The sequence below is a fragment of the Solanum pennellii genome, chromosome 12 (assembly GCF_001406875.1).
Source record: "Solanum pennellii chromosome 12, SPENNV200".
NCBI lineage: Eukaryota > Viridiplantae > Streptophyta > Magnoliopsida > Solanales > Solanaceae > Solanum > Solanum pennellii.
The window spans coordinates 14,499,901-14,571,989 of record NC_028648.1 but is presented as its reverse complement, the minus strand read 5'-3'; positions in this window follow the sequence as shown (position 1 = coordinate 14,571,989).

Below are 72,089 nucleotides of genomic sequence, written 5' to 3'. Positions count from 1 at the left end.
GATTTGGATGCTGAGAACTAAACCTACATCACGAGAAGATGTAGCACACGTATACATCAGTACTTTAATGGTACTGAACATGTAGGATAGAACAAAGATGAAAATAAACATAACTGAACAAGCACAAAAGCAAGTATAATGATCTGAACATGATATACTAAACTTCTAAACTAACTGAATGCAATGACCAATTTATAACATACTTAAACTGAATGCTGGATATACTGATAAATGGTCAATGCAAGAGAGTCTGGCTGAACTTCTCATGACAGGAGTCTAGACCCAAGATAAGACCGGCGTCGTTGACCTCTCAGAGGTCGCAGACAAGCCTACATTCATCATCGTTTACTTCATCTAGGTGAAATTTAGTAGAAAATTTGAAATTTTTGTTTCCTAACATGCATGTAAGTTATTCTACATAAACTTATAAAAGTTCACCATCAACCATCTAACATTAAGATCATCAAATGAAAGAAATCGTACAGTGTTGCATTAAATGTATACTTGCCAAAATGGCTCCAATACAATGTCTATAGTAAAAATGGGAAAGAAACGCTAGTGGAACATACTCCACTAGCTCAATCCTATAACTCAGCTAGTATAAAATGGGCAAGCGTCCTTTAATGAATGAGGGCCTACCAAGTCCGGATGAATGCTTCACGTACGGATGGCTTCAGCGTCGACCTGTTAGCTCTAACGTCTACCTGTGCCTGCACCTAAAAATATAGAGTTGTATGGGATAAGTACACACTTGTACTAATTGTGGTATATGCAAGCACATACCAAGGACATCCATGAGTAAGAATAGCTCTTTCTTAACAACATGATATATGGAAAGTCAAGTCAGAAGACTTGCCAAATTTGGATAAGGAAAGTTAGTGGAACTGCCAAATATAGATTAGGAAAGTCAGTGGACTTGCAATATTAGATTAGGAAAGTCATGCCACGAGAGTAACATGCATCATAATACGTATCATTTTGCAAACAACACATAACATATTACATATATCATATTACATAGTTAATATAATTCTTTCATATACCATGAGACCTTGAAATCACGGACCTGACATTAGGGCTTCCCAATATAAGGTCTCAACATATGGGACCTCAACTAGGGAGCCTTCTTTAGCAAACACAGATTCTGCTTCATTCATTCATACGTACTTCATTTTCATTCTTTCATATACTAGTGCAAACACAAGTCATACGTAGGATGTAGTTTAAGACTCTCATCGGGTTCACTGTGCAATGACCATGAATAACCTAGTGTCATTACTTAAGTCTAGCTCACCTCTTGGTTATCTAATCCTAACACCTTTGGTATCGTTCATTTCATTATGTGTATTCTTTGAGGTTGGCCTCATTGTTTCTTTGGGAACTTTAACCTTAACCAACATAGATCATGTGAGCAACATGAAATCTAGTGTTTAATCCCCACACGGAAAAGAGGTGGAATCGCCGGCCAAAGCGAACCAAAACATGCTAGAGTATAGGGAATTTAACCTCCTAGATCCCTATATTGGCATTATAGGTTCAAAGAATAGGAGATATAAGGAGACCCATACCCGACATGCCGGACAATCGCATCTCATGAGAGTTACGTGAACCTCCACCCTTCTCGAAGGAAGGCATCACCGCTCAAAGCTAGCCTATCGGTGCTCAGTATAAAGTTCCATTGCTTTCAACTCATACATCATTGAAGCTGGCGTCTAGCATGAGGACATCATAGCTCATTAGATGATTTCTCATCTCATCATTAGTATTAAGTATACATTAACTTCAATACTTTCATTAGAGTGTTCATATATTCTGGTCTCTTCATTGGCTTTACACTCTCATAGGTGAGTTCGTTTTGGTAACATTTACTTAGGCTCATTTGAGATTGCTCTCATCTTTCCCATTAGCCTCTTATTATATTTTCACCTCATTCATTAACTTTACCACATTTGCTTTTCATAATTACTCACCCTTTAACGTGAATGTTCATTTCATTATATGCCAATGCACTTGGCCATTTAATGTGTTTCACACTCTTACTTATCCCTTCTAGGGTTAAATCATTTTAACACATGCATCTTAGGCTCACTTACTTTTAAATATATTCTAGACTTAGGAGTCCACAAAAATAAGCCATGAGGCTTGATTCATAGTTTGTCTAAGTGATTCATGCTTACCCATGATTATGTGGTACAAGACTTATGCATCTTGTAGATATGCCAAGGTATTGATTTCGATCTCTAGAGGCAATATTTATTTACGTATGACTTATGTGTTAGTACGGAATTGGGCAAGGGAACCCGTTTTGGAATCCCTTCAACAACACTTAATCTTAATTTATACTTGATAATTGCATTTTTCAGATTTGGGAGACCTTAGTTTGATTCCCATCAACCCCATAATATGTCTTTCTTGTCCTCCTCTCCTTTTTCATTTTAAGGCAAGGAGTTGGTGTGTTCAATCCCCCACAAGGTCATTATTTTTATTTTAATTTATCTCTTAAATTTCTCACCTATCGAAGAGGTTGTGGTTCAATCCCCACTCACCACACTTATTTTTCTCCAAACTCTCTCATCTATTCAAGAGGTTGTGGTTCAATCCCCACTCACCACATTTATTTTTCTCCTAACTCTCTTATGCATTCATCTTAGACTCTTATCATATTGTTATTATTTTCATTAGCATCATAGTAAAATGTAATTACTCACCTCATTATGTGAATGTTCATTTAATAATCTTACCATTTACACATGTTCTTACCCAATTCGGGTAACTAATACCTGACTAAGTGTTTCATGAAAATCTAAGTATATGTTATGTAAGACTTGTGCATTTAATACATGCAGCCAAGGGATCGAGCCCCAACACCTTCCTTTTATTTTTCCTTAATTTCTCTCTTTATTTTTCATTCATTGGAACTCAGAGGATTTGGGATCGAACCCCCACAACCTCATTTCCTTTTATTTTCTTTTCTTAAATTCCTCTCCTTCTTGGCCGAGACGGTGTAGGTTCGAACCCCCACAGCCCCACTTTAATTTTTCTCCTAAAATTCCCTTCATTCTTCCTAGAGGTCACGGGTTCGATTCCCACACGCCTCAACCTTTTATTTTTCATTTAACTTTTCGATAAATCTCACTGAGAGGTGGTGGGTTCAAATCCCACTCCTCTCATTTCATTTTTTTTGTACTTAAATTTCAGTCGAGGTCACTAGTTTGGTTCCCCCTTGCCATATTCTTTTTTACTTACATTATCTCTAGGACTTTTAGCATGGTGAAGTCATGGGTTTGACCCTTAATGACCTCCGTTATTTTAGTTTATGATTCATAACCTACTAAACCACTTAGCTTGACCGAAACTCATCAACATATATCAGGATATTATGTACGTTTTTCAGCATCCTTTTCATCAACATTACACGTTAGTTCTTAGGGTAATTCATGGATTATGTAGTACATCTTTGGGTGCATTTTCATGGATTCATTTAGCTAATAGTTTCCACTAGAATCATCCACATTATACTTTATATGAACATAAAGATTTATGCAAGTTTGTGCACGTGAAATACAACAATAAAACAAGTCATTTTTATGCATCAATCCGTGTTCAAGTCACGGCTACCCATTGAAGACACATACACATATTTTTGAAAAACATAGGTTATCTTTCGTACGATTCAAACACACATTCATGAACATATTCATCAAGAAAACACATTACATGCCTAATATCTACCAGCAGACATACCAACCTTCAAACATCCATAGGTACTAGTCACAGGGACATGCAATGGGGAACAACCCTAGTTTCCGGAATAGATTCATCTAATTCCTAAGGGTATCTTGGTAAAGGGACCAAGAGTAAGAGAACCCATACATTATTTTGACGTTCAAACCCTGAACTTGCTACCCAAAGACCTCCTCCAACTCACGTCCAAATGCAAGCTTCAATACCAAACTTCGACGGAAAAACCCTCTCTTTGCCTAACTTATTTGCATATGTTTTGATTATATTTGTAACGTCAATGTTCTTAAAGTGTGAAGAACTTTTAGTTTCTAGTCAGTTCATGTATTTTGGTAGAGAGAACGTGAAAAGAAAGAGATGTTTTGACGTGATTGAGAGAGAGAGTTAAACATGAAAGGTGGTTTAGGCTTAAACAAAGACTTAGTCAAACTAGGACTCTTTCAAACCTTAAAAAAATCAGATTTTTTGTTTTTCTTAAATCATCTAATAATTATTAATTATTTAAATTAATTTACCAATTTAATTAAAACAATTTAAATTTTTGCTTCCACCTAGGTTTGAACCCGGGTGGAGCAAGACTTCACTCAAAGGCCAATTTCAGCCCTCTCTCCCTAAAATACCCCTCCAACTTATTAATTAAATAATTAATTATATATTTAGGGTAAATACAATACTACCCTTATCATGGAAAAAGACCATTTTATCCCTAGACCCTCCAAACTTAAGATTTCCCCTTTTTAAATACCGTAAAGACTCATTCGTGTAAATCATCATATTGGGGAGCCTTACATGGCTGGACCCAACCTTTCCTAGCTCAACTAACTCCCCAAGTTAGTTGGATTGGCTGTCACAAGGGTTCAGAGGTCTGGTTCTACGCGTATCAATCCGTGTGAACACGGTCTAATCGTAGCCATTCTAGACACATTAAGCATTACTTAGCATATCAATTTTTTAGGGTTGTTACATTATCCCCGAATTACTCTACTAAGTATCTAGCATAATTCCAGTAAGATCATAACATAGTTACTATACACAATCAAGCAATAGCAACAACAAATGAAGAGATAAGGAAACATAGACTTAAGAGTAGGAAGTCTAACCTTAACAGCTGAAAGGATGAGGGTAGCAGGATCTCATATTGATCTAGGTCTCCCATGTAGCACCCTCAAAAAGATGATTCCTCCACAATACCTTGATTATGGCAATCTCCTTATTTCCTTAGCCGCTTGACCTGTCTGTCAAGCATCTCAATAGGTGCCTCATAATAGGACAAGTCTTCATTGACCCCCAAACCTTCAACAAGTAGAATCAATGTTGGATCACCTAGGCACATCTTTAGAATAGAGACATGAATGACTCGATGAGCAGAAGCTAGCTCCGTATGCAATGCAAACTCACAGGCCACTTTACCCACACGCTGTAGGATCTCATATGGCCCAGCATACCTCAGACTCAACTTTCTTTTCTTGCCAAACCTCATCACACCCTTCATAGGTGATATTTTCAAATAGACCTGGTCACCAACATCAAACTCTCAGGGTCGTTTTCTGTTGTCTGCATAAGACTGCTGCCGACTGTAAGCAATAGCCGACATGTCCCTAATCACTCTGAAATTCTTTGATACCTCATGAATGATCTCTGGACCAAAAATGGATGACTCTCCATCCTCGAACCACCCAACTGGAGACCTACACCTTCTGCCATACAGCGCCTCAAACAGTGCCATCCCATTGCTTGAGTGATAGCTATTATTATACGAGAACTCTATCAAGGTCAGATGGTCATCCCAGCTACCTCTGAAGTCAATCAAACATGCCCTAAACATATCCTCCAATGTCTGAATTGTGCGCTCCACCTTCCCATCAGTCTGAGGATGAAAGGCAGCACTAAGCTTCACTGTGTAGCTCTTCTGGAAGGATCTCCAGAAGTGTGAAGTGAACTGAGCTCCTCTATCAAAAATATTATACAAAGGAATCCCATGTCATCTCAATATCTCATCGACGTAGAGTCTCTCATAATCATCGGCTCTTTAAGTAGACTTCACAGTTATAAAGTGGGCAGACTTAGTCATCCTATCCACAATAACCCATATGTGGTCATGTTTTCTCCTAGTCTTCGGAAGACCAACCACGAAGTCAATATTAATGGCCTTCCATTTCCATGTCAGAATCTTAATAATGTGAGGCTTAAGATGTTCTTCCTTAACATGTTCAAAATTAGGACACCTGGCCACATATTCTACAATGTCCTTCTTCATGCCATCCAACCATAGATCTTATTAAGATCATGATGCATCTTGGTGGAACCTGGATTTATGGAATATCTGGAACAATGGACTCTACAATGATCCAGGTCCGCAAATCATCCACATCTGGTAAATGATACGCTCAAACTTACTTCTCAAATAAGAAGTAAAGCGGTCATGTCAAGTAAATAACCCAACTAGTGAGGTTGGGATCGTTCCCAAGAGGAAAATAGTTTAGACTTAACTTCAATCTATTATTACTATTGTTAAGTCAATTACTTCCTTGGAAAGTAAAAACAATAAAAGGGGGGTTTTTATTTTCTAAATGAATGAAAATAACTAACGAATTTGAAAGAGACACTTAACAGCTTCGAATGTTTGAGTTTAATCAATTAATCAAAGTAACTAGGGTTTACGTGTTCCCCACAGGTTCATAACTTGATAATTCTAACTATAACAATTCTTTCCTAGTATCTTGCATGCAAAGTGATAAGTTATGTAGTTCTAAATTCTTGGTCCCGCATCTAGAAAATCTCACTCTGCACCTTGGTCTGGCAACGTGTGTTGCTATCCTAACCCTTATCTTTACCTCATATTAAGCATCGTATTCGATATTTGACTAAGTTATTACCTAGTACAAATCAATACTAGCCTATTAGATAGTATACACTAAATCTATGTTGACAATTCTTTTCCTATTATCTACCTCCTTGGTACGACAAGTAGCATTAAGGCGAGTTCTAACGTTGGCCATCCGTTAAAAAGACTTCTAAGCGAAAGAATTATTAATACATGCAAGACACTATTCTAGAATTGTTATTTTAGTTAGGTTTTACCTCATTATTTTCCTATGGTTCCCACAACCCTAGTTATGGAGTTTAGTTACCCATAGTCATAATCATAATATTCAAATATATTATATAAGAATTCATGTACTTACTTCAATGAGAAAGATTAAAATCCGAAAGTTTGCTTGATTAATCACCAAAAATCACCAACATTCACTTGCAAGAATCTCAAAGTAATCAAGAATCTCACAAAAAGTCTAACGATAATCAGAAGCCTCACCAAACAATCCAGAGTCTAACTAATAATACAGTGTCTAGTAATAAGGTGTCTAACCTCAAAAACAAGGTTTTTCGAACTATTTATAGAAAATAAAAACCTAATTAAACTTGGATTCTATTTGCTGGAAATCTGTCAAAACGCGGCTGGGTCGACGGACCTCGCGACGGATCGTCGTGGTCACGAAGGACTGTCATGGACTCCGTCGTCCAATACTTGTGCAATTTCTTCTACTGCTTTCTTCATTACCCTCGACGGCAAGTGTGACGGATCGTCACAGGCACAACGGTCCGTCGAGGGTCTCCGTTCCATAACACTTGAACTCTTGGAATATGGGTACTGGGACTACTTCTCTGAACTTCATGACGAACCTGCAGGACGGACCGTCATGGACACGACGGACCGTCATAAGCTCCGTAACCCCACACTTGGTCAGACTTCCCCATCTTCCTTCAGCAGCTGCACTACGCTGCCACCTACGGACCGTCACAAGCTCCGTATGTGGTGTCTTCTGCATATCTTCGCTCAAAACCTCCGCATTCATCTTTGAACAGTTTTCCTGCAAATAAGGAGAAACTTATATAAACATTAGCACAAAAAGGCTTTTGGACACACTAAACTTAAGGAAAAAGTATTAATAATACCGTGAAACCACGGTATATCAACACCCTCAACTTAAATTCGTTGTTTGTCCTCAAGCGACGCACTATGACTCAATACAAAATCTTTGTACAATAGTATGCATGTTTAATCCTTTGCAATCATTTGGCTATCAATCCCGATTAATCTCATCATATTCATGCATGCTATCACTATTAGGCTTGAATTATGTGGGATCAGAGCATGACACAGACTCACCATGCACTAACACCTATCCTCTTCAATTTATCACCGAGGTGCTAACAATTCCAGTGTCCTCACATTAAAACAAAATCCTCATTTTTCACACAATGATTTCAGTTTAAGTATAAGGATTACTTTTCAACACTCGCTCTCAGAACACAATCACACTCATTCATACCTATTGCCATAAGCTTGCCCTTATTTTCACTGCCTTAAGTTCGCTATACAACCCTTAGCATCACGATAGGACTTTCTTAGCTTTTAACATAGGCTCAGGGTCAGGTAAGGTATATTTAGGTATACTTTTGTGAATTTTTGCCCTCCTTGACATATCGGCTAAACGTACCATTTTCTATCATTTTATCTCACCCAGTTTCTCATATTGTTTCACCTTGCTAATTTCTCTTCTTTCTTCATTTGTGTAAGTAACTCTCTTCTTTTCTTGCTTGTATTTCTTTTATATTTTTCTTTTTCTTTACTTTTCTTTAAACTAATTCTTGAGTCACTTTACATTTGTTCTTTCAACCCCACTTTCCAGAGCATTCTTCATAATAGCCACCCTCAACTCATGGCTTTTCCATGAGTCAAAGTATACATTACCCAAAGTTGGGTCAGGGCTATAACGAAGGTTGTTTACTGCATTAGCCACCCTCAACTTATGCTTTTGGCATAAGCTGAGGTGCACATGTCCAAGGAGGGACCAGGGCCAAAACATTATTCCCAGAAAAGATCAGTTGGGGTGAAAAAGAAAGGTGTAATTTAAGCTCCGATCATTTGGATCAAAGAAGGATAAATATCATTTGGTTTCCTTTTATTTAGGCTAAAAATGGGCTATATTGAATAAGGGCCTATGATCCTTTCCTAATTGTCTATTACAGCTTACTTTTAGCAGGACTAACCAGGCAAGTTCTAGTTCAGTACAAAAAGTGGAATATTCAAATCTTCCTCACACTCACTTGACATCTCATCACTCTACCAGATTACCAGACACCTAGTTCGAATTTTAGACTTAGGGTAATGCAATGGTGTACCTCTATGTCATGCTTAGATCCACACATTTATCAATTACTAGGCCTAGTCATGCATCATTTTCCAATTTATCAGGATATCATTTTAGCCATCATGCTCCAGAATTAAACTATGTACACAAGATATAGACATGCCGGTTCAACAGAAGTAATTAGTCTCTTGGGGAAAAAGAACACAGGCAAGAAAACCCCAAAAGAGGATAGGGAATTGGGCTACTCAGACTTCACCCTAGCACTCACTTTCCATTTACCCCACCCCTTACAAAAAAATTGCAATTGTCCCCAATGCATAAAAATTGAGATACTAGAGTGGTAGGTGAAGCAAACCTGGGGCGTAAAGCACCGACGATCAGCAAGCTGGTGGGTCCGGTTCCCCGGTACCCACGTCCATTGTAATCTGGACACCCTCGGTGGTGTCCTCAGCAACAACAGCACTATCAGCAGTGCCTCCCGCTATCTCCACAGTTCGGGAGCTAGACGCCCCAGCCGCTAACTCTCCTGCTCTCATCTGGTGCGCCTCCTCCTCAGCAAGTGAGGCTCTCCTCGCAGCCTCCATCTCACGGCGCTCCTTCTTCCGTGCTCGCGCCTCATCCTCTGCTCGACCCCTACGCCTCTTTGCATGCTCTCGAGGGGGAGGTGGTGGAATCTCTAAGGTGGCGTATAGGGCCGCCAACACTGTGTCTTCAGCAGGCTCGAAAGAAGGGTCCTCAGACTCAGGCACCCTAGACTCTAAGATCGTGTCAATATCTGCGCGAAGACTGTCGACCGCACCCTGAAGAGTCGACACATCCACTGGAGGGGCTGGCCGAGCTAGCACCCGCAACTCAAAAGCGTCCAAGCACTGGTGAACCTCAGCGATCTTCCGCTCTGTATAATGGACCAATTTCCGCTCCAAGCGCTCTTCTGCCTCGGTAATAGACCTCTGCATGCACGACTGGATATGATGCAGAAGTGTCGCCATTTGCGCCTCTAATTTTTTGACCCTAGCAAGCGGGACCAGCGCAGGTAGAGGGGCTGTGCGAGAGGAGCTCGGGGCAGTGCTGAACCCGGGATAAACTCGACCGGGGTAGTGTCAATGGACGCCACCTGCGTAGCCGTGCGGGCCTGGGCTACCGTATCAGCAAGTGGGGGCAGCTCTGGACGGGGCCCTCTGGGTGGAGCCAACTCATTGGCCTCATTTCTGATGAGGCCGACATCAACAGTGCCTAGAGGGATCTTGAGCTGATCAATGTGCAATATAGGCACACCTGCGGACCTGCAGAGAGAAAAGATCATGCACGGGAAAGGGTAAGTAGATGTGGCCTTGAAAGCCCTCTCATGCATGACTGCCTGTAGAAGCCACGCAAAATCCACCTCGAACCCGGCTATCACTGCCGCCATCAATACTGCTCGATCCCATGTAACGATATTATCAGCGGCTGTGGGGGAAAGGCAGTGGCGGACAATCAACCACAAGAACTTCGCCGTGAAAGTTAGGTTGGCCTTCTTGATGTCCCCCTTTGGCTCGGTCACCCATTCGGCACCCTCTCTATCAACTTACAGGTGCAGGGCCATCCACCTCTTGGTGGTCTCTCTTAGCGATGGCTCGCGCAGGAACTGGCCATCTTTTACAAGCTTCCATCGGTAGTCAAACTCGGCAGTGAGAGGGGTTCGAGTAGCATTAACACCCTTGCCGTATAGAAACCAGTGGATGGCAGACAGGGAAATATCGACCTAAATGCCCCATACTCGGACCTGCTCCAGTGGGGCCTGTTTGGCGGGGGCAGCCCGCCTATCAATCTGTGATCGGAGAGTCGCTACGTAGGATGCATAGAACTCTCGGACCATTTCTTCACTATAACGTCCCTACTGACGTGCTTTCATCTCCAGGCGATGTCTGGTGAAGAGATTGTGGATCTCAGGCATCGTCGGGAGACTCTCTGTAAGGACCCGCCGCTCCAATGTGAGTGTTCGAGTCATAACTCCTTTGGCATTCAGGAACTTGGCGTCGGAGTAGACTTGAAATTGCCCGTCGACACACCACCGGTTGGGCTGGTCAGTATCCGGGGTGAGGGCATGAGCTGGTGAACCTGATGTGGATTCCGAACTGTTAGCCTCATCAGACGAGGCCGACGCTGCAGCGGTGGCGGGTGCGAGAACCTCAGCAGAGCCGGAGGCTTCCTCCGACCTCGAAACTCCTAAGGAGCCAGACGCTCCTTCATCATTGGTTGCTGCCCCAGAAGGTGTGCTGGTCAGTGTGAGCTCCTCATCAGACTGGGAGGCAGTGACTACGCCGGACGCCCTCTTTTTGGGTGTGGATTTGGTGGCACGTGAAGCACGGGAAGTGGTGGAAGTGACTGGGGGCACGTACTCGGGGTAACGCTCATCATCAGAGCCAATGACTAGGCGGGCAGACGGGGCGACAGACTTCGATCACCCGCGTGCATAGACTTGATCTTGTTTGGGTGCCATAGTAGATAGTACCTATAAAGGATCAATATTAGTACGAGTAGTGGCAAACAAGACAAGCAAAACCACACAAAAAAATTAAAATAAAATGACATGTCTATAGTAACACTGACACACGACGGGCCTGGTGACGGCTCGTCTTGACGATGACGGACCGTCATGGGGTCCGTCGTGTCTTACTTGGACTATGTATATATGGAGAACCCTGAAGGAGAGTCTCTGACAAGTGTGACGGTATGTGCAGGACGGACCGTCACAGGTACGACGGTCCGTCATAGGTGTCCGTCAGAGGACACTTAAAAAAATATGGAGACCCTTAGAAGAGGGGCCTCTGACCGTCATGACGGTTATGCAGGACGAACCGTCGTGGGTATGACTGTCCGTCGTACTCGTCCGTTTGAGGACACTTAGAAAAATGGAGAGAGACCCTTAGAAACCGGGTCTCTAACAACCAGAACGATTGTGCAGGACGGACCGTCGTGCGTATGACTGTCCGTCGCATATGTCCGTTGGAGGACACTTGACTAAAATTGGGCAGTGGGGTGTTAGGGCTTTTGGAACGGACCCTACGACGGTCCGTCGTGGGTACGACAGTCCGTCATTGGGGTCTCGTTCTGTAGATCAGTGACAGAAATGGGGGTACCCCATTCATCCCCGATGACCCAATTCGAATTTGTAGTGTTTTTGACCTACATTTGTCTAACCCAAATACCTAGTAAACTAGTAATGCAAAAGCACCTATGTCTAGGGTTGTAAAGACGGCAATTTCAAAGATTTTTAACCTAGGTTAGACAGAATTTATATAAAAGAAATGAACATATCAATAAGAACTAGGCTAAAACTAATTGATAAACAAAAATGCAAGATAAATGATTAGAAATTAGAGAACATACCTGAGAATTGGAGAAAAACAAGATGGAAAAGTACTTGGTGATCAAGAAGACACCCACAGCAGCAACTCCGACTAGTAGATGATAATGATTAGGGCTTTGGAGGATTTTGGGGGAACAATGATCGGTTGATAGAGGGAGAGAGTTTGGAAGTTGAAAAGGGAGGGAAATAGGAGGAGTATTGAAGGAATGGGGGTGAAATGAGGGAATGGGGAGTTTAAATGGTAATATTTTGTAATGAACTCCAGCCGGGTCGGGTCGGGTACGCCTCATTAATGACGCGACGATTCCCCCACGACGGTCCATCTCAGTTGTGACGATCCATCGTTGGTTCTGTCGTGTGTACCCTTGTTTGAAAATAACAGAAAGACGTACCTAGCACGACGGATTCATACGACGGTCCGTCGCAGGCGCAACGGTCCGTCGCTGTATCTGTCAGTGACTGCTGCAGAGTAATTTTCTGCAGAATTTCCTGGTGATGTGCCTACAAATTTAAAACCCATTAGTATAAAAATGCTACCATTACTAAAAAGACTATAAGTATTGGGTTGCCTCCCAACAAGCTCCTGATTTAATGTCGCGGCACGACTGGGGACACTTGATTACTCAGACTTCATCAAGATGGTATGCCTCTATCACTTCATTCCCCGATGCATGATGCCCAAAATAGAGTTTTATTCGTTCTCTATTCACCTTAAACCGCACTCCTTCCTTTGCTTTTAACTCAACTGCTCCATGAGGGAATACTTGGGTAATCAAGTAAGGGCCAGTCCATTTGGACTTAAGCTTGCCCGGAAGACAAGGCGACCCAGAACTGTCTAAAAGCACTAAATCCCCAACCATAAACTCTTGTTTTTCACTTTTTTGTTAATTTTCCTTCTTCAGCTTTTCTTTGTGGGATATGGCGGATACCGATTGGAGCTCACCACTCTGCCTCATGGTCCTACAAATATTGAAGGTCGCTTCTTCATTTTTCAACCGAAATTTCATCGTCCCTTTTCCATATCAACTAAGGCTCTACCTGTAGCAAGGAATGACCTCCCAAGAATAATAGGCACTTCAAAATCGACTTCACAATCAAGAATAACAAAATCAGCCGAAAATATGAATGACTCCACTTTTACTAGCACATCATGGAGTATCCCTATAGGCCTTTTCACTGTCCGATCCGCCATAAGTAGCCGCATCGCAGTGGGTTTTGGATCACTCAAACCCAACTTCTTGTAAATCGAGAGGGGCATGAGATTTATGCTTGCACCCAAATCACATAATGCTTTTGCAAAATGTAATGACCCAACTGTACAAGGAATAGTGAACGTACCCGGATCTTCTTTCTTTTGTACGAGGGATATTGTAGCAATAGCACTACAATGCTGCAGTCTATCATCATCCTCGAAAGTGACCGATCTTTTCTTTGTGATCAGATCTTTCATAAACTTGGCATAACCGGGCATTTGTTCTAGATCTTTTACCAAAGGGACATTGATAGAAAGCTGCTTCAGCATTGTTATAAAACGCCGATATTTACCATCCTCGGTCTTTTTCACTAATCTCTGAGGGAAGGTGGTGGGGGTCTAGGCATGGGAATTACCTTCATAGGGACTTCTGCATCTTATCCATTGTTTTTCTCTGCTTAACCACTACCCTTTACCACCTTGTCATCATCCTTTCTCACAGTTTCCTCATTAGACGGCATAGGTGGGTCAATGGTTTGCTTACCACCCCGAGTAGTGATTGCCATACAGTGCGCATCATTTTTTGGATTTTGGACAGTGTTGCTAGGAAGGGTGCCCGATTGCCGTTTGTTCACTGTCGCAGATTATTGGGCCATTTGCAACTCAATCTGCTTAATCGATATTGCATGTGTATCGACTTTTTGCCCAATACTTGCTAAATCACACCTTAACTCTTTAATGTGCTCATCACTAGCATCGAACCTCCTCATCATTTTGTGCAACATATCCTCAACTCGCGCCATACTATCTCCACCATCCCTAGGAGTAACTTCACGATTTTGAGGAGGGACATAGGGCCCATTCCTATCATTTTTGTTACCGTAGTCACCCCTGTTTGAAGTTGTTGTCGCGGTTGTAGTTTCCATCTCGGACATAATGACCCTCACGGTTGTAGTTACCATAGATCCAACCTTGGTTCCCTTGACCTTGGCGCCAATTGTCCTGATTTGAGCCTCGGGCGCTCGGTCGGAAACCCCCCGTCTGCTCATTTACTGCATAGGTGTCCTCCGCATAATAGCATTCATCATTAGGAGGTGGTGGTTTAGACAAGTAGTTGAGTGCATTTATCTTTTCTGCACCCCCAGTGACATGTTTTAGTACCAACCCAAGCTCAGTTCTCATTTGAGCCATTTCTTCACGAATCTCATCTGTTGCTGGGTTGTGAGTTGACTGCACTGCGAAGGTGTTTCTCCCGGTATATGACTTCCTAGTACTCCAAGCTTTATTATTCCGGGAGATTTTCTCTAATTTTTCAGCAATCTCAGCATAAGGCCACTCCCTATAAGATCCACCTGCTATAGTGTCCAACACCACTTTATTACTATCATCATGTCCTGGATAGAAGTATTCCTTCAGTGACTCATCATCTATACGGTGATTTGGGACACTTCTCAAGAACGAGGTGAACCTATCCCAAGAACTACTAACTGACTCTCCTGGTAGTGCCACAAAGTTGTTCACTCTGTCTTTGTGGTTTAGTTTCTTGGAGACCGGATAGTAGCATGCTAAGAAAACATCCCTTAGTTGGTCCCAAGTGAAAATTGAGTTGTAAGGGAGCTCAGTGAACCATATAGCAGCCTCTCCCGTCAGTGAGAGAGGAAACACTCTAAGCCCTATTACATCCAAGTCACAGTCAGGCCTCCCTACACAGCTTTTACATACTGCCGTTTACCTTAGCTATATGGGCATGTGGATCCTCAGAAGGTAGCCCTGGAAACAAACCTCTGGCAGTGAGCATTTGCATCAGGATACTAGTTACCACAAAAGTATGGCCTGGTAGTAGAGGAGGCAAGACAAGTGTCCCATCGGAGTCTACTATGTTATCATAGCCTCTGTAGTATGCTTGGGGCCGTCGAATGGGATTTTGTCCCCTCTGTTGGTGTTCACCCGGAGCATCGGGTAACAACTGACCATGAACATCAACCGGAGCTGGGATGTTCTGGTTTGGATCATCATCATTGATTCCCAAGTTTCGATTCATGTTACGTAGTGTACGCTCTAATTCGTGATCGTAGGGAAACAAGGGTTCTCTTCCTCTCCGTGTATTTGGCATACAAGGAGGTTGGTTCTGCACAAATCAAAAACAATAAAAACAATGTAGAATCAAGAAAATATCAACTAAACTATAGTAATAAGTTCAAGTTAATCTAAAAGCTATAATCCCCGACAGCGGCGCCAAAATTTGATACGCTCAAACTTACTTCTCAAATAAGAAGTAAAGCGGTCGTGTCAAGTAAATAACCCAACTAGTGAGGTTGGGATCGTTCCCAAGAGAAAAATAGTTTAGACTTAAATTCAATCTATTATTACTATTGTTCAGTCAATTACTTTCTTGGAAAGTAAAAACAATAAAAGGGGGGTTTCTATTTTTAAATGAATGAAAATAACTAACGAAATTGAAAGAGACACTTAACAGCTTCGAATGTTTGAGTTTAATCAATTAATCAAAGTAACTAGGGTTTACGTGTTCCCCACGGGTTCATAACTTGATAATTCTAACTATAACAATTCTTTCCTAGTATCTTGCATGCAAAGTGATAAGTTATGTAGTTCTAAATCCTTGGTCCGGCATCTAGAAAATCTCACTCCGCACCTTGGTCCGGCTATGTGTGTTGCTATCCTAACCCTTATCTTTACCTTATATTAAGCATCGTATTCGATATTTGACTAAGTTATTACCCCCGTACCAGTCAATACTATCCTATTAGATAGTATACACTAAATCTATGTTGATAATTCATTTCCTATTATCTACCTCCTTGGTCCGGCAAGTAGCATTAAGGCGAGTTCTAACGTTGGCCATCGGTTAAAAAGACTTCTTAGCGAAAGAATTATTAATACATGCAAGACACTATTCTAGAATTGTTATTTTAGTTAGGTTTTACCTCATTATTTGCCTATGGTTCCCACAACCCTAGTTATGGAGTTTAGTTACCCATATTCATAATTACAATATTCAAATATATCATATAAGAATTCATGTACTTACTTCAATGAGAAAGAGTAAAATCCGAAAGTTTGCTTGATTAATCACCAAAAATCACCAACATTCACTTGCAAGAATCTCAAAGTAATCAAGAATCTCACAAACAATCTAATGATGATCAAAAGCCTCACTAAACGATCGAGAGTCTAACTAATAATACAGTGTCTAGTAATAAGGTGTCTAACCTCAAAAACGAGGTTTTTCGAACTATTTATAGAAAATAAAAACCTAATTAAACAAGGATTCTATTTGCTGTAAATCTGTCAAAACGCGGCTGGGTCGACGGACCTCGCGACGGATCGTCGTGGTCACGACGGACAATCATGAACTCCGTCATCCCATACTTGTGCAATTTCTTCTGCTGCTTTCTTCATTACCCTTGACGGCAAGTGTGATGGATCGTCACAGTCACAACGGTCTGTCGAGGGTCTCCGTTCCAAAACACTTAAACTCTTGGAATATGGGTATTGGGACTACTTCTCTGAACTTCATGACGAACCTGCAGGACGGACCATCATGGACACGAGGGACCGTTATAAGCTCCGTAACCCCACACTTGGTCAGACCTCCCCATCTTCCTTCAGCAGCTACACTACGCTGCCACCTACGGATCGTCACAAGCATGACGGACCGTCACAAGCTCCGTAGGTGGTCTCTTCTGCATTTCTTCGCTGAAAACCTCCTCATTCATCTTTGAACAGATTTCCTGCAAATAAGGAGAAACTTATATAAACATTAGCACAAAAAGGCTTTTGGACACACTAAACTTAAGGAAAAAGTATTAATAATACCGTGAAACCACGGTATATCAGTAAACACAACCTGTCCTGGTACCTAAGTATGTCTTCATCTCCCTGGGGAAGAATCTCTCCAGGAAGGCTATCTTAAACAGCTCCTATGTGACCGGAAATCCGCTCAAAGCTCGGTTCTCCTACCACATCTTGCACTAAGTCTGTGCAACATCCTTGAGGTAATAGGAAGCCTGCTCAGCATTCTCAGTACCTGTGGGCCCCATGGCCACCAAAATCTTGTGTAACTAATCCATGAACTCCTGGGGATCCTCTGAAGTCTTGGAGCTTGTAAAAATAGAAGGATTTATCTTCGTGAAGTCTCGTAGCCTGTCAATTATGCTACGTACCAGTGGGTTCTCCCTCTCAACATTCCACCATTTGACCTGGGTAGTCATGGCCTGGGCCTGCATAGTGATGGCTTGTGCCATCTGGGAAAGAGATGCCCTCACCTCCGCATCAGTCAACCCAGCTGGGCTAATCGACATAGCTACTCCTTCAGCTGGAGCCTGGGGTGGGACCTGATTGTCCCCAATAGCTGCTGCTCGTCTACTCTGACCAATGGTTCTCCTAGTATTCATTCTCTGAAAGCAACAAGGAATGATGTTTGACACGCTCATAACATCAAGAAATCAGACATTAGGAAAAGGTACGATAAGATAAGAAGAAGGGAATTTTTTTAAGAATCATGTAGTCTCTAATTCAGGATAGTGGTGCACTTCACTACCCTGACTTAAAAACTACTCAATTTGGTTGATATGATCTTATTATCCTCAGAATTTAACATAGTGCTCTGATATAAACTTTGTCACGACCGGAGTCTAGACCCCATACGAGACCGACGTCGTTGACCTCGTATAGGTCGCAGACAAGCCTATATACATCATCATTACTTCATCTAGGTTAATTTTAGCAGAAAATTTGAACTTTTTGTTTCTTAATATGCATGTAAGTCATTCTACTTAAACTTATATACGTTTATCATCAACCATCTAACATTAATATCATCAAATGAAAGAAATAGAACAATGCTACGTTAAATGTATATTTGCCAAAATGGTACCAATACAATGTCTGAAATAAAAATGGGAAAGAAACGCTAGTGGAACATACTCCACTAGCTCAATAGTATAGCTAAGCTAGAATAAAATGGGCAAGCGTCCTCGAATGCATGAGGGCCTACTAAGTCCAAATGAATGCTCCACGTCCGGATAGCTTCAGCGTCTACCTGTAAGCTTTAACGTCCACCTATGCCTGCACCTAAAAATATAGAGTTGTATGGGATTAGTACGCACTTGTACTATATATGGATATATGCAAGCATTCACCAAGGACATGCATGAGTATGAATAGCTCTTTCCTAACAACATCATTTATGGAAAGTCAAGTCAATTTACTTGCTAAATTTGGATTAGAAAAGTTAGTGGTCATGCCACATTTTGATTAGGAAAGTCAGTGGACTTGCCAAATTGGATTAGGAAAGTCATGCCAAGAGAGTAACATGTATCATCATATGTATCATTTTGCAAACATCACATAACATATTACACATATCATATCACATAATTCATATCATTCTTTCATATTCCATGAGACCTTGGAATCACGGACCTGACATTAGGCCTTCCAAAAATGAGAGCTCAACATATGGGAACTCAACTAGGGATCCTTCTTTAGAAAACACAGATTCTGCTTCATTCATTAAAACATACTTCATTTTCATTCTTTCATATACTAGTGCAAACACAAGTCATAGCTAGGATGTAGTTTAAGACTCTCATCGGGTTCGTTGTGCAATGACCAAGAATAACCTAGTGTCATTACTTAAGTTTAGCTCACCTCTTGATTATCCTATCCTAACACCTTTGGTATCATTCATTTTATTATGTGTATTGTTTGAGGCTGGCCTCATTCTTTCTTTGGGAACTTTAACCTTAAACGACATAGATCATGTGAGCATCATGAAATCTAGGTTGTAATGCCCACACCTAACAGAAGTGGAATCACAGGCATAAGTGAACCAAAACATGCTTGCGTATATAGGGAATTGAACCCTGCTAAATCCCTATATTGGTTGTATAGGTTAAAATACTAGGAGATATAAGGAGACCCATACCCGGCATGCCGGATAGTCTCATCTCATGAGTGTTACGTGAACCTCCGCCCTTCCCCAAATAAGAGATCACCGCTCATAGCTAGTCTACCGGTGCTCAGTGTAAAGTTACATTACATTTAACTCACACATCATGGAAGCTTGATTCTAGCATGAGGATATCATATCTCATTAGATTGTTTCTCATCTCATCATTTGTATTAAGTATGCATTTACTTCAATACTTTCATTAGAGTGTTCATAGAGACTGGTCTCTTCATTAGCTTTACACTCTCATAGGTGAGTACGTTTTGGTAACTTTTACTTAGGATCATTTGAGATTGATCTCATCTTTCCCATTAGCCTCTTATCATATTTTCCCCTCATTCATTAATTTTAACACATTTGCATTTCATAATTACTCATCCCTTCATGTTAATGTTCATTTCATCATATGCCAATGCACTTGGCCTTTTAGTATGTTTCACACTGTTACCTAACCCTTCTAGGGTTACATCATTTATCACATGCACTTTAGTCTCACTTAATTTTAAATGTATGTTAGACTTATGAGTCCACACATACAAGCCATGAGGCTTCATTCATAGTTTGTCAAAGTTATTCATGCTTACCCAAGATTATGTGGTACAAGAATTATGCATCTTGTATATATGCCAAGGTATTGATTTCTATTTTTAGAGGCAGAATTCATTAAATATTTATTTATGTATGACTTATGTGTCAATACAGAATTGGGAAAGAGAGCCCGATTTCGAATCCCTTGAACAATACTTAATATTATTTTAAACTTAAGAATTGCATTTTTCAGATTTCGGAGACCCTAGTTCGATTCCTATCAACCCCATGATATTTTTTTCTTGTTCTCCTCTCCTTTTTCGTTTTAAGGCAAGGAGGTTGTGGGTTCAATCCACCACAAGCTCATTTTTTTTCTTTTAATTTGTCTCTTAACTCTCTCACCTATCCAAGAGGTTGTGGGTTCAATCCCCACTCAACACATTTATTTTTCTCCTTTATATTTCTCCTAACTCTCTCATCTATTCAAGAGGTTGTGGGTTCAATCCCCACTCACCACATTTATTTTTCTCCTTTATTTTTTTCCTAACTCTCTTATGCATTCATTTTAGACTCTTATCATGTTGTCATTATTTTCATTAGCATCATAGTATAATGTAATTACTCACCTCATTATGTGAATATTCATTTAATAATCTTACCATTTACACATGTTCTTACCCAATTCGGGTTACTAATACTTGACTAAGTGTTTCATGACAATCTAAGTATATGTTATGTAAGACTTATGCATTTTGCACATGCAGCCAAGGGACCCAAGTTCAATCCTTAGTGGATGCATTTTATTTCATTTTAATTTGATCCACTCATCTTGGAGACCCAAGATCCACCCCGAACGCCTTCCTTTTATTTTTCCTTAATTTCTCTCTTCATTTTTTGTTCATTCGAGCTTAGAGGATGTGGGATAGAACCCCCACAACCTCATTCCTTTTATTTTCTTTTCTTAAATTCCTTTCCTTCTTTGCCGAGAGGGTGTGTGCTAGAACCCCCACAGCCCCTTTTTTAATTTTTCTCTATAAATTCCCTCATACTACCTAGAGATCGTGGGTTGCATTCCTACACGCCTCAACCTTTTATTTTTCTTTTAACTTTTCCTTAAATCTGACAAAGAGGTGGTGGGTTCGAATCCCACTCCTCTCATTTCTTTTTTTTTACTTCATTGTTCGGTCGAGGTCACCGGTTCCATTCCCCCTTGCCCATTCTTTTTAACCTACATTATCTCTATGACTTTTAACATGGTGAGGTCACGGGTTCGATTCTCAATGACCTCACTTATTTTAATTAATTATTCATAACATACTAAACCACTTAGCTTCACTGAAACTCATCAACATATAGCTGGATGTTATATACATTTTTAAGCATCCTTTTCATCAAAATTACACGTTAGTTTTTAGGATAATTCATGGATCATGTAGTACAACATCTTTGGGTGTATTTTCATGGATTAATTTAGCTAATATTTTCCACTCAAATCAGCCACATTATACTTCGTATGAACATCATGATTTATGCAAGTTTGTGCACGTGAAATACAACGATAAAACAAGTCATTTTCATGCTATAATCCGTGTTCAAAGTCACGGCTACACATTGCACACACATAAACACATATTTTCGGAAAACATAAATTATGAATCGTACGATTCCAAACACACATTCATGAACATATTCATCACGAAAACACATTACATGACTAATATATACCAGCAGACATACCAACCTACAACCATCGATAGGAGCTAGTGACAAGGACATGCAACGGGAAACAACTCTAGTTTCCGGAATAGATTCATCTGAATCCTAAGGGTCTCTTGGGAAAGGCACCAAGAGTAAGAAAACAATACATTATTTTGACGTTCAAACCTTGAACTTTCTGCCCAAATACCTCCTCCAACTCACCTCCAAATCCAAGCTTCAACACCAAACTTCGACGGAAAAACCCTCCCTTTGCCTAACCTATTTGGATATGTTTTGATTATATTTTTAACGTGAATGTTCTTCAAGTGTGAAGAACTTTTAGTTGCTGGTAAGTTCTTGTATTTTGGCAGAGAGAATGTGAAAAGAAAGAGAATTTTTGACGTGAGAGAGAGAGAGAGAGTTAAACTTGAAAGGTGGTTTAGGCTTGGCTAATGACCTATTCAAACTAGGACTCTTTCAATCCTTTTAAACAAATATTATTTTTCCTTTTTATTAAATCATATAATTATTATTAATTAATTAAATTAATTAATCAATTTAATTAAAACAATTTAAATCATTGCTTCCACCTAGGTTCGAACCCGAGTGGAACATGACTTCACTCAAATGCCAATTTTGGCCATCTCACCCAAAAATTCCCCTTCACCTTATGAATTAAATAATTAATTACATATTTAGGGTAATAACTATATTATCCTTATCTGTGAAAAAGACCATTTTACCCCTAGACCCTCCAAACTAAATATTTTCCGTTTTTACATCTGGTAAAGACTCATTAGGGTAAATCTTACTGTTTGGATTCCTACATGGTTGGACCCAACCTTTCCTAGCTCAACTAACTCCCCAAGTTAGTTGGCTTGGCTTTCACAAGGGTTCAGAGGCCTGGTTCTACGCGCATCAATCATTGTGAACCCAGTCTAATCGTAGGCATTCTAGACACATTAAGCATTACTTAGCATATCCATTTTGAGGGTTGTTACAGAACTATGGAAGCTACTAATAACCGATAATAAAACTAGATAACATAAACGTGGAGTCCGATGTATACGCCCCATCAAGAGGACCAAATATACCCTCTAGAAGTATAAAGGCATGTTGGCGTGAACACTAAATTAATGCCCATAGAGAGGACTTCCAACCTACTTGGCTAGTAGTTCTGGGACTCATTGGGTATGCTAAACCCTAGTCTAACTCGGTATTATGCTACTCCAATTTATATATGTAGTTAACTCATTATGTTTGAATTTCGTTAAATATTCAAATAGCTCAAAACTGAACATGCAAAATGGGAATTCAACATTTGATCTGATAATGGTGCATTAAAAACGGAGGCATATATAACTTAATAACTGAAATATCTTACCTAGCATATGTAATTCAAGAACTAAAGAAATATAAAGCTAGGATTCTGAAAATCATGCGACATACTGAATAATAACTTAACAATGTGATTTCAAACATATATTTAATAATTTCATGAAGTTCTATCCATGTTCTAGAAAGCCTAGGTTTAATCATGATATGGGAATCAAGAATCATACTAAAAACTAGGAACCCAATAGGTGAAAGGAAACCACTAGTGAAATCCCATATGCCTGGTGATGAATTTCACAGAGAAATACTCAGATTTCGGGGCTGGAACTACTCGAACCTTGCTACATTCTTAAACTAGGGTAATTAACCTTTTTCTCCTTTCTTGCTTCTAATTTTCTAAGTTTTGAGTAATTATTTGACTTAGGCATGTTTTTGTTATGTTTCTATGCCTAAATTGACTAAAACTTGATTATTTAGGGTAAAAACGATGTATCTTAAGGTTTAAGCAAAGTGGGAAAAGACCAAATGAACCCTGATTTAATTGTTGTTTGACCAAACGATGACTTGGACAGACGTTTTGTCGTTCTATTGACGGTCCATCGTTTGGGTCTGTCGTTTGGGTTTGTTTGATAGTCCTTTACTAAAATGGGCATAACGTTTTACTCGGAGATCTGATTTTAGCAAGGTCGGTGTCTATGGAAAGATAATCCACTTATCTATATGTTTCTATCTCATGGGACACCTATTTTGCGCTAAGAGTTATGACCATCTGAAGTTTACCAAATTACATTTACCCCCTAACTGTCTGCTATTTCTCAGCTACGGACAGACCTACAGGACGTAGATCAAACGACGCTCCATGCTGGTCAATCGTGGTTCATATCAGAGATTGGGTAAATGGGGTATTGATCGACAGATAGAGAATACGGACCATAGGTCAGTCTGTCGTTCAACACTTGGTCAAATTTTCGAGACTGCTATTTTTTGGGGGGAGGGGGGGGTTGATCCAATCGACGGATGTGCAGGACAGATTGTGGGTCAAGATACGGTCCGTCGACTGCAACCATCGATGCACCTGTAGATTTTTATTTTCTAAAAAAAGTTGTTTTTTGGTCCATTTTGGTTACGGGGTGTTACATTATCTCCCCCATGGGAACATTCGTCCTCGAATGAAGACTAAACTAGCTGAAATAGAGGGAGAGAGCTACAATCCCTACTACTAAACATTGAGAACTGTCTTGATGACTGAATTGAGTTCGTAGAACATGCAAATACGATGAAAATGCAAGTACAAACTGAGGGAACATAATTCTAAGACTGAATTCACGCATGAATGATTGGAAAACTGAAGAGGAACTATTACCTCAAGCTGGAGTTGAATCTGAAGGAAAGAGATGAGGATACTTTGCTTTCATGGCTGCTTCAACTTCCCAAGTAAACCCTATATGGACTGACTCCTCCACAAAATCTTAACTGAAGCAACTTCTTGATTTCTCAACCTCCTAACCTGACGGTCAAGAATCTCAACTGGTACATCCTCATAGGAAAGACTATCTTTCACCGCTATACTCTGTAATGGCACTATAGATGCTGGGTCACCCACATACTTCTTCAAGAGAGAGATGTAAAAGACCGGATGTACTACTGCTAAGTATGCCGTTAACTCTAACTCATATGCCACCTTGACAATCCTTTTCAAGATCTTGTAAGGGCCTACATATCTAAGGCTCAGCTTCCCTTTCTTGCCAGATTTCATCACTCCTTTCATAGGGGAAAAGTTTCAGGAAAATCCAATCATCAACTTGGAACTCTAATTCCCTTCTCCTTACATCTGCATAATATTTCTGACGACTCTAGGCTATGTTAAGTCTATCTCTAATGAGTTACACTTTCTCCATAACATAAATGACAGAATCTATCCCTATCAAAGCTTCTTCACCTACTTCAAACAAACCAACAACAGATCTACACCTACACCCATACAAAGCCTCATAAGGGGCCATCAGATTGCTGGAATAGTAGTTACTATTGTAGGCGAATACAATCAAAAGAAGGTGATTATACCAAATACCCTTGAAATCTATCACACAATCACTCAACATATCCTCTAAGGTCTAGATGGTACGTTCTTCCTGCCCAACCGTTTGTGGATGAAATGTTGTACTAAGGTTAACTTGAGTACCAAGACCCTTCTCAAATGACATCCAGAAACGAGAGGCAAACTAAGGACCTCTATCTAAGATAATAGACAAAGGAACCCCATCCAACCTCACAATATCATTAATGTAAAGATTGGCATAGTCCTCTGTCGAATTTGTAGTCTTGACCTCTAAAGCAAGAAGACTTAGTCATCCTATCAACTATCACCCAAATGAAGTCATGATGTCTGCGAGTACGAGGTAACCCTATGATAAAATCCATATTGATCACATCCCACTTCCAAGTAGGAATATACATCTTTTCAGTCATACCTCCCGGTTTCTGATGTTCTACCTTGACTTGCTGGAAATTGGGGCACTTACTCGCGTTACATCTTAATGGCACCTAGATGTAAAGAATATATGGAGTTATAGGCTTCTGCAAGGATATGTTTTCTCAAATCACCCACAACAGGAACACACAATCTACCTTGGCAGGGAAGTACACAATCTCCCCCTTAGGAGAAAACCTCTACTCGCTGATTATGGACTACATTCTTAAGTTCAAGAAAAATTGGATCAAACTGTCTTGCTCTTCCTTAACCTCCAATACCAAAGAAGATTCTTCCCCATTTTGAACTATTACACCACTATCTGATATGCTCATAAGGTGAACTCCTAAGCGAGCAAGCTGTGAACATCCTTCACTAGCTCTTTCCTTTCTTCTTATACGTGGGCTACACTACCCATAGATGATCTACTAAGATCATCTGCTACTACATTTTCCTTACTAGAATGATAATGCACACTCACATAATCCTTAAGGAACTCAAGCCTCCTCTGGCGAAGATTCAACTCTTTATGGGTAAACACATTCTGAAGATTCTTATGATCAGTGAAAACATCTAGATGAACACCATACAAGTAGTGTCTCCAGATCTTGAGTTAAAACACCACTGCTGCAAGCTCGAGGTCATGAGTTGGATAGTTCTTCTCATGCACCTTATGATGTCTAGAAGCATAAGCTATAACCTTATCTCGCTGCATCAACACACAACCCAGGCCAACTTTTGATGCATCATAATAAATCACATAACCATCTGAACCCTTTGGAAGAGCCAATAAAGAAGATGTAGTTAATCTAGTTTTTAAATCTATGAAGTTTTTCTCACAATAATCTGACCATTTAAACTTGACCATGTTCTGAGTTAATCTAGTCAATGGTGAGGCTATGGATTAAAATCCTTCCACGAACCTTCAATAATTCCCCGCTGGGCCTTAGAAACTTCTGATATCTTTAGCAGAAGTAAGTCTAGGCCATTGTTTCACTACTTCTATTTTCTATGAATCCACTTGCATCCCTTTTCTACATACAATATGACCAAGGAAAGCAACGGATTGCAACCAGAACTCACATTTTCTAAACTTAGATAATAAGTGTCGATCCTTGAGAGTCTTTAGAGCAAATGTCTAATGACTCAAATGTTATTCCTTATTCCTTGAGTAAATGAGGATATCATTAATAAAGACGATAACGAACAAGTACAAGTTGTGTTTGAACACTCTATTAATCAAATCCATGAAAGATGCAGGAGCATGGTTAGTCCAAATTACACAACTATAAATTCATAATGACCATACCGAGTTCCGAAGGCTGTTTTAGGAATGTCGCTATCTCTGACTCTAAGATGATGATATCCCGATCTGAGGTATATCATTGAGAAATGGCTAGCACCTGAAGTTGGTCAAACAAGTCATAATCCTTCGGATGGGATACTTATTCTCGATTGTGACCATGTTCAACTATCTATAGTGAGTGCACATTCTGAGAGAACTATCTCTTTTCTGTACAAAAAATACTAGAACATCCCATGGTGAAATAATAGGTCTAGTGAAGACCTTATCTACAAGGTCTTTCAACTGCTCTTTCAATTCCTTAAGCTTTGTTGGAGCCATTTTGTAAGGAGAAACAGAAATAGGTTGGTATCTGGAAAAAAATCAATTCCAAAGTCGATTTCCCTTTCAGGAGGGACTCCGGGAAGCTCTTCTGGAAATACTTATGGAAACTCATTGACTACTGGAACTAACTCAAGAGTTAGGGTTTTGAAGCAAGAATCCTTAATCCAAACTAAATGATAGAGATAACCCTTAGAGATCATCTTTCTGGCCTTAAGGTAAAAAGGGAATCAACCCATAGGCGCTAAGCTACTACCTTTCCATTTTAAGATTGTTTCGTCTGTAAACTAAAAACGAACAATCCTAGTTCTATAATCGACTGAGGCATAACAGGATTGTAACAAATCCATGCCTAGAATGACATCGAAGTCTACCATTTCTAACTCTACAAGATCTGCTGAGGTGACTTTCTGATATACTGTGACAGGGAAATTTATGTATACCCATCTAGCTATAACTAGGTCTCCAACTGGAGTAGAGATTGGGAAAAGTTCTGAGAGAGTTTATGGTCTAACACTGAATTGGACTGCTATGTAAGGAGTTACAAAGGAAAGAGTAGCCCCTAGATCTAACAATGCAAAAATATCAAGGTCAAGATACGTAACATACCAGTAACTACATCAGGAGAACCTTTATGATCCGGGCGAACCTGGAGAGCATATAATCTGTTCTGGCGCTGACCGCCACGTGTACCAGTGAGTTACCCTGCTTATTCGGGTGACTGAACCTGGTGCTCTACCCTTCTAGTCATACATGTTCTTGGAGGATGGAACACTAGTTGACGAAGGAACTAGTGTTTAAATTTTTGCTGACTCTGCGAGCGATTTCCACTACCCGATTTCTGCTGGGAATAGTCATAGTTACCAATCTAGACTTCTTACTCTCCTTACTGTTTTCCCTAAGTTTATCACCCTCAACTTGGTGAGCTTTAGTCATAAGACTATAGATGTTCATATATCCCAGTAACATAGCATGTTTGCACTCAATTTTTACAAAATATGACACTCCATACAAGAACTTATTCATCTGAGCCCTGTAGTCAACAACCATGTGAGGAGCATACCTGGATGTTAAACTTCAGCCCATACTATTGGACTGTCATGTTACCCTACCTTAAGTTCATAAATTCCTAAGACTTTGCCTCACTCGGTTCTTTTGGGAAAACCTATCGAGAGAAGTATCACTAAAGGAATACCAAGTGATAGAATCCGCATTTGAACTCCTATTCTTCTTCCTCTGAGTGTACCAAATATGAGCAACATCCTTCCACTTGTATGATGCCAACTAAACCCGATCATTCCCAGTGACTTGCATTACCTAAAAGATTTTCATGATCTCATCCAAGAAATTATGAGGATCCTCATTAGTTTGCGATCCTAAGAACTCATGGGGATTCATTCTAAAAAAGTCATAGATCCTTGCTGCTACTGATCCACCATTTTCATTCACATGAGTATGAACCCGATTGTTCTGGTTAGTCATACTCTCAGCCAACATATGTATGGCATTCCCTAACTCAACATTTGCGACTTCTTGATCTGGGGCAGGAGGAGCTGCATTTGCATTCCTGGTGTTACCTTTACAAGGAGGCATGATGTTAAACGTAGACATCAAGTTAGAATGGAATAAGATCATACCTTACACACGATAAAGGTAACAAGAAAGTAAAGTTTTTCCTAAAAAACTTCATAACTTCTTTATCCTTATATATGGTTCACTTCACACCCATGAAAAGGACTCCACTTAATTCTACTTTTTAGACATCCTAGGACTCTTAAACTTACTACTCTAATACCATGATTTTCACGCGACAAGACCACCCCCGAGATGCGAACACGAGGCATAGGACCACAAGTGATCCCAATCTAACCCTGCTGGTATTATCATGAGTATACCAACAAATATAAACTTTTGCGGACGCTAAGTCATACTTAAAATGAAAAGATAGGGAATACCCATATGCTAAAACTCAGATATATGAATATTGATGAGTTTAATACAAAGAAAATATTAACTCACTACTAATTTGAAACTAACTATGTATGAAAATAGACTCTAAACAGGACTAGAAATAAATTGGGACAAATCCCAACTAAATCTAGCAAAAATATAAAGTAAATGACTAAAAGACTGCAATAAACTCATGACTATTGTCCTCAGAGAATAAGGATTCACGATTGAATCTACTGAAGTAGAGATTGGGAAATCGATCTATGCGTGACCTGGATTGTTATTGACAATATGAACCTACATCACGAGAAGATTTAGCGCACCTATGCATCAGTACTTGAAAGGTAGTGAAGTAAGATAGAATAAAGCTGAAATAAAACATAACTGAGCATGCACAAAAGCAAGTATAATTATCTGAACATTATATACTAAATTTCTGAGCTAACTGAATGCAATGACAAATTTATAACATGGTGAAACTGAATGTTGGATATACTAATAAATGGTCAATGCAAGAGATTCTACCTAAACTATGGGATCTACTGATAACCGATAATAAAACAACATAAGCTAAATATGTAGTCCAATGTATACGCCCCATCGAGAAGACCCAATATACCCTGCCAGAGGTATAAATACATGCTGGCGTGATCACTAAACTAGTGCCCACACTGGGGACTTACAACCTACTTTGATAGTAGTTCAGGGACTAATTGGGTACGCTAAACCCTAGTACAACTCGGTATTATGCTACTCCTATTGATTTATGTAGATAACTGATTATGTATGAATTTCTATAAATGTTTGATAACTTAAAACTAAACATGCAAAAAGAGAATGCAATATTTAATCTGATAATGATGCATTAAAAACTGAGGCATGTATAACTGAATAACTGAAATATCTTACTTAGCATGTGTAATTAAAGAACTAAAGATATACAAGGCTAGGGTTCAGAAATTCATGTGATGAACTATATAATAACTTAATAATCTGTTATGGAATATATCATGTATCTAGAATCCCTAGGTTAAATCATTATATGGGATCAAGAATCTAACTTTAAAATAGGGATCTAATAGGTGAATGGAACCCACTAGTAAAATCCATATACCTCGTGATGAAATTCACGGAGAAATATTTAGATTTCGGGGATGGAACTGATCGAACCTTGCTGCGATCTTGAACTAGTGTTCTTGACCTTTGTCTCCTTTCTTGCTTCTAATTTTCTATGTTTTGATTAATGATTTGACTTAAGTAAGTTTTTGTTATATTTCTAGGCTTAAATTGACTAAACTCTAATGATTTAGGGTCAAAACGACGTATCATAAGGTTTAAACAAAGTGGGGAAAAAATAAAAGACCCCTGAGGTAATTGTTTTCGGACCAAATGACGACCTCGACAGTCGGTCCGTCGTTTGGATCCGTTAGTTGGGTTTGTTCGATAGGCCATTACTAAAATGGGCATAAACTTTTACTCCAAGTTCTGATTTTAGAAATGTTGGCGTCTCTGGAAAGATAATTCAATTATCTATTTGTGGGTTTGTCATGGGACACCTAATTAATTTTGTGCAAAGAGTTATGACCATCTGAAGTTGATCCCAACTACATTTTCCCCCTAACTATCTGCTATTTCTCACCTACGGGTCGTGGATCAAACGACGGTCCGTGCTGGTAAATCGTGGTTCATATAAGAGAGTGTGTAAAAGGGGTGTTGATCGACGAATATAGACTATGGACCGTAGTTTGACCTACGGTCCGTAGGTCTGTCCGTCGCTCGACACTTAGTCAAATTTTCTGGACTGCGATTTTGTGTTTTTTTACCCAATCAACGTATGTGCAGGACGGATTTTGGGTTAGGCTACGGTCCATCGATTGCAACTGTCGATGCACATAGAAATTTTTCTGAAAAAAGTTGGTTTTTGGTCAGTTTTTGATATGGGGTGTTACGCATATCATTCATTTCATAATAAATATTCTAAAATGAGTATGAATTTAAAATTTTCTTCACACACGACCTTTCCATAATCAATACCCAAGCGGAAGACATTCATTTAAAATGTTAAACCTTTACGACATCTCATGGAACCATCTAAACTTTGAAGTATACAACACTTCGGACTAAGACCATGCAAGACATAAAATAAAGACTAATACATAAAGGAACATGTGGATATTGTCCTCGAATCGATGAGGAATCACAAATACTTCATCTTCAACCCTTAGAAACCAATCCATCCTCCATGGCATATCAAGACTTCCAATTCCCTATACTTCAGTCAAAAAGGGAAAAGAAGGGGTTAGCACATTAGATGCACTAAGTATTGAAACAATGCAAAAACCATGAAAAAAGGGACATTTGAGTGAGTTGTGAAGCGACCACCCATACAATCCCTTACACACACACTTAAGAGATCCTATAGACTACCTAATATAGAATTATTCTTACTTAATACATCAACGTATAGATAACCTTATTAACATCATTTAAGGTCTCACATATCATTCATTCATAGATAAAAAGGGTGAAATATGTCTACCTAGTCAAGACATCTCGTTTTCACATATCTTCCATACATGTATCAACTAATGGACACAAGTCTACCAAAATAAGACACAACATTCTTTACCTTATTCCATATACCAAGTCTACCAAAATAAGACACAACATTCTTTACTTTATTCCATATACCATATCATTCTTTAAAACACTTAGGAATGACCCTCATCATATTTAGACCATCTTATACATTACTATAACATCATCAATATAACCAGCATAGACTCATATAGACAATTAGGAATAATCATGCATCAAATCTAAGAGTACAACATAAGACATAGTCATAGTCTAACACGATCACCTAACATCAATAGAACACATACTTTCACTTAGTCACATGTATATAAATATGCTCATACTTCACATAACTCAACTAAACAAATCATCATAATAATTCAAGTAGTGCCAACAAGGCCATGATCATCATATTACATAAAGTATCGCCGACAAGGACACGCCATTTACAAGTAAAGCACATAGCACCGCCACCATAAGTGTACCATACCAATCATCATTGTAATACAAAAGCTATACATAATATTAAGAGATTTAGGGAATCATACCACCCATCACTACTTCAATCCAAAGCTAAATCATCCAATTCAACACAAATAGGCCCTTACCCATGGCCATGAACATCAATTCAATACATAAACTATAATGCTCAATGAATCTTGGTCAATTCAATATAGATTTATCAATTTAAGACCAATTAGACATCAATTAAATACAATTCTTATATCATTCGATAGCCCATAGAAAACTACACTAGATTTCATAAGCATTAAGTCAATATCAATTCAATAAGCTTAATATTCAATGGATCTAAGAATATACAATACTCAATTGATCAAATTTTAACAGCCTATAAACCATACAATCATAATCTATACATAAATAAAAAGTCCATAACAATCTACACATGAATTCATTAATATCAAAGCATGATCACATAACCCATATTTTAGTCAAGTTGAGAGATTTAAGAAGATCAAGGGCTAATGTATAATTTCATTGGAAAGAATCAATTATACATTAATAATATCATATCTTAAAGTTTGAAATATTTTCATGCAAAAACCCAAAACTTAGAGTGGAATTGGACTTTTTCATCTTTTTCAAATCTTTGAAAATCATCTTTGAAATTGAATATAAGGTGATAGCAAGCCTTAGATAAAGAACTACCATACCTTATTATAATAATCCTGTGATAATTGAAGAAGAAACTACATTGAAGATCCATCTTCAATATCTATCTTCACCTTGAGCTTTCATGGAAGTTTTTGAAGAAACTTAGGGAGGGAATGTGTTTTGATTTAGGTGATAGGGTTTAAAGGAGAGTTTTATGACTTATATACTCTTAAAATACCCATAAAAGCTGACATAACCGTACTCCAATTTTATAAGACTTGGGGTGAATTTTCCAAAAACCCCCATGTATAAACAGAAAAGCTGGCAGATTGCAGCACCATCGACGGTCCGTGGGTGAGACCACGCCCTGTCGATGGGGTTCGTTGATTTCTTATGTAGATCCTCTACCTGCAGGATACATGGCACCATCGACACCACCCATTGACGGGCCACCGTCTGTTCGACTGGCCGTCGTTTGGGGCAGTTGATTGCTACTGTCTTGCACTGTTGAGCTCCAAGCTGGGAACCTCCTTCTAGGACCCCTTATGGTTCCTACTTGGAGCCGTACCCAGACGTTAAGCCATTGATAACAAACTTCTAGGTATTAGGAACATCTACAAACAATTTAAACATCAAACAAGCCACGCAACATGCTAAAACACATCAAAACTCACAAGGACTTCTAAAGGCTATATTTCGAACGTCACCGGTTCTTGAAAGTTTGACCTCCAAACCATACAAAACTCAACATGCGGACTATAAACACTATTATAAATCACATAAGGACCTCATAAACTCAATATTCACTTATAAGCATATGAACACATATAAGGCACATAGGTGACGATTAGTCTAATGTCTTAGTCGTCCTATGACGTTTGACATCAAACTTAACCCAAATCTTGAGACACTGCCTCAAACATAATTTCAAACCATCTTATGAATTCAAGACTTCATATATCACACAGTAGAACCTAGTTCCACCTATGTTATTTTTGGAGGTGGTATATTGTCCCCCACTTGGACAACATTCATCCTCGAATGACACTTGCCACTCTCCGAACACTTCCAGGAGTAGAGACTCAAATTGAAAGCTCATGAAAATACCATACAACACATTATAAAACACACAGTCAACGAGAAACATCAATTTATCATAATCAAGAGAACCACAACACAACAAGAAAGTAGAATAAATTCTACAACTCATTATGCCATAAGACTCACATCCTTCATTACAATTAGAAAAAACTCATTTTATATTCAATATTATGCTCATATACTTAAATTATAACAATATTTTAAAAATTTTCCATCCAAGAATGAATTAGTCAATTTTTTCAAAACCTTACAGTGAACAGACATCCCTAGCGGCTTTACAGTGTGCATGCTTCACAATCTAACAATGCAACATTTAAGAAATTCCTTATAAATTCTCAAAAATTCAATCTCATATAATCATTTATACATTCTCACTATTCTTCTTCATGAAATAATTAGCAGCCTACACTAGATGCACAAGAACCATGAGGAAGATACCATGCATGAAACTCATTTTCTCATTCAACAAAATTTCAACCAAAACATGTATATCATAAGGATAATGTTTGGAATACACTTTAAACAAAAGACTCCTACATAAATCAAGTTCCTAAGAACTCTTTGTTTTAGGATTGAATAAACACATAAAGAAAGGTTAAGGGTACCTCACTCCCAACAACCATATTCTTCACCATACTCCCCACATAGGAGAAACTCCTTCTAAGGTCTACAAAACATCATACTACAAGGAACTCCCTCAAAGAACCTTAAACCTTACTAATACATTCTCTTCCAAGTCTATCTCATGAAAAATAAAGACTGTCAAAGGTCAAACTATATAACCACTACATACCCCTTACTATGAGAAACTCACATTTACTCTTTCAAATCTCGCAACCTTCATTTCTATGGTTGGATCTTAAACAACTTAAAACCATCCCAACAACCATTTCTTCAAATTATTAATATTATACCTTACCATTCTTTCCAACTACAGTACCCTTCAAAAGGTAAGTTAACCAACATAAGGTCATCAACGCCATCTTTCACACCCCATCTAACAAGTCAAATCTAATCTTTTCTCTAACTCAACCCAATCTTCATAAAGTCACACGTAAGGGACCAACACATAAGGGAAACAAGGGAAAGTCACCATATACAAAGATCTTAGTGTAACACCCCAGAAAAGACAAAAAAAAAAGTTTTCAGAAATCTACAGGTTCAATCGACGGACCGTAGTCTGACCCACGGCCCATACTGCACATCCGTCGTTTGTGACTGAAACTCTCATAAATTGCAGCCCAAAAAAAATTGACTAAGTGTCGGACGACGGACGAACCTATAGTCTTTAGGTCGAATTATGGTCCATAGTCTGTGTTCGTCAATAAAGACCCCATTTAACCACACTTTGACAAGAACCACGATTGACCGACACGATTCGTAGATGGACCGTAGGTATGACCGTAAGTGGAAATTAGCAGACAGTTAGGGGGAAAATGCAGTTGGGTCAACTTTAATTGATCATAGCTCTTTAAATAGGAATTAGGTGTCCCATGACCTATTAAATCATAGATAATTTAATTAGCTTTCCATGGCCATAAAGTTTGCTAAAATCAGACCTCCAAGTATAAATTTATGTTTGCTTAAGTAAAGGTCTGTCAAACAGACCCAACCTACAGACCCAAACGATGGACCATCAATAAAACGACAGCCCATCAGTCCAGGTCATCATTTTTCCCAAGAACAATTAATTTAATGGTTTTTTGTCTTTTTTCACTTCGTTTAAACCCTAAGATATTTTTTTATACCATAAATCATCATATTTTAGTCATGTTTAAGCGTAGAAACAAAATAAAAATTTACCTAAGTCAAATCATAAATCAAAACTAAGAAAATTAGAAGCAAGAAAGGAGAAAAATATTAAGAACCCCAGTTCAAGAACGCAACAAGGTTCCAGCAGTTCAAACCATGAAATTTGAATATTAAACCGTGAATTTCATCACCAGGTATGTGGGATTTCACTAATGGGTTCCTTTCACCCATTAGATCCCTGGTTTCCAGTCAAATTGTTGATTCCATATCATGATTAGACCTAGGGTTTCTAGAACATCAACAAAACTTCATGAATTAATTAGTATTGTGTTCCAAATTAGATTACCATGTTATTATTCAGTTTATCGCATGAATTTCTGAACCCTACCTATGTATTTCTTCAATTCTTGAATTACACACGCTAAGTCAGATATTTTAGTTACTTCTGATATAAATATCTTAATTATAAATGCATATTCACCAGATTAATTGTTGCATTCTCAGTTTGTATGTTCAGTTCTGATCTATCAAGTATTTATAGAAAGTTAGTCATAATACATTCATTGCATAATTTATTAGGAGTATAATTAATAACGAATTGGACTAGGGTTTAGTGTACCCAAATTAGTCTGAGAACTACTAGCCAAGTAGGTTTTAAGTGACCTCTGTGGGCAATCAGTTTGGTGATCACACCAGCATGCCTTTATACCTCTATTAGGGTATATTGAGTCCTCTCGGTGGGGCGTATACATCGGACTTCATTTTTAGCTCATGTGGCTTTATTATCGATTATTAGTAGATCCCATAGATCAGTCAGACTCTAATACATTGACCATATTTATAGTAAAGTTATTATTCAGTCTCAGCATCTTATAAATTTGGTCATTGCATCTAGTTAGCTCAGAATTTAGTATATCACGTTCAGATTATTATACTTGCTTTTGTGCTTGTTCAGTTATGTATTTTTTTAGTTTTACTCTATCCTACATGCTCAGTAACTTCAAGTACGAACGCATACATGCGCTACATCTTCTCATGATGTAGGTTGAGATTTTCAGCATCCAAATCACGCATAGATTGATTCAGGATCTACAGATCAAAAACTTATGTGGTAATTCCTCATTCTCCAAGAATAATAGTCATGAGTTCAATTTAGTATTTTAGTAATTTATTTTTAGGTTCTGCTGTACTCATTTGTTGGGGCTTATCCCAGCATATCTAGTCAGTTTAAAGGCAATTTTCAGACATAGTTAGTTTTAGCTTAGTATTGAGTTGATAACTTGTTTGTATTAAACTCATTGTTTTCAAATATTGCAGTTATAGAATATGGGTATTCCCCATCCTTTAAGAATAAATTATGATTTAGCTTCCGCATTAAGTTTATTATCTTTAGTATGCTCATGATCATACCAGCAGTGTTAGCTTAGGATCACTTGTTGTCCTAGGTTCCGTGTACTTGTCTCAGGGTAAGCTCAGGACGTGAAAAAACTTCGTATCATAGCACTTGGTTTAAGTATCCTAGGATTTCTTAAAAACCGCACTAAGTAGAGTCCTTGTCATGGGTGTAAACTGCACCACATCTAATGAGAGGGAGTCTACAAAGTGTTTTAGGAAAAGTTTACTTTCTTGTTATTATTATCATGCGTAAGGTATGATCTAATTATATTCTAACTTGAAATTCTACGTTTCGGATCATGCCTCCTCGTAGAGATAACACTAGGAATGTGAATGCCAGCAATGCAAACGCAGCTCCTCCGGTCCCAGATCAGGAAGTCTCTAATGCCGAGTTCAGAAATGCTACACAGATGTTGGCTCAGAGTATGACCAACCAAAACAATCGGGTTCATACTCCTATGAATGCAAATGGTGGATCAGAAGCAGTATGAGTCCATGACATTATTAGGATGAATCCGACTGAGTTCTTAGGATCACAAACTAATGTGGATCCTCAGAAATTCTTGGATGAGATTAAGAAGAATTTTAGGTAATGCAAGTCATCGGGAATCATTTGGTTGAGTTGACATCATACCAGTTGAAGGATCTTTGTCATATCTCATACACTCAGTGGAATGAAAATAGGGGTACAGATGCACCTCCTATTACTTGGGATTTCTTTAGTGAAATCTTTCTGGAAACGTTTTTCCTAATAAAGTTGAGAGAAGCAAAGGCTAAGGAATTCATGAACTTAAAGAAGGGAAACATCACAATCCAAGAGTATAGGCTAATGTTTAACCAACTCTCCAGGCATGCTCCTCACGTGGTTGCTGACACCAGGACTCAAATGAATAAGTTCTTGTATAGATTGACAAATTATGTGAAAAGTGAGTGTAGAAATGTTATGTTACTTGGAGATATCAACATCTCTAGGCTTATGACTAATGATCATCAAATTGAGGGTGATAAGCTTAGGGAACAGGATAAGAAGAATAATAAGGCTAGGATTGGGAACTATGAATATTCTCAGAAGAAATTGAGTAGTGGAAATCTCTCGCAGATAGAGCAACAGTTTTCAACTCCATCCCCTTCGTCAGCTAGTGTTCCATCCTCCAAGAACAGAAATGACCAGAAGGATGGAGCACCAGGCTCTAAGTCTCAGGGATGTTTTTCAGGCACCAAGCCTTACCCGACTTACCCTAAGTATGGTAAGACGAATCCTAGCGAGTGTCTCGAAGGAAAGGAAGGATTTTTTGGGAGCGGTCACTCTGGTCATAGGTTGAGGGATTATCCTCCTAGACAAGGTCAAGAAAGTGGTAATGGTAGAACTCAGTCAACAACTTCATCAGCACCAGCAAGTCACCCGATTCAGTAAGGCAACTCATCTAGTACAGGTGGCGGTAAGTGCCAGAACAGGTTGTATACTTTTCAGGCTTGCCAGGATGAGGAAGGTTCTCCTGATCTAGTAACTTGTACGTTACTAGCCTTTGACCTTAATGTTTATGCATTGTTAGATCCAGGGGTTACTCTTTCCTTTGTAACTCCTTACATAGCAGTCCAATTCAGTGTTAGTCCAGAAACTCTCTCAGAACCTTTCTCAGTCTCTACCCCAGTCGGTCACCAGTTATAGCTAGACGGGTAAACATAAATTTCCTTGTCACAATCTCTCAGAAAGTCACCTCAGCATATCTTGTAGAGTTAGAAATGGTAGACTTTGATGTCATTCTAGGCATGGATTGGTTAAGTTCCTATTATTCCTTAGAGGATTGTAGAAGTTGGATTGTTCGTTTTCAGTTTCCAGACAAACAAATCTTAGAATGGAAGGGTAGTACCTTAGCGTCTGTGAGTTGATTGATTCTTACCTTAAGGCCAAAAAGATTATATCTAAGGGTTATCTCTATCATCTAGTTCGGGTTAAGGATTGTAGCTCTAAAAACCCCACTCTTAAGTAAGTTCCATTATTCTGTGAGTTTTAAGAAGTATTTCCAGAAGATCTTCTCGTAGTCCCTCCTAAAAGAGAAATAAACTTTGGAATTGATCTCCTTCCAGATACCCACCCTATATTTGTTCCTCCTAACATAATGGCTCCAGCAGAGCTTAAGGAATTTAAAGAGTAGTTGAAAGACCTTCTAGATAAGGGCTTCATCAAACATAGTATTTCACCATGGGGTGCACCAATGTTTTTTGTATGAAGAAAGATGGTTCTCTTAGAATTTTCATTGACTATAGACAGTTGAACAAGGTCACAATCAAGAATAAGTATCCCATCCCCAAGATTAATGACTTGTTTGACCAACTTCAGGGTACTAGTCACTTCTCAAAGATAGACCTCAGATCGGGTTATCATCACCTTAAATTCAGAGATAGTGACATTTTGAAAACAGCCATCAAAACTCGGTATGGTCATTATGAATTTTTAGTTATGTTGTTTTGACTAACCAATTCTCCTACAGCTTTCATGGATTTGAGGAATAGAGTGTTCAAATAGTACTTGGACTTGTTCATTATCGTCTTTATTAATGATATACTCATTTAATCTAGGAATAAAGAATAACATGCGAGTCGTTTGAGATTTTTTCAACTGACTCTCAAAGATCGATAATTATTCGCTAAGTTTAGCAAATGTGAGTTTTGGTTGCAAACTGTTTCCATCCTTGGTCACACTGTATCTAGCGAAGGGGTCCGAGTGGATTTACAGAAGATAGAAGCAGTGAGACAATGATCCAGATCTACCTCTCCTATAGATATAAGAATTTTATTATGTTTAGCGGGTTATTACATCAGGTTTGGGGAAGGATTTTCATCCATTGCCTCACCATTGACTAGGTTGACTCAGATGGTCAAGTTCCAATGGTCAGATGATTGTGAGAAAAACTTTGCAGAATTGAAAACTAGATTGACTATAGCTCCTGTCTTTACTCTACCAGAGGGTTCAGATGGTTATGTGATCTATGTGATTCATCCATAGTAGGCCTAGGTTGTGTGTTGATGAAGCGAGGTAAGGTGATATCTTATGCCTCTAGATAAATTAAGGTTCATGTGAAGAACTATCCAACTCATGACCTCGAGCTTGCAGAAGTGGTGTTTCCACTCAAGATCTGGAGATACTACTTTTATGGTGTTCACGTAGATGTGTTCACTGACCATAAGAGCTTTCAGTCTGTGTTCACTCAGAAAGAGTTGAATCTTTGCAAAAGGAGGCCTGTGTTCCTTAAGGATTATGATATGAGTGTGCATTATCATCTTGGTAAGGCCACTGTAGTAGCGAATTCTATTAGAAGATTATCTATGGGTAGTGTAGCCCAGGTTGAGGAAGAAAGGAAGGCGCTAGTGTAGGATGTTCACAAGCTTTCTCGCTTAGGAGTTCACCTTGTGAGAATATCTGACAATGTTGTAATAGTTCAGAATGGAGCAGAATCTTCTTTGGTAGTGGAAGTTAAGTAAAAGCAAGACAGTGATCCAATCTTGCTTGACTTAAGAATGCAGTCCACAATCAGATAGTGGAGGTTTTCTCCCAGGGGAGAGATGGTGTATTTAGCTACCAGGGTAGATTGTGTGTTCCTGATGTGGGTGAGTTGAGAAAGCATACCCTTGCAGAAGCCCATAAATCCAGATATTCTATTCACCATGGTGCCACTAAGATGTACCGTGATGTGAAAGAAGTCTATTGGTTGAACGGCATGAAGAGGGATATAGCAGATATTGTGAGTAAGTGTCCCAATTTCAAGCAAGTCAGGGTTAAACATAAGAAATAAAGAGGTATGACTCAAGAGATCGATATTCCATCTTGGATGTGGGAAGTAATCACTATGGATTTCATCACAGGGTTACCTCGTACTCGTAGACAACATAACTCAATTTGGATGCTATGATAGAATGACTAAGTCTTACGCTTTTTAGCGATCAAGACTACAGATTCGGCAGAGGATTATGCCAAGCTTTACATTAATGAAATTTTGAGGTTGCTTTGGGTTCCTTTGTCTATCATCTCTTATAGAGGTCCTCAGTTTACCTCTCAATTCCAGAAGTCATTTCAGAATGGACTTGATACTCAAGTTAACCTTAGCACAACATTTCATTCACGTACGGATGGACAGGCAGAGTGTACCATTGATATCTTAGAGGATATGTTTAGAGCTTGTGTGATCGGTTTCAAGGGTAGTTGGGATGATCAACTTCCTCTGATTTAGTTTGCCTACAACAACAGCTACAATTCCAGCATTCAGATGTCCCCTTATGAAGATTTGTATGGGCGTAGATGTAGATCTCCTGTTGGTTGGTTTTAAGTAGGTGAAACAGCTTCGATAGGTACAGATTTAGCCCGTTATGCTATGTAGAAAGTGCAACTCATTAGATATAGACTTAAGACAGCCCAAAGTCTTCAGAAATCGTATGTAGATGTGAAAAGAAGGGAACTAGAGCTCCAAGTTAATGATTGGGTTTTCATTTCAAATGGGCTATGATAGATCTTTGAAATTGGAAAGATGGTCAGTCGTTTTCCTGAAAGTGTCACCTATGAAAGGGGTGATGAGATTTGGCGAGAAACGGAAGCTCAGTCATAGATATGTAGGCCCTTACAAGATCTTGAAAAGGGTTGGTAAGGTGTAATATAAGTTAGATGTGCCAGTAGAATCAGCAACAGTGCAACTGGTATTCCACATCTCACTCTTGAAGAATTGTATGGGTGATATAGCCTCAGTAGTGCCATTAGAGAGTGTGTCAGTTAAAGATAGTCTTTCTTATGAGGATGTACTAGTTGACATTTTTCACCATCAGTGTTAGAATCTTAAGAAATAGAGAAGTCACTTCAGTCAAGGTTTTGTGGAGGTCAGTCTGTAGAGGAGCTACTTGGGAAGCAGAAGCAGCGATTAAAGACAAGTATCCTCACCTCTTTCCTTCCGATTGTACTCCAATTTGAGGTAATTGTTCTTCTTCAATGTTTCAGTCATTCATGCGTGAATTCAGTCTTAGAATCATGTTCCCTCAGCTTGTACATGCATTTCAGCATATTTGCATGTTCTCGGAACTCAGTTCAGTCAGAAACTCAGTTCTGAGTGTTTAGTAGTAGGGATTGCAACTCTCTCCCTCTATTCTAGCTAATTTAGTCTTTATTTGAGAACGATTGTTCCCAAGGGTGAGATAATGTAACACCCCTGTCTATAACAGACTAGAAATCAGCATTTTAGAAATCGGCACGTGCAATTGACGATTAACATCGATGGACCGTAGCCTATCCCACGGCCCATACTGCACATCCATCATTTTTGAATGAAACTCTCCCAGAACGCAACCCAGAAAATTTTAATATGAGTCAAACGACTAACAGACTTACAGTCCGTAGGTCAGACTATGGTCCATAGTCTGTGTCTGTCAATCAATACCCCATTAACCCACTCTCTCACAAGTACCAAGATTGACCAGCATGGTCCGTAGATGGACCTACTGACCGTAGATATGACCATAGGTAGAAATTAGCAGACAGTTAGGGGAAAAATACAGTTGGGTCAACTTCAACTAATCATAACTCTTAGAATAAATTTAATTAAATGTCCTATGACAGATGAAATGATAGATAATTTAATTATCTTTCCATATCCACCAAGTTTGATAAAATCAGACCTCCGAATAAAAAATTATGCCCGTTTTAGTAAAGGCTTGTCGAACATACCAAACCTACGGACCCAAATGACGGACGGTCGATTGAACGACAGACAGTTGATTGAACGATGGACAGTCGATTGAATGACGACCCATCAGTCCAGGTCGTCGTTTGGTCCGACATAAATTAACTCAGGGGTCATTTGATCTTTTCCCACTTCGTTTAAACCCTAAGATACATCGATTTGACCCTAAATCATCATATTTTAGTCAGTTTAAGCCTAGAAACATAACAAAAACTTACCTAAGTCAAATCATTAATCAAAACTCATAAAATTAGAAGCAAGAAAGGAGAAAAAGGTTTTAAAAAACCCTATTTCAAGAATGCAACAAGGTTCCAGCAGTTCTAGCCCCATAATCTAAATATTTCTCCGTTAATGTCTTCACCGGGCATGTGGGACTTCTCTAATGGGTTATTTTCACCCATTAGATCCCTAGTTTTCAATGAGAATCTTGATTCCATATCATTATTAGACCTAGGGACTCTAGAACTTCAAGAATTAATTATTTATATGTTCCAAATTAGATTTCCATGTCATTATTCTGTTTATCGCATGAGTATCAGAACCCTAGCTATGTGATTCTTAAGTTCTTGAATCACATATGCTAGGTCTAATATTTCAGTTACTTCAGATATGCATGCCTTAGTTATTAATGCATAATTACCATATTAATAGTTGCATTCTCAGTTTGTATGTTTAGTTTTGAGATATCCAGTATTTATAGAAAGTCAGTCATAATCCGTTAATTACATAATTCATTGAGAGTAGAATTAATACAGAGTTGGACAAGGGTTTATCCTACCCAAATTAGTCCCAGAACTATGAGACAAGTAGGTTGTAAGTCCCCTCTGTGGGCAATTAGTTTAGTGATCATGCTAGCTTGCCTTTATACCTCTGGCAGGGTATATTGGGTCCTCTCGATACGGCGTATACATCAGACTTCACATTTAGCTTATGTGGTTTTATTATCGGTTATTAGTAGCTCCCACAGATTATTCTTACTCTAATGTATTGACCATATTTACAGTTCAGTTATCATTCAGTCTCAGCATGTTATAAATAATATCATTGAATCTAGTTAGCTCAAAATTCAGTATATCACGTTTAGATTATTATAGTTGCTTTTGTGTCTATCCTACATGCTCAGTACCTTCAAGTACTGACGCATACATGCGCAACATCTCCTCGTGATGTAGGTTCAGGTTCTCAACATCCAAATCACACATACATCGATTCCTGATCTCCAGTTTAGTAGATTTAGTGGTGAATCCTTATTCTACGAGGACAATATTCATGAGTTCATTTCAGTTTTTTAGTAATTTAGTTTCAGTTTTTTCTAGACTTAGCTGGGACTTGTCTAATAATTTCTAGTCAATTTAGAGTCTATTTTCAGACATAGTTTCAGCTTAGTATTGAGTTAATAACTTCTTTGTATTAAGCTCATTGTTATCAAATATCTCAGTTATAAAATATGGGTATTCCCCATCTTTTAAAAATAAATTATGTTTTAGTTTCCGCATTCAATTTATTATCTTTAATATGCTCGTGATCATGCTAGGAGGGCTATCTTGGGATCACTTGTGGTGCTAGGTTCTGTGTCCGCGTATCGGGCGTAGCTCGGGGCGTGCCACTTAAGCACGATTAGATGAATTAAGAAGTTAAACGTTTCCTAGCACCTAATAGCCTCATATTCATAATGTGGTGTGCTTCACTTTATGATCAAGACTCTACTAGATGTTGTTCATGAGACGACTAAGACACTCCCAAACCTTATCCTCTGATACAAACTTTATAACGACCCGCAAGTACTCCCTAGAAGTTAGAGCATCATTGTGTCGCCACAAGACAAAGGAGACTTCAAGAAGTCTCATCAAAGACACTGTATCATTCATTCCATAACAAACATTCTAAAATGAGTAAGAATTTAAAACATTCTTCAAACACGAAGAACTCTTTCCATAATCAATACGCTAACAGAAGACTTTCATTTAAAACGTTAAACCTTTACAACATATCAAGGAACCATCTAAACTTAGGAGTATACAACACTTGGTACTAAGCCCATAGAAGACATAAAACAAAGACTAATACATAAATGAATATGTGGATATTGTTATCGAATCGATAAAGATTCACCAATATTTCATCTTCAACCCTTAGAAACCTATCCATAGTCCATGGCATATCCAGACTTCCGATTCCCTATACTTTAGTCTAAAAGCTAACAGAAGGGGTTAGCACATTAGATACACTAAGTATGGAAGTCATGCAAAAACCATGAAAAAGGGACATTTAGTAAATAACATGTTTTCATGAATAATGATTAAAACATAATACTATAAGCATAAGAACAACATTTAACATCTTAGAAACACATAAGCAATTATTCACATTTTTAGGAAAATGTTACAGTGAGTTATACTGTACATTGAAGTCCTTGAACTTTATCTTAGACACTTCCTAGAATGTGATTCCCTCACTAAAAGATATCCTAAGACTTACTTAAGTAAGGCAAAGAGTGACCGTCCATATACCCTCTCTAGTCACACCTAAATGATCCTTAATACCACTTATAATGAGATAAACACCGAGCACATAAACATGAGATCCTCCTACCAAAGGTGATTCTAAGGTTCACTTGAGTGAGTTGTGAATCGACCGCCTATACAATCCCTTACACAAACACATAAGAGATCCTATAGACTACCTAAGATAGAATCATTCTCACTCAATACATCAACACATAGATAATATGGCATTCTCCTTCCAAAGGCTATCAAAAGACTTACTTAAGTAAATCAAGAATATAACCTCCATGATTGACCTCGATTACTTAAATAATCCTTAAGAATACCTAAAACTTAGATCATGTCTACATAATCAACCATCGTCCCTAACTAGAGTCATTGTTAAGACTTATCTTGGTAAGATACGAACCATTCCCATGACCCCTTCACACCTTAACTAGACAACCCTTAACTACTCTAGATAAGTACTTATTCATTTAACATGCTTCTTTAACTTAAGTAATTACATTCATTAGTTCATTTAAGAATCATTTATTGCAAAAGGAAATTCAAGTAGTGGTCTTGGATAACACCTAGGGACTCTCACTACAGCTTTAAAGACTATCGTCTAATGTCTAGATAGTGTCCTATACAACTACCTAAACTTCATAGAACTTATCTAATGCTAGTAGGTATCCCATATGATGAGAATAGGCAATAACCGACATAGACCATGATAGCTTGACATGGAATCTGATGTTCTAACCTACTCCGATGAAGGTGTTCTACTTGACATGGGTAGAACTAGGACACATCCCATGTAGGCACATGGTTAAGGAATATGAAGGGCTTTTATGCACTCTAGTCTCATTCTCAAGTAGAGATACATTGTACTCTAGTCTCCTTCTCAAGTAGAGCTACTTCTCATGACATAATCACTCGGTGCTAGCCTTTGTTCTCATACAGTAATTGACATTAAAGGTGCATTAAAATAGGTTCCTATCTAGTTCATAACGCAATCACATTCACACTACCAAAGATGTCTACTATGGCTACCTTATAATGGCGACATATATATCTCATTATGACTTTCCTAAGGATGATATAATGTCGTTCCAGCCAAGCAACCCTAAATCCACCATCCTTTACATTAAGGATACCACTACGGCTCCCGACTTCAAGTTCATAAAATAACCTTACCACTAGGTTTAAGGTTCCACATACATGACCTTATTAACATGATTTAAGGTCACACATATCATTCATTCATAGATAACAAGGGTTCACTATGCCTACCTAGTTAAGACATCTCGTATTCACATTGAATCCATACATGTATCAAGTAATGTACATAAGTCTACCCACAAGTCTACCAAAACAAGACACAACATTCTTTAGTTTACTCCATATACCATATCATTCTTTGAATCACTTAGGAATGACCTGTATCATCTTCATGTCATCCTATACATTACTATAACATCATCAATATAACTATCATAGACTCATATAGTCAATTAGGAATAATCATCCATCAAATCTAAGACTACACAGATAAGACATAGTTTGAGTCTAACACGATAACCTAACATCAATAGAACACATACTTTTACTTAATAATATATTGATAGATATTCTCATACTTCACATAACTCAACTACACAAAACATTATAATACTTCAAATAGTGCCGAAAAGGCCATGACCATCATATTGCATAAAGTAACGCTGACAAGACCACATCATTTGCAAGTAAAGTACATAGAACCGCCACCATAAGTGGACCATACCAATCATCATTGTAATAAAAAGCTATACATAATATTAAGAGAGTTAGGGAAGCATACCACCCATTCGATCTCACCACTTCAATCCAAAGGTAAATCCTCCAATTCAATACCAATAGGCCCATAAACTAAATTCTCAATCAATATTTGTAAATTCTATATAGATTTATCAATGTAAGACAATTTAGACATTATTTGAATACAATTCTCACATTATTCAATAGCCCATAGAAAACTACACTAGAATTCCTAAGGATTAAGTTAATATCAATTCAATAAGCTTAATATTCAATGGATCTAGTAATATAAAATAATCAATTGATCAAATTGAAATAGCATATAAACCATACAATCATAATCGATACATAAACCAAAAGCCCATAAAAATCTACACATGAATTCATTAATATTAAAGCATGCACACATAACCCATATTTTAGTCAAATTGAGAGATTTGAGAATACCAATTGTTAATGGAGAATTTTATTGGAAAATAACAATTATACATCAATAATATCATATCTTAATGTTTGAAAAGGTTTCATGCAAGAACCCAAGACTTAGAGTAGAAATTGGACTTTTTTCTTCTTTTTCAAATCTTTGAAAATCATCTTTGAAATTGACTATAAGGTGATAGCAAGACATAGGAATAACTGTCATACCTTATTAGAATAATCCGATGATAATTGAAGAAGAAACTCTATTGAATATCCACCTTCAAGCTCTATCTTCACCTTGATCTCTCATGAAGGTTTTTGAAGAAACTTTGGGAGGGAATGGGTTTTGATTTAGGTGCTAGGGTTCAAATGAGATTTTTATGACTTATATACTCCTAAAATACCTATAAGCACCTAAAATAACCGTCCTACAATTTTATAAGACTTGGGGTGAATTTCCCAAAAAAACCAAGTCTTAACAGAAAAGTTGGCAGATTGCAGCACCATCGACGGTCCGTGGGTTAGACCACGCCGCGTCAATGGGGTTCATTGGTTGCTTCTGCAGCTCCTCCAACTGCAGAATACATGTATACATCAACTCCACCCATCGATGGGCAATCGTCTGGTCGACTGTCCATCGTTTAGGGCAGTCGATTGCCACTGCCTTGCAGTGTTGAGCTCCAAGTTGGGTTCCTCCTTCTAGGGACCCTTGTGGATCCTACGTGAAGTCGTACCCAAACTTTAAACCTATGAACATGCACTTCTAGGTAATTGAAACATCTACAAATAAGCTCAACATCAAACAAGCCACGCAACATGCTAAAACATATCAAGACTCACAAGGATATCTAAAGGCAATCTTTTGAACGTCACCGGACGTTCTTGAATGTTTGACCTCCAAACCTTACCAAACTCAACATTATGACTCTAAACACTATTATAAATCATATAAGGACCTCATACAATCATTACGCACTCATAAGCACATGAAAACTTTCACGCCCCGTGCTATCCCCAACATGCGGACACGGAACATAGAACCACAAGTGATCCAAAGCTAACCCTGTTGGCATGATCATGAGCATACTAAAGATAATAAACTGATGTGGAAGCTAAATCATAATTAAATCTTAAAAGATGGGGAATACCCATATTCTATAACTGAGATTTTTTAAAACAATGAGTTTTATACAAAGGAAATAGTAACTCAATTCTAAGCTGAATCTAACTACGTCTGAAATAAGCCTCTAAACTCGACTAGAAATACTCGGACAAGCCCCTAACTAAATCTAGCAAAAACTGAAACTAAATGACTAAAGACTGAAATGACACTCATGACTATTGTCCTCGGAGAATGAGGAGTCACCATTGAATCTGCTGAACTGGAGATCGGAAATCGATCAATGTGTTATCTGATTCTGAGAACCTGAACCTACATCACGAGAAGATACATCGCACGTATGCGTTAGTACTTAAAAGGTACTGAACATGTAGGATAGAGCAAAACTGAAATAAAACATAACTGAACAAGCATAATAGCAAGTATAATAATCTGACACGATAAAATGGATTCTGAGATAACAGGATGCAATGACAAATTTATAACATGCTGAAACTGAAAACTGAATATACTAATAAATGGTCAATATAGAGAGTCTAACTGATATGTGGGAGCTACTAATAACTGATAATAAAACTACATTAGCTAAATGTGGAGTCTGATGTATACGCCCCATTAGAGGACCCAATATACCCTGCAAGAGGTATAAAGGCATGATGGTGTGATCACTAAACTGATTTCCCACAAAGGGGACTTACAACCTATTTGGCTAGTAGTACTGGGACTTATGGGTACGCTAAATCCTAGTCTGATTCGGTATCATGCTACTCCTAATAAATTTTGTTAATTTGCTGATTATGGCTAAGTTTCCTGTAAATATTGGATAGCTCGAAACTGAACATGCAAATTGAGAATGCAACAATTAATCTGGTAATTATGCATTTATAACTGAGGCATGTATATTTGAAGTTTCTGAAATATCTAACCTAGTATGTGTAATTCAAGAACTAAAGAAATACAATGCTAGGGTTCTGAAATTCATGCAATAAACTGAATAATAAAATGATAATCTAATGTGGAACATATAACTAATATTTTCATGAAGTTCTCTTGAAAATCTAGAAACCCTAGATCTAATCATGATATGGGAATCAAGAATCTGACTGAAAACTAGGGACCCAATGGGTGAAAGGAATCCACTAGTAAAATCACACATACCTGGTGATAAAATCCATGGAAATATACATAAGTTTTGGGGCTGGAACTTCTGGAGCTTGTGGTGTTCTTGAACTAGGGTTCCTGTGCTTTTTCTCCTCTCTTGCTTCACATTCTAGGTTTTGATTTAATGATTTGACTTGGATATGTTTCAATTATGTTTCTAGACTTAAACATACTTAAATTTGATGATTTGGGGTCAAAACGACGTAAGTTAGGGTTTCAATAGAGTGGGTAAGGTTAAAATGACCCCTGGGAAAGTTGCTATAGGACCAAACGACAGCCAGGATTGACGGTCCGTCGTGTGACCGACGCCCCATCGTTGGTTCCATCGACTTGGCCTGTTCGATAGGTCTTTACTAAAATTGGCATAAATTTTTACTCGTAGGTCTGATTTTAGGCAAGGTTTGTGGCTATGGAAAGATAATTCAATTATATATCTTTGGGTAAGTATTAGGACACCTAATTCATTTTGTGCTAGGAGTTATAACCATTTAAAGTTGACCTAACTGAATTTCCCCTTAAATGTCTGCAAATTTTCCACCTACGGACCGTGCTGGTCATCCGTAGCTCTTGTCACAGAGTAGTTTAACGGAGTATTGATCGACGGTGACGGACTACAAACCGTCGTCTGACTACGGACCATAAACGCGTCCGTCGTCCAAGATTTAACCAATTTTTCTGGGCTGAAATTTTTGGGAGTTTCTGATCCCATCGAGATTGTGCAAGATGGACCGTGGGTCAGGCTACGGTCCGTCGATGCCATCGTAGGTTGCACCTGTAGATTTTTTTTTGTAAAGTTGGTTTATGGTCTGTTTTGGCTACGGGCTGTTACATTATTCCCCCTTGGAAACATCCTCTTCGAATAAAGACTAAACTAGCTAAAATAGAGGGAGAGAGCTTCAAACCCTACTACTAACAACTGAGAAATGAGTTTCTGACTTAATTGAGTTCCGATAACATGCAAATACGTTGAAAATGCAAGTACAAATTGAGGTAACATGATTCTAATACTGAATTCACGCATGAATGATTGGAAAACTGAAGAGGAACTATTACCTCAAGCTGGAGTGCAATCGGAAGGAAAGGGTGAGGATACATGGCTTTCATGGCTGATTCTGCTTCCCAAGTAGCTCCCTCTACGGACTGACTCCTCCACAAAACCTTAACTGAAGCGACTTCTTTGTGTCTCAACATTCTGATCGGATGGTAAAGAATCTCGATTGGTACATCTTCATAAGAAAGACTATCTTTCACAACCACACTCTCTAATGGCACTACAGAGGCTAGATAACCCACACAATAATTTTTCTGGTAACTCTAACTCATATGTCACCTTGCCAACCCTTTTCAAGATTTTGTAAGGGCCTACATATCTAGGACTGAGCATTCCTTTCTGTCCAAATCTTATCACCCCTCTCATAGGTGAGACCTTCAAAAAAAACCCAATCATGAACTTGGAAATCTAGTTCCCTTCACCTTATATCTGCATAAGATTTCTAACGACTTTGGGTTGTCTTAAGTCTATCTCTAATTACTTGCACTTTCTCCATAGCATAAAGGACTGAATTTGGCCCTATCAAAGCTGTTTCACCTACTTCAAACCAACCAACATTAGATTTACATCTACGCCCATATAAAGCCTCATAAGGGGCCATCTGAATGCTGGAATGGTAGCAAAGGTGATCATGCCAGCTACCTTTGAGATAGATCACACAAGCTCTCAACATATCCTCTAAGGTCTGAATGGTATACTTTGCCTACCCATCCGTCTGTGCATGAAATGCTGTACTAAGGTTAACTTGAGAACCAAGACCTTTCTGAAATGACTTCCAGAAATGAGAGGTAAATTGAGGACCTTTATTTGAAATGATAGACAAAGGAACCCCATGAAACCTCACAATTTCATTAATGTAGAGCTTGGCATAGTCCTCTGTCGAATCTGTAGTCTTGATCGCCAAAAAGCGAGAAGACTTAGTCATCTTATCAACTTTCATCCAAATTGAGTCATGTTGTCTACGAGTACGAGGTAACCATGTGATGAAATCCATATTTATCACATCCCACTTCAAAGTAGGAATATTAATCTCTAGAGTCATACCCCCTGGTTTCTGATGTTCTACCGTGACTTGCTGGAAATTGGGGACCTACTCACAAAGTATTATATATCCCTCTTCGTGTCATTCCACCAATAGACTTCCCGCAGATCGCGGTACATTTTAGTGGCCCCTGGATGAATAAAATATCTAGAGTTATGGGCTTCTGCAAGAATATGTTGTCTCAACTCGCCCACATCAGGAACACACAATCTACCATGGTAGCGAAGTACACCATCTCCCCCTTGGGAAAAAACCTCCACTCTCTGATTATGGACTACGCCCTTATGTTCAAGAAAGATTGGATCACTGTCTTGCTTTTCCTTAACCTCCACTACCAAATACGATTCTGCACCATTCTGAAGTGTTACACCATTGTCTGATATGCTCATAAGGCGAGTTCCTAAGCAAACAAGCCTGTGAACATCCTTCACTAGCTCCTTCCTTTCTTTCTCAACATGGGCTACACTACCCATAGATAATCTACTAAAAGCATCTTCTACTACATTCTCCTTACCAACATAGTAATGGACACTCATATCATAATCCTTAAGTAACTCAAGCCATCTTCTCTGGCGAAGATTTAACTTTTTCTTGGTGAACACATACTGAAGGTTCTTATGGTCAGTGAACACCATAAAAGTAGTGTCTCCAGATCTTGAGTGCAAACACCAGTGCTGCAAGCTCGAGGTTATGAGTTGGATAGTTCTTCACATGAACCTTAATTTATCTAGAGGAATAAGTTATCACTTTACCTCGCTGCATCAACAAACAACATAGGCCAACTATGTATGCATCACACAGATCACATAACCATCTGAACCCTCTGGTAGAGTCAAGACAGGAGTTGTAGTCAATCTAGTTTTCAATTCTGCAAAGTTTTTCTCACAATCATCTGACCATTGGAACTTGACCATCTTCTGAGTTAACCTAGTCAATGGTGAGGCTATGGATTAAAATACTTCCACAAACCTTCTGTAATAAGATGCTAAAGCTAAGAAACTTCTAATATCTGTTGAAGAGGTAGGTTTGGGCCATTGTTTCACTGCTTCTATCTTCTGTGAATCCATATGGATCCCTTTGCTAGATATACTGTGACCAAGGAAAGCAAAGGATTGCAACCAGAACTCATATTTACTAAACTTAGCGAATAACTGGATATCCTTGAGAGTCTGCAGAACAACTCTCAAATGACTTGTATGTTCTTCCTCACTCCTAGAATAAATGAGGATTTCATCAATAAAGACGATAACGAACAAGTCCAAGTCTGTTTGAACACTCTGTTCCTCAAATCCATGAAAGTTGCAGGATCATTAGTTAGTCCAAACGACAGAACTACAAATACATAACGACCATACCGAGTTCTAAATGTTGTTTTCGGAATGTCACTATCTCTGACTCTAAGCTGACGATAACCCGATTTGAGGTCTATCATTGAGAAATGGCTAGAACCCTGAAGTTGGTCAAACAAGTCATTAACCCTAGGGATGGGATAATTATTCTTGATTGTGACCTTTTGCAACTGTGTATAGTCAATGCACATTCTGAGAGAACCATCTTTCAGGCCTTAAGGTAATAAATAAATTGACCCATAGGCGCTAAGCTACTACCTTTAAATTCTACAATTGGTTCATCTAGAAATTGAAAACGAACAATCCTAGTTCTACAAACGACTAAGGCATAACATGAGTGTAACCAATCCATGCCTAGAATTACATCGAAGTCTACCATTTCTAAATCTACTAGATCTGCTGAGGTGACTTTCTGAGATACTGTGACAGGTTAATTTATGTATACCCGTGTAGCTATAACTGGGTCACCGACTAGAGTAGAGACTGAGAATGTTTCTGAGAGAGTTTCTGGACTAACACTGAATCAGACTACTAAACTGAGTTACCAAAGACAAACTCATGTTTGTTGTCTTTCCACTAAGTGAACCATATGTGAGTCACATCCTTGAGTTTGTAGGATGCCAATCTCACCTATCACTATGAGTTAATGACATCACACCAAATATTTTCTTGACCTAATTAATGATCTTCTGTATGTCCTTACCAACTTGCGACCCTAAAAACTTAGGCGGATTCATCCTAACAGAATCAAAAAATCTGCATTGTTCTGGTTGGTCATACTCTGAGCCAAAAGCTGAATTGACGTTCTGAAACTCTGTATTTAAACTTCCTTATCTGGAACTAGAGGAATTGTGTTAGCATTGCGTGCATTAGCATTCCATGCCTAAGCTCTACGAGAAGGCATGAACTTAAGCGCTCAACATCGAGTTAGAATGGAATTAGATCATACCTTACGCACGAAGGAGTAATAAGAAGGGGATGTTTTTTCAAAAATACTTCATAGCCTCCCTCTCATTAGATGTGGTGCACTTCACACCAATGAAAAATACTCTACTTAGTGCGGCCTTTCAGACATCCTAGAACTCTTAAACCTAGTGCTTTAACACCATGTTTTGTCACGCCCCGAGATACCCCTGAGACTAGGACACGGAACTTAGAACCAAAACTAATACCAAGCCAACCCTGCTGGCATGCTCATGAGCATACTAAAAATAATAAACTGATGCGAAAGCCAAATCATAATTATATCTGAAAATATGCGGATTACCCATATTTTATTACTGAGATATTTGAAAACAATGAGTTTAATAAAAAGGAATTATTAACTCATACTAAGTTTAATCTAACTATGTTTGAAATAATCCTCTAAATTTGACTTTAAATACCGGGACAAGCTGCTAGCTAAATCTAACAAAAACAGAAACTAAATGACTAAAGACTTAAATAACTCTCATGATTGTTGTCCTCGGAGAATGAGGACTCACCACTTTATCTACTGAACTGGAGATCGGATCTATATGTGATCTGGATGCTGAGAACCTGAATCAACATCATGAGAAGATGTAGCGCACATTTGCGTCAATACTTGAAAGGTACTGAGCATGTAGGATAGAGTACAACTAAAATAAACATAAGTGAACAAGCATAATAGCAAGTATAATAATCTGACATGATAAAGTTATTTCTTGCTACTATTGAATCTATGAAAATAAAGAGCTTTTGAGATTTTATGTGTGGAGAGTTAAAGGGGGAAGACTTTATTTATAGAGATTCAGGATTTGAAGAGTATGTATGAAAAAGTTATGAATTTGGATCAACTTTCTATATTGCTCAATTAAACATTAATATTTTTAAAAATATATAATGCATGCCTTAATAAAATTAAAGAATATGGACAAAATTTATTTGATTCGTTCAAACGAAATAATCGAATTAATTATGTGAAAATTACAGCTAAGACACTTCCCAAAGTTTGAATTTTTTAATTCGAAGTACCCAAATTAATAAATACACTTTTGCTTGTAAGATGTGAATGAATGGCAGGCATCCTCAAATCTCCAAATCCTAAAATAATAACATAATTAAGAAAGTGAACCATAAAATCGTCAATAAAATGAAAAAATGTATTGTTTTAAATTGAAAGTATTTGAGTCAACAAGCAGTTTTAATGATTTTGTTAGGTATACATACATATAAATGCATCTAAAAGGAGGAAAATAATTTAAAGAAATTGCTTTGTTGGATATATAGACCTATTGAACTGAAGTAAAGCTCTTTCTTGTGATTATTGAATCTCTCAATAGAAAGAGCTCTTGAGATTTGTGCGTGGAGAGTTAGGGGGGGGGGGAATTTATTTATATTTATTATGGATTTGAAACGTAAGTGTGAAAAACTCGGAATTTGGGTCAACATTTTATGTTTCTCAATTCAACATTAATAATTATATAAATATTTAATAAGTTGGTTAAGACAAAAAAGAATTTAGACTAAAATAATAAGATTCGGTCAAACAAAATATTTGAATTAATTATATGTAAGTTATGGCTAAGAAACTTCTTAAAGATTAAATTTTTTAATTGGAGTGCCCAAATTATTGAATACCATTTTACTTTCCAGATGGGAATGAATGGCCGGCATCTTGAACTTTCTGATTCCTAAAATATTAGCATATTTAGTAAAATGAACGACAAAATCGTCAAAAGAAGGAAAAAGTGTATTGTTTTTAATTGACTGTAGTTCAAGTCAACAAGTAGTATAAATCACTTTGTAAGGTATGAAAACATATAAATGCACCTTAAAGGTGGAGAAGAAATGATTTTGTAGGGTATATAGACATACTCAAGTGAAGTAAAAGTTATTTCTAGCTACTATTGAAGCTATGAAAAGAAAGAGATTTTGAAATTTTATGTGTGGAGAGTGAAAGGGGGACGACTTTATTTATAGTGATTCAGGGTTTGAAGCGTAAGTATGACAAAATTAAGAATTTAGGTCAACCTTTTATTTTGAACATAATATTTTTTTTTAATATGTAATGAATATGTTTAGAAAATAAAAGAATTTACACTAATGTTATAAATTTCTGTCTAAAAAAATATTCAAATTAATTTTGTGAAAATTACTGATAAGACACTTCTCGAAGATTGAATTTTGTAAACCGGAGTACCACAATTTTTTAATACACTTTTACTTGCTGGATTTGAATATATGGTCAGCATCCTCAAATCTACGAATCGTAAAATAATAACATAATTAAGAAAGTGAACGATAAAATCATCAATAAAATGTAAAGGTTTATTTATTTTAATTGAATATATTTCGAGTCAACAAGAAGTTTTATGAATTTGTTAGGTATATAGACATACAAATGCGTCTATAAGGAGGAAAAGAAATGAAAGAAGTCATATTGTTGGGTATATTGACATACTCAAGGGAAGTAAAGCTCTTTCTTGCTACTATTGAAGCTCTCATAAGAAAGAGCATTTAGAGCATTTGAGATTTTGTGTTTTGAGAGTGAAAGGGGGGGGGAGGTGATTTGTTGATAGGTACTCTGGATTTAAAGTGTAAGTATGACAAAAGTAGAATTTGTCTCTACATGATATGTGGCTCAATTCAACATTAATATTTTTTTAAATATTTAACAAGTGCATTAACAAAATTTAAGAATTCAGACTAAAGTTATTATATCCCGTCAAACAAAATATTAGAAATAATTATATGAATGTTATGGCTAAGAAACATCTCGAAGTTTTAATTTTTTAGATAGGAGTACCCGAATTGATGAATAGCCTTTTACTTGTCGGATGGGAATGAATGGTCGGCATCCTCAACTCTCCGAATCATAAAATACTAACATAACAATGAAAATGAATGATAAAATCGTCCAAAAAAAAAAAGGAAAAGGTGTATTTTGTTTAATTGAGTGTAATTCGAGTCATCAAGCAGTATAAATGACTTTGTTAGGTATATAGACTTATTAATGCATCTAAACAGAGGAAAAGCAATGAAAGAATTGACTTTGTTGGGTGTATTGAAAAACTTAAGTGAAGTAAAGCTTTCTTTTTATTCTACTACTGAAGCACTCAAAAGAACGAGCTTTTGAGATTTTGTGTGTGGAGAATGAAAGGGGGACAAATTTATTTATAGTGATTCAGGATTTGAAGCGTATGTATGACAAATTTATGAATTTGATCAACTTTTTATGTTGCAAACTTCAACATTAATATTGTTTTAAAATATATAATGAATATTTTTAGAAAATAAAAGAATTTAGACTAAAGTTATAAGATTCGGTAAAACAAAATATTTGAATTAATTGTATGAAAGTTATGGCTAAGAAACTTCTTGAAGTTTGAATTTTTTAAATTGGAGTACCTGAATTAGTGAATACCCTTTTACTTTCCGGATGGTAATGAATGGCCGGCATCCTCAACTTTCGGATTCCTAAAATATTAACATAATTATGAAAGTGAACGACAAAATCGTCAAAAGAAAGAAAAGTGTTTTTGTTTTTAATTAACTGTAGTTCATGTCAACAAGCAGTATAAATGACTTTGTTATGTATGAAGATATATAAATGCATCTTAAAGGAGGAAAATAAATAACTTTGTTGGGTATATAGACATACTCAATAGAAGTTAAACTTTTTCTTGATAATGTTGAAGCGATGAAAAGAAGGATTTTTGAGATTTTATGTGTGGAGAGTGAAAAGGGAAAGACTTTATTTATAGTGATTCTGGATTTGTAGCGTATGTATGATAAAATTAAGAACTTAGGTCAACTTTTTATGTTGCTCAATTCAACATTAATATTTATAAAAATATATAATGTATGCCTTAAGAAAATTAAAGAATTTAGACTTAAGTTTTTAGATTCGGTCAAACCCAAATATTCAAATTGATTTTTTAAAAATTGCGGCTAAGACACTTCTCAAAGTTTGAATTTTGTAAATCAGAGTACCCGAATTGATGAATACACTTTTAGTTGCCGAGTGAGAAAGAATGGCAGGCATCCTCAAATCTCGGAATCCTAAAATAATAACATAATTAAGAAAGTGAATCATAAAATCGTCAACAAAATGAAACAAGATATTGTTTTAAATCGAAGGTATTTCGAGTCAATAAGCAGTTTTGATGACTTTATTAGGTATATACATACATATAAATGCATCTAAAAGGTGGAAAATAAATGAAATAAATGGCTTTGTTTGATATATATACATATTTAAGTGATGTAAAGCTCTTTATTGCTACTATTGAAGCTCTCAAAAGAAAGAGTTCTTGAGATTTTGTGCGTGGAGAATGAAAGGGGTGGGGGCGGGGATCTATTTATATTGATTATGGATTTGAAACGTAATTATGAAAAATTAGGAATTTGGGTCAATATTTTTTGTTTATAAATTCAACATTAATAATTATTAAATATTTAATAAGTTCGTTAAGAAAAATAAAGAATTTAGACTAAAATTATTCGATTCAGTCAAACAAAATATCTGAATTAATTATACGTAAGTTATGGCTAAGGAACTTCTTGAAGTTTTAATTTTTTAAATTGGAGTACCCCTATTAGTGAATACCCTTTTACTTTCCTGATGGAAATGAATAGCCAGCATCCTAAACTTTCCGATTGCTAAAATATTAAAATAATTATGAAAGTGAACGACAAAATCGTCAAAAGAAGGAAAAGTGTATTGTTTTTAATTGACTGTAGTTCAAGTCAACAAGTAGTATAAAAAACTTTGCTAGGTATGAAGACATATAAATGCATCTGAAAAGAGGAAAAGAAATGATTTTGTTGGGTATATAGACATACTCAAATAAAGTAAAGTTATTTTCTTGCTACTATTGAAGCTATGAAAATAAAGAGCTTTTGTGATTATATGTGTGGAGAGTGAAAGGAGGACGACTTTATTTATAGTGATTCGGGATTTGAAGAGTATGTATAAACAAGTTATGAATTTGGATCAACTTTCTATCTTGCTCAATTCAACATTAATATTTTTAAAAATATAAAATGCATGCCTTAATAAAATTAGAGAATTAAGAGTGAAGTTATTAGATTCGGTCAAACGAAATAATCAAATTAATTATGTGAAAATTACAGCTAAGACACTTCTTGAAGATTGAATTTTTTAATGCGAAGTACCCAAATTAATTAATACACTTTTACTTGTCATGTTAGAATGAATTGAAGGCATCCTCAAATATCCAAATCCTAAAATAATAACATAATTAAGAGAGTGAACCATAAAATCGTCAACAAAATGAAAAAAATGTATTATTTTAAATTGAAGGTATTTGAGTCAACAAGCAGTTTTAACGACTTTGTTAGGTATACATACATATAAATGCATCTAAAAGGAGGAAAATAAATTAAAGAAATGTCTTTGTTGGATCTAGACATATTCAAGTGAAGTAAAGCTATTTCTTGTGATTATTGAATCTCTCAAAAGAAAGAGCTCTTGAGATTTTGTGCGTGGAGAGTTAGGGGGGGGGGGATTTATTTATATTGATTATGAATTTGAAACGTTAGTGTGAAAAATTAGGAATTTGGGTCAACATTTAATGTTTCTCAATTTAACATTAATAATTATTTAAATATTTAATAAGTTAGTTAAGAAAAACAAAGAATTTAGACTAAAATTATTCGATTTAGTCAAACAAAATATTTGAATTAATTACATGTAATTTATGGCTAAGAAACTTCTTGAAGTTTGAATTTTTTAAAGTGGAGTACCCAAATTAGTGAATACCCTTTTACTTTTCGGATGGGTATGAATGGCTGGCATCCTCAACTTTTCCATTCCGAAAATATTAGCAACATTATGAAAGTGAACGACAAAATCGTCAAAAGAAGAAAAAAGTGTATTGTTTTTAATTGACTATAGTTCAAGTCAACAAGCAGTATAAATGACTTTGTTAGGTATGAAGACATATAAATGCATCTTAAAGGAGGAAAAGAAATGATTTTGTTGGGTATATAGTCATAATCAAGTGAAGTAAAGTTATGTCTAGCTACTATTGAAGCTATGAAAAGAAAGAGATTTTGAAATATGTGTGGAGACTGAAACGGGGACGACTTTATTTATAATGATTCTGGATTTAAAGCGTAAGTATGATAAAAATTAAGAATTTAGGTCAACTTTTTTATTTTGAACAATTCAACATTAATATTTTTAAAAATATATAATGAATATGTTTAGTCAATTAAAGAATTTAGACTAAAGTTATTTGATTCGGTCTAAAAAATTATTCTAAATTAATTTTGTGAAAATTATGGCTAAGACACTTCTCGAAGTTTTAATATTGTAAAACGGAGTATCACAATTTGTGAATACACTTTTACTTGTTCGATTTGAATATATGGATGGCATCCTCAAATCTCTGAATCCTAAAATAATGACATAACTAAGAAAGTGAACGATAAAATCGTCAACAAATGAAAAGGTTTATTTATTTTAATTGAATATATTTCGAGTCAACAAGCAGTTTTAATGAATTTGATAGCTATATAGACATATAAATGCATCTTAAAGGAGGAAAAGAAATGAAAGAAGTCACATTGTTGGGTATATAGACATACTCAAGGGAAGTAAAGCTCTTTCTTGCTACTATTGAAGCTCTCAAAAGAAAGAGCTTTTGAGATTTTGTATTTGGAGAGTGAAGGGGGGGGGGATTTGTTGATAGGTATTCTGGATTTGAAGCGTAAGTATGAAAAAAATAAGAATTTGTCTCTACATGTTGTGTCGCTAAATTAAACATTAATATATTTTTTTATATTTAACAAGTGCAATAACAAAATTATAGAATTTAGACTAAACTTACTATATTCGGTCAAACAAAATACTAGAATTAATTATTTGAATTTTATAGCTAAGAAACTTCTCGAAAATTGAATTTTTAGATAAGTGTACCCGAATTAGTGAATAGCCTTTTACTTGCCCGATGGGAATGAAATGGTCGGCATGCTCAACTCTCCGAATCATAAAATAATAACATAACAATGAAATTGAATGATAAAATCATTTTTAAAAAAAGAAGGAAAAAGTGTATTGTGTTTAATTGAGTGTAATTCGAGTCATCAAGCAGTATAAATGACTTTGTTACGTATATAGACTTATTAATGCATCTAAACGGAGGAAAAGAAATGAAAGAATTGACTTTGTTGGGTGTATTGACAAACTTAAGTGAAGTAAAGCTATTTTTTTATTCTACTACTGAAGCACTCAAACGAACGAGCTTTTGAGATTTTGTGTTTGGAGAATGAATGGGGAACAACTTTATTTATCGTTATTCAGGATTCGTAGCGTATGCATGAAAAATTTATGAATTTGATCAACTTTTTATGTTGCAAACTTTAACATTAATATTTTTGTAAATATATAATGAATATGTTTAGAAAATAAAAGAATTTAAACTAAAGTTATAAGATTCGGTAAAACAAAATATTTGAATTAATTATATGAAAGTTATGGCTAAGAAACTTCTTGATGTTTGAATTTTTTAAATTGGAGTACCTGAATTAGTGAATACCCTTTTACTTTCTGGATGGTAATGAATGGCCGGCATCCTCAACTTTCCGATTCCTAAAATATTAACATAATTACTAAAGTGAACGACAAAATCGTCAAAAGAACGAAAAATGTATTGTTTTTTATTAACTATAGTTCATGTCAACAAGCAGTATAAATGACTTTGTTATGTATGAATATGTATAAATGATTCTTCAAGGAGGAAAAGACATAACTTTGTTGGGTATATAGATATACTCAAGTGAAGTAAAACTCTTTCTTGCTACAATTGAAGCAATGAAAAGAAGGAGTTTTGAGATTTTATGTGTGGAGAGTTAAAGGAGGACGACTTTATTAACAGTTATTCAGGATTTTAAGCGTAAGTATGACAAAATTAAGAATTTAGGTCATCTTTTTATGTTGCACAATTCAACATTAATATTTATAAAAATATAAAATGTCTTTCTTAAGAAAAAAAAAGAATTTAGACAGATGTAATTAGATTCGGTCAAAACCAAATATTCAAATTGATTTTGTGAAAATTGCGGCTAAGACACTTCTTGAAGTTTGAATTTTGTAAAAAAGAGTACCCGAATTACTGAATACACTTTTACTTGTCGGATGAGAAAGAATGGCAGGCATCCTCATATCTCTGAATCCTAAAATAATAACATAATTAAGAAGGTGAACCATTAAATTGTCAACAGAATGAAAAAAATGTATTGTTTTATATCGAAGGTATTTTGAGTCAACAAGCAGTTTTAATGACTTTGTTAGGTATGCATACATATAAATGCATCTAAAAGGAGGAAAATAAATTAAAGAAATGGCTTTGTTAGATATATAGACATATTAAAGTGAAGTAAAGTTTTTTCATGTTATTATTGAATCTCTCAAAAGAAAGAGCTCTTGAGATTTTGTGCGTGGAGAGTTAAGAGGGGGGGGGGGGATTTATTTATATTGATTATGGATTTGAAACGTAATTGTGGAAATTAGGAATTTGGATCAACATTTTATGTTTCTAAATTTAACATTAATAATTATTTAAATATTTAATTAGTTCGTTCAGAAAAATAAAGAATTTAGACTAAAATTATTAGATTTGGTCAAACAAAATATTTGAATTAATTATATGTAAGTTATGGTTAAGAAACTTCTTGAAGTTTGATTTTTTTAAATTGGAGTACCCGAATTAGTGAATACCCTTTTACTTTCCGGATGGGAATGAATGACCGGCATCCTCAACTTTTCGATTCCTAAAATATTAGCATAATTATGAAAGCGAACGACAAATCATCAAAAGAAAGAAAAAGTATATTGTTTTTAATTGACTTTATAAATGACTTTGTTAGGTATAAAGACATATAAATGCATCTTCAAGGATGAAAAGAAGTGATTTTGTTTGGTATATAGACATATTCAAGTGAACTAAAGTTATTTCTAGCTACTATTGAACCTATGAAAAGAAAGAGCTTTTGAAATTTTATTTGTAGAGAGTGAAAGGGGGACGACTTTATTAATAGTGATTCTGCATTTGAAGCGTAAGTATGACAAAATTAAGAATGTGGGTCAACTTTTTATTTTGACCCGTTCAACATTTATATTTTGTAAAAATATATAATGAATTTGTTTAGAAAATAAAAGAATTTAGACTAAAGTTATTAGATTCGGTCTAAAAAATTATTTAAATTAATTTTGTGAAAATTATGGCTAAGACACTTCTCGAAGTTTGAATTTTGTAAATCGGAGTACCACAATTTGTGAATACACTTTTACTTACTGGATTTGAATATATGGCTGGCATCCTCAAATCTCCGAATCCTAAAAGAATAACATAATTATGAAAGTGAACGATAAAATCATCATTAAAATGAAAAAGTTTATTTATTTTAATAGAATATATTTTGAGTCAAAAGACATATAAATGCATCTAAAATGAGGAAAAGAAATGAAAAAAGTCACATAAGTGGGTATATTGACATACTAAAGGGAAGTAAAGCTCTTTCTTGCTACTATTGAAGCTCTCAAAAGAAAGAGCTTTTGAGATTTTGTGTTTGGAGAGTGAAAGAGGGGGGGGGGGGATTTGTTGATAGGTATTTTGGATTTAAAGCGTAAGTATGACAAAATTAAGAATTTGTCTCTACATGTTATGTGGCTCAATTAAACATTAATATTTTTTCAAATATTTAACAAGTGCATTAACAAAATTAAAGAATTCAGACTAAAGTTATTATATTTGGTCAAACAAAATATTAGAATTAATTATATGAATGTTATAGCTAAGAAACTTCTCGAAAATTGAACTTTTTAGATAGGTGTACCCGAATTAGTGAATAGCCTTTTACTTGCCGGATGGGAATGAAATGGTCGGCATGCTCAACTCTCCGAATCATAAAATAATAACATAACTATGAAAGTGAATGATAAAATCGTAAAAAAAAAAAGAAGGAAAAAGTTATTATGTTTAATTGAGTGTAATTCGAGTCATCAAGCAGTATAAATGACTTTGTTAGGTATATAGACTTATTAATGCATATAAACGGAGGAAAAGAAATGAAAGAATTGACTTTTTTGGGTGTATTGACATACATAAATGAAGTAAAGCTATTTTTTTATTCTACTACTGAAGCACTCAAAAGAAAGAGTTTTTTAGATTTTGTGTGTGGAGAATGATAGGGGGACAACTTTATTTATAGTGATTCAGAATTTTAAGCGTATATATGACAAAGTTATGAATTTGATCAACTTTTTATGTTGCACACTTCAACATTAATATTTTTTTCAATATATAATGAATATGTTTAGAAAATAAAAGAATTTAGAGTAAAGTTATAAGATTCGGTCAAACAAAATATTTGAATTAATTATATGATAGTTATGGCAAAGAATCTTCTTGAAGATTGAATTTTTTAAATTGGAGTACCTGAATTAGTGAATACCCTTTTATTTTCCGGATGGTAATGAATGGCGGGCATCCTCAACTTTCTGATTCCTAAAATATTAACATAATTATGAAATTGAACGACAAAATCGTCAAAAGAACGAAAAATGTATTGTTTTTAATTAACTGTAGTTCATGTCAACATGCAGTATAAATGACTTTTTTATGTATGGAGATATATAAATGCATCTTAAAGGAGGCAAAGAAATAACTTTGTTGGGTATATAGACATACTTAAGTGAAGTGAAAATCTTTCTTGCTACTATTGAAGCGATGAAAAGAAGGAGTTTGAGATTTTATGTGTGGAGAGTGAAAGGGGGACGACTTTATTTACAATGATTCTGGATTTGAAGCGTAAGTATGACAAAATTAAGAATTTAGGTCATCTTTTTATGTTGCACAATTCAACTTAATTTTTTTTAAATATATAATAAATGTGTTTAATAAATAAAAGAATTTAGAGTAAAGTTATTAGATTTGGTCAAAACGAAATATTCAAATTTATTTTGTGAAAATTGCGGCTAGGACACTATTTTAAGTTTGAATTTTGTAAATCAGAGTACTAGAATAAGTGAATACACTTTTACTTGTTGGATTTGAATGTATGGCCAGCATCCTCAAATCTTCGAATCCTAAAACAATGACATAATTAAGAAAGTGAATTATGAAATTGTCAACAAATTGATAAAGTGAATTGATTTTTATTGAATATATTTCGAGTCAACAAGCAGTTTTAATGACTTTGTTAGGTACATAGACATATAAATGCATCTCAAAGGAGGAAAAGAAATGAAAGAAGTCACCTTGTTTGGTATATAGAGATACTCAAGGGAAGTAAACCTCCTTCTTTCTACTATTGAAGCAGTCAAAAGAAAGAGCTTTTGAGGTTTTGTGTGTGGAGAGTGAAAGTTGGAGGAATTTATTGATAGTGATTAAGGATTTGAAAGCGTAAATATGACTAAAATAAGAATTTGCTCAACATTTTATGTTGCTCAATTCAACGTCAATATTTTTAAATATTTAATAAATGCGTTAACAATATAAAGGAATTTAGACTAAAGTTATTAGATTTTGTCAAACAAAATATTAGAATTAAATATATGAATGTTATAGCTAAGAAACTTCTCGAAGTTTGAATTTTTTAGATTGGAGTACCCGAATTAGTGAATAGCCTTTTACTTGCCAGAGGGGAATGAATGGACGGCATGCTCAACTCTCCGAATCCTAAAATAATAACATAATTTTTAAAGTGAATGATTAATTTGTCAAAAAAAAAAGGAGAAAGTGTATTGTTTTTAATTGAATGTAATTCTAGTCATCAAGCAATATAAATGACTTTAATAGGTATATAGACATATAAATGCTTCTAAAAGGACGAAAAGAAATGAAAGAATTAACTTTGTTGGGTGTATTGACATACTCAAGTGAAGTAAAACTCTTTCTTTCACTATTGAAGTTCTCCAAAGAAAGAGCTTTTGTGATTTTGTGTATGGAGAATGAAAAGGCGACAACTTTATTCATAATGATTCAGGATTTGAAGCATATGTATTAGTTAGTTATGAATTTAGGTCAACTTTTTATGTTTCTCAATTCAACATTAATATTTTTAAAAATATTTAATGTATTCCTTAAGAAAATTAAAGAATATAGACTAAAGTTATTAGATTGGGTCAAACAAAATATTCGAATTAATAATGTGAAAATTAAAGTTAAGACACTTCTCGAAGCTTGAATTTTTTAATTTGGAGTACCCGAATTAATGAATACACTTTCTCTTGCCGGATGATAATGAATGGCCGGCATACTCAAATCTCCAAATCCTAAAACAGTAACATAATTAATAAAGTGAACCATAAAATAGTCAACAAAATGAAAAAAAATGTATTATTTTTAGTTGAATGTATTTCGAGTGAACAAGAAGTTTTAATGACTTTGTCAAGTACACAGACATATAAATGCATCTAAAAGGAGGAAAATAAATTAATGAAATGACTTTATTGGGTATATAAATCTATTCAAGTGAAGTAAAATTCTTTCTTACTACTATTGAACATCTCAAAAGAAAGAGCTCTTGAGATTTTTTGCGTGGAGAGTGAAGGGGGGAGGGGAATTTATTTATATTGATTATGGATTTGAAACGTAAGTGTGAAAAATTAGGAATTTGGGTGAACATTTAATGTTTCTCAATTCAACATTAATAACTATTTAAATATTTAATAAGTTCGTTAAGAAAAATAATTAATTTAGACTAAAATTATTAGATTCAGTCAAACAAAATATTTAAATTAATTATATGTAAGTTATGGCTAAGAAACTTCTTTAAGTTTGAATTTTTTAAATTGGAGTACCCGGATTAGTGAATACCCTTTTACATTCAGGATGGGAATGAATGGTCGGCATCCTCAACTTTCTGATTCCTAAAACTTAACATAATTATGAAAGTGAACGACAAAATTGTCAAAACAAGGAAAATATCTATAGGTTTTGATTGATTCTAGTTAAAGTCAACAAGCATTATAAATTACTTTGTCAGGTAAGAAGACATATAAATGCATCTTAAAGGAGGAAAATAAATGATATTATTGGGTATATTGAAATACTCAAGTGAAGTAAAGCTATTTCTTGCTACTTTGAAGCTATGAAAAGAAAGAGCTTTTGAGATTTTATGTGTGGACAGTGAAAGGGGGACGACATTATTTATAGTGATTCTTGATTTGAAGCGTAAATATGACAAAATTAAGAATTTAGGTCAACTTTTTATGTTGCACAATTCAACATTAATATTTTTTAAAATATATAATGAATATATTTTGAAAATAAAAGAATTTAGACTAAAGATATTAGATTCGGTCAAAAAAATTATTTGAAATAATTTTGTGAAAATTACGGCTAAGACACTTCTCGAAGTTTGAATTTTGTAAATCGGAGTACAAGAATTAGTTAATTCACTTTTACATGAAGGATTTGAATATATGGTCGGCATCCTCAATCTCCGAATACTAAGATAATAAAATAATTATGAAATTGCACTAAAACCGTCAACAAAATGAAAAAGTTTATTGATTTTATTTGAATATATTTCGAGTCAACAAGCAATTTTAATTTTTTTTGTTAGGTCTATAGACATATAAATTCATTAAAAGGAGGAAAAGAAATGAAACAATTTACCTTGTTGGGTATATTGACATACTCAAGTGAAGTAAAGCGCTTTCTTGCTACTATTGAAGGTCTCAAAAGAAAGAGCTTTTGAGATTTTGTACGTGGATGGTGAAAAGGGGAGTAATTTATTGATAGGTATTCTGGATTTGAAGCGTAAATATGAAAAAATTAAGAATTTGGAACAACATTTTATATGGCTTAATTCATCATTAATATTTTTTACAATATTTAATAAATGCGTTAACAAAAATAAAAATTTAGACTAAAGTTGTTAGATTCGGTCAAACAAAATATTAGAATTAATGTTATAGCTAATAAACTTCTCGAAGTTCAGATTGTTTAGATTGGAGTGCCCAAATCAGTGAATAGCCTTTTACTAGCCAAATGGGAAAGAAAAGCCAGCATGATCAACACTCCGAATCCTAAAATAATAACATAAATATTAAAGTGAATGATAAAATCGACAAAAAAGGAAAAAATGTGTTGTTTTTAATTGAATGTAATTTCAGTCATCAAGCAGTATAAATGACTTTGTTAGGTATATAGACATATAAGTGCATCTAAAAGTAGGAAAAGAAATGAAAGAATTGAATTTGTTGGGTGTATATACATGCTCAAGTTAAGTAAAGTTTTTTCTTTCTATTATTGAAACTCTCAAAAGAAATAGTTTTTGAGATTTTGTTTGTGGAGAATGCTAGGGCGACAACTTTATTTATAGTGATTCAGGATTTGAAGCGTATGTATGAAAAAGTTATGAATTTGGGTCAACTTTTTATGTTGTTCAATTCAACAAGAATATTTTTAAAAATATATTATGTATTTCTTAAGAAAATTAAATAATTTAGACTAAAGTTTCTAGATTCGGTCAAACAAAATAATTGAATTAATTATGTGAAAATAAGGGATAAGACCCTTCTCGATGTTTGAATTTTATAATTCCAAATATCCGAATTAATGAATACACTTTTACTTGGCGGATGAGAATGAATGGCAGGCATCGTTAAAACTCTGAATCCTAAAATAATAACATAATTAAGAAAGTGAACCATAAAATCGTCAACAAAATGAAAAAATTTATTGTTTTAAATTGAATGTATGTCGAGTCAACAAGCAGTTTTAATGACTTTGTTAGGTATACATACATATAACTGCATCTAAAAGGAGGAAAATAAATTAAAGAAATGGCTTTGTTAGATATATAGACATATTCAGTTGAAGTAAAGCTCTTTCTTGCTACTATTGAAGCTCTCAAAAGAAAGAGCTCTTGAGATTTTGTGCGTGGACAGTGAAAGTTGGTGGGGGGGGGGGGGGTTTATATTTATTTATTATGGATTTGAAACGCAAGTATGAAAAAAATTGGAATTTTGGTCAACATTTTATGCTTCTCAATTCAACATAAATAATTTTACATATTTAATAAATTCGTTAACAAAAATAAGGAATTTAGACAAATTACTAGTTTCGGTCAATTAAAATATTTGAATTAATTATATGTAAGTTATGGCTATGAAACTTCTTGAAGTTTGAATTTTTTAAATTGGAGTACCCGAAGTAGTGAATACCCTTTTACTTTCTAGATGGAAATGAATGGCCGGCATCCTCAACTTTCCGATTCCTAAATATTAACATAATTATGAAAGTGAATGACAAAAACCGTCAAAACAAGGAAAGAGTGTATTGTTTTTAAGTGACTGTAGTTCAAGTCAACAAGCAGTATAAATGACTTTGTTAGGTATGAAGACATATAAATGCATCTTAAAGAAGGAAAAAAATAATTTTTTTGGTTATATAGACATACTAAAGTTAAGTAAAGTTATTTCTTGCTACTATTGGAGTTATGAAAATAAAGAGCTTTTGAGATTTGATGTCTTGAGAGTAAAATGGGGACGAATTTATGTTGGCTATTAAGCATTTTAATATTATATTTTATTAAAATAGCTCTTCTATTTGTGACTTGATGCTACCTATTCATTTTTGACTTAACAGTGCCTAATTATCATTTCTTATTGGTCATATTAATGCCAATTATTTTTTGGCTTTACTTGCGGACAACATAAGCCATATAACGTTAGAATGTACGTTGTGGTTTTTTTGCACGTTGTGGCATTAGTTGCCCTTCACTTTATCTTCTTCTTAATTCCTCCAATATACCTTGTAACATATGTAACTTCTAAGACCATTATCTTTACTATTTACTACACCATCATCTTTCAATTCATTGCTACGAAGACTTCTCGTAGTATAAATAGTGATGGTCTTCATTTGGTTAGTAACACACAAATACAAGAATATATAGAGTGCATAAAGTGTTAGTACAAAAAAAAACTTCTTATTAGTCAAAAGGAGGTGTTCTTTTTTGTGGGGATTTGAACTCAACTCTTGTGAAGAGTTATTGAGTTATATTTTGTGAAGTATGTTGTATCCTGGAGGGGAAAAGTCAAAGAGAACTACTGCTGGACCGGTGAAAACATTTGCTGCAGTGGAGAACGAGATATGCGCGCCTCAGCCAGAAGATATTTTATTTCTTCATTTCATTTTCAGTTGTAATCTTGTATTTTTATTATCTTGTATGTTTTTTACTTACAATTTTAAGGAGAATCAAACATGGCTACAATTGGAAAAAAATAGTGGTTGTCAAGATGAGAGACCTTAACAAGCCAATTCGGTTCAATGATTGAAAATAATACTGTGATAAAATCTGGTGATGCTATATTTCATTAAAATAATTTTCCTTTTGATACTAAAAATAGTGAGGGTCAAAGGATTGAACAAAATATCTTTTCACTACCTAATTCTTCTACTTCAATTTTGAAAAATAAAGATGTTACTGATTTTGAGTTAAGAATAAGTAAAAGAGCTAGAGTAGAAAAAGATTTTGGTCCTGATTTTTATGTGTTCAATGTTGAAAATGACCCTTTAACTTTGAAAGAAGCATTATCTTCACACGATTCTATTTTTTTGAAAGAGGCTATAAATGATGAAATGAAATCTCTAATTTCTGATAAAACTTGAAAGTTAGTTGGTTTACCACCGAGTTGTAAAACAATTGGTTGCAAATGGGTCTTAAGGAAAAATTGAAACTGGATGGTTCTATTGATAAATACAAGGCTAGGCTAGTTCAAAAAGGTTTTAAAAAACTAGAAGTCCTAGAAGTTTCTTATACCTTTTCTCCGGTAACAAGAATGACATCCATTAGACTTTTAGTTGCTATGACTGCATTTTTTGATCTGCAAATTCATCAAATGTATGTAAAAATTGTTCTTTTAAATGGAGACCTAGATGAAGAAATTTATATGGATCAACCCGAGTGTCTTATTGAAGCAGGTCAAGAAAACAAAGTATGTAAACTTACTAAATCCCTATATGACTTGAAACAGGCACCAAAGCAATGACATGAAAAGTTTGATTCCTGCATGATTGAAAATGGTTTTAAAACAAATGAGTGTGATAAGTGTATATATTATAAGTCTTGGAATAATTCACATATTATTATTTGCCTATATGTTGATGATTTGTTGATCTTTGGCTCTAACATGAATGTTATTGATGAAGCTAAAAATGTTCTTGGACGCCATTTTCATATGAAAAATCTTGCCTGGAAAATTTTATTCTTGGAATAAAAATAACGGGAACATGTGAGGTAATTTTCCTTGACCAGATACATTATGTTGAGAAAATTTTGAAAAAATATAACTTTCATGATTTCCAGCATGCTGCTACTCCTTTTGATTCAAGTGTTCACTTATTACCTGTTGAAATTAAAATGATGTAATAAATCAAAAGGAATATGCTAGTATAATCGGAAGTTTGAGATATGTGACTAATTGCACTAGGCCTGATGTTGCACGTGCAGTAGGAGTTCTTGGCAGGTTTACAAGGAAGCTAGGTAATGAACATTGGCATGCTACAACAAGAGTTATGAGATATTCAATTGGAACGAAAAATTGTGGTTTGTTCTATAAAAAAATATCCTGCTGTACTTGAAAGCTTTTGTGATGCATATTGGAACACTTTGTCAGGTGATTCCTGTTCTACCACAGGTTATATCTTTACTTTAGGTGGTGGTGCTTTTTGTTGGAGATCGCAAAAGCAAACTATAATTGCTAACTCTACCATGGAGTCTGAACTAATTTCTTTAGCTTCAGCTAGTGAGGAAGCGAATTGGTTAACAGATTTATTGTTTCAAATTCGTAATTTTGAAAAACCAATTCCTCCTATATTACTTCATTGTGATAACACCGCTGCAATTGGTAGAGTTCAAAACTGTTATTACAACGATAAATCCAGACCTATAAGGAGGAAACACAGTAATGTAAGATCCTATTGACAAATGTTACTATTAATATTGATTATGTCAAATCTTGTGATTATATTGT